The following is a 72,089-nucleotide window of genomic DNA, read 5'->3' on the forward strand; positions in this document are numbered from 1 at the left end:
GTCTGTAAGTAAACACACAAGAGAAAGACATGCATAAAAGTAAAGGGACAAGATAAATGAGATAGTATTGAAAGCAGTTAAAAAGGCAGGTAGGTAGGGTAAGAGATTTGATTCAAGATATAAACCACAGAGAGGTAAAGAGAAAAGAATACGAAAGATTTAATGGTTGTTTTTTTGGGGATTTTTTTTTTTTTTTTTTTTTTGCCAAGTTGCTTGAACTGCTGGCTTTAAAATTAGGATCTAACCAATTGCTTTACTAAATTGACAGAAGTGGCTGTTTGGTATCTGTATTAGCACAATCCACATCTTTTGGACAGTTATGATTCTGCTGCAGTTGAACGTGGGCTAATTAAAACCAATAGCTGCCAGCAAATTCGTTAATCCTGATCTTATTTATAGATCTGTTGTGAGGAATGATCACTTATTATCTTAAGGCCCTGTGCCTTCTTGATAACTACTATTATGTAAAAATATGGACAGAGGGTGCCCATTGGCAAGAACTGTTAATCTTACCTGTTCACACTTAGAGTACTGGTAAAACCCAGACACATTATCCCTCATTGAGAGGCAGTGATGACAAGTTGGTTTAAACCAAGGAGACCTCTGTATAAATTAACAGATGTTTTAGTTGAAAATAGAAGTGTCAACATGACCTTAATTAATGAATTTACTAATACTTGTTCCCAGAATGAGAGAATATGCCAAGTTTTAACCTAGATATAGTGGAATAAATAGAGGCTTTAAAATTAGACTATGAATGTAATCTTAGCTTGGACCTTATCTACATCTCATTTTCATCTCATCTTCAGCTTGGATGAAGATGTTCTTCATCATCTTGAGTAATTATCAGGTTAATCAAAAGTGAGAATCATACCCCATATAAAGTACAGTTAACTAGTATTTGGTTATCTAGCAGGTGCTCAACGAAAATATGCCTTTATGCTCTTTCGTGGAAGGTAAATCTGGAATATTGAGATTATTCTCTGAAATCTCTATTTCTGATCAAGCTGTCATTCTACTTACAAATGTTAAATCTGTTTTAACCAACATCTTCGTGTCTGTCAAGTGCATTCTCTTGAATTAAGGGTGGTGTGTGTGTGTGTGTGTGTGTGTGTGTGTGTGTCGGTGTGTGTGTGTGTTTAATGCTTGTGCGTACATACATGCTTGGATTTGTGAATAGAGTGCCAGATGTGTTATTTATTGACTTATTAGGTGAATCTCATTTGTGTTGATTATTGAGGTGTTTCTGTTCATGCTATCTAACTATTGCCAGAAAGAAGGATTTTAAACGTATTCTCAAATTAAAATCAATCATTTGGGGTATACATCCCACAACTTTTAAATGAACTATATCTAATAAACCCATCCAATGAGGTCCTCATTTAGTTATCTTAGCATAGATTTTGTAACTAGTTCATTTCCACAAGCATTCCGGGAGTTCCATCACTATGCTTTATTGAGACTTATCTATTCAACACTTTTTATAGATAAGATGGACTTTTATTATCACTTATTTAAAAAACAAAACAAAACAGACTGAAAGTATTGCAGCCATACAATATGGCTTAGAACTTTGAGGCCTTTATTATTCTATTATTGTTATCCTCAAATTTATGAAGAAAATATCAGGCCTCATGGACACTTTTTCCTCTCCCGTGACTCCGTTTCTCCTTCAGTTTTTACAGGAAGATTTTAGTCCTAGTCCCTAGTTGTTTACAAGTCTTCTTGGGAAATAGAATCTCACTCACAGCTGTTCTCAACATCTTCTAGACCTTGTAGACATAACTTATGGGGTATGGTCATCATTAGTATTGTTTGCCAACATTTTTGGTTTTCTTCTTCAGGATAGGACTGATTTTGTCCATTCCCTTGAAGTTAGTTATAGTCACGTTACTTGCTTTAGTCAGAGAATTGTGTGACATGCATTCTGTCAAGACAACAGCATTTAAGAGCCAATATATGATATGCTGTGTTCCCTTCTTTCTGCCATGGTAATCATCCAGGTGGTAGAGTATATCACACTGAGCATGCCTGGTATGTAGTGTGTGTAAATGAATCATTATTGTTCTAAGCTGTAATTGTGGCGACTATTTGTTACTACATCGTAACCTGGCCTATCCTGACTAAAACATAGATGACTGGCTGAAGGTTATGCCAACCATCAGTTTCATGACTGACATGCCTTGGTTAAAATAGAGCATTAGAAAAGTATGCACAGACACCACATTCTTTTTGTACCAGGAGAGGCTTGCTTCTGTTGAAATGTGTTCTGGTATGATGCCTTTGACCTAAACCAGGTACATTATACCTTTATAAGCAAAAGACTCTGAAATTCATCAGACTAACGGTGTGCTCCAGTAGTAAACAGGTGCTTCCCCAACACAGTACTTTTCTAAAGTGAGCTGAAATTTGTTTTATGACATTCCTAGTTGGAATAAAAATCTAGTGAGTGAAGAATTTTTTGTTTTGCTCACTTTTTAAAATACCTACCACCCTGTAGGTTGCCTAGCACAGAATAATTAATAAGTATTTAATTAATTCAAGTGTGTCATATTCACTGTAGGTATTGTTCATTGTTTGACAATGACCTGTGATAACCCATAGGAGGAACTTTTCTGTACTAAGTATCATATATATTATTACTTTTTCTAAATATCTGATATAATTTTTGATACATTTTTGAATCATGTGATGTGATTTTCCTTTTCTTATTGGCTAAGAAATTAAATCCATTTTGATGTCCTCTTCTAACAACTGATGTACATATTATGTGGTTTAATCATAGGTCAGATTTATGTTCCTTTATTGTGAACATTTTTCCCTTTGCCTAATTTTTATTACCTATTTTAATTGTATTTTATTCTGCTTTATTGTATTATATTTATAGGTTTTAAATGTATACCACATATATATCTTCATTTATATACACAGAACCATATTTTGGTATTTTTCTTTATAGATATATGTCTTTTTATAATGACTGGTTATATCACTGTACTTTAAAGCTTTAGTCAAATACTTTAAAACATACAAAAACCTGCGTAGTTCAATTGTAAAAGTGTTAGGGTTGTTAGACAATATCATCTGGCTATAAGGCTTTAAGTAGCAAGGACAATTTAGTCTTAGTGAAATCGCTCACTGCTTCAAGACACCTAATTAGAAATTAAAATACCTAGGTGTTTTTTTCTTTTAATTTCTCTCCAGCTCCATTTCAACATATTTTAATCTGAACTGTATTTCTCTGTTAAATATGATTACTGAGCAATGACAGAACTCATGGTCATTCATTACCAGTTTTCATTTATAGTTGAAATGAATATTTTCTTCAATTATATTTTTTAATCATTCCCAATCATCCTTTCTCTTTTATATAAGAGATATTAAGCCTTGAGAAAATTTCTGCAGAGTAATAAAATCTGTTAGATTAGATTAATATACATGGGCTGCTCAACCATTATTAATTTAGACAGACTTTCATTTTTCCTTCTTTGATTACACAGGACATTGATTTATGGTACATGAAATAACCAAATTGCACTTTTGAAATTTAAAATTCTGGAGTCCTTCTGACATTATTGGCCTTGAACTCAGCTATTTTGTCCTTTAAATTATAAAATAGATACCCTTTTTAATTGAAGGATATATATTGCATAGTGTAGCAAATATATTAGCTAAATATCTGAGATTAATGGATCATTTTTTATGTCATTACTCTGCTATTGAGTCACCACAGAACACAGCAAGTCATAACAACTTTTATAATTTCTTTATTAGCTTCATTGTAGTATGCTTACAATGCCTAGAATACCATTTTCTTAGTTTTGTTGTTTATGTCTTTTTAATTTGAGTGAGAAAAAAGTTTTTGTTCCAAGACTAAAAAGAAAAGATATTGGTAAGGCCACTGCTCCCTCCCACTCTGATAGATGCCAAGAATATTAGTAGAAATAGTTGGTTATATATCTTTTTTTTTTTTTTCGCAGTACACGGGCCTCTCACTGTTGTGGCCTCTCCCGTTGCGGAGCACAGGCTCCGGACGCGCAGGCTCAGCGGCCATGGCTCACAGGCCCAGCCGCTCCGCGGCATGTGGGATCTTCCCGGGCCGGGGCACAAACCCGTGTCCCCTGCGTCAGCAGGTGGACTCCCAACCACTGCGCCACCAGGGAAGCCCTAGTTGGTTATATATCTTTAGGAACCTAAGCTCAGAGCTATTCATCAGTGTCCATTTATATGAATGACCCTGGGCCCCACAGTGAACATGAAAGGAAGAATTTTGGCACGTCTTCTGTATGCCTAAATGTGAGCACTGCTAGAAGGTGTATAGGCTTGCAGTTTACATTGCCTTGGTGGAGTGTGAACCCTCAGCTTATTCAAGAAGGAGAGATTATTAGGAAGAACCCGTTCCGTAAAAGTGCCTGAATGGAGATAACACATGGAGAAATGGCAGGACACCACCAGGCAGACTGATATTCATTCACCTTTTCTCCCAGGTAGATGAGGACAACCTGAAGTCTGAAGAGAGAAATTTTCTGGACTTACTCAATCAGGAGAACATTTCTCTTTCCTTTCTCAGACAAAAAAAGACAAAATAAAAGAGAGATGTTAGTCTCTCCCGAAATATGATGGGGGACTGATAGTCCATCAGAGGTCACGTATATTGGCTTCTATAACCCTGTCAGATTAATGCACAAATTCCTTAGTTGGCATATGCGAGGGACTTGGCAGTGGCATCCCCAAATTTATCAACCAGTGTATACTGAGTGCCTTTGGGGAGCTATTGTCTAGTCACTGGGAAAAGTGTAAAGAACTGTAGAGGCATATAGCCTCTAATTTCATGAAACCTGCATGTCAGTGGGTTGGGACAGAGATCAATGGTATTAAGCATTAATCGGATAATTAAATAAATATAACTGTGAAAAGTGCTACAAAGGAAAAGTACAAGATGCTATAATAACTAGTACATGAGGAATGGAGGGTAGCAGAGACTTCCTTGTGTCAGAATGTAAATCACAGATAAAATGAAGAAGAAAGATCCTTAAGTCAGAAGAAAAGTCTGACGAGTTTGAAGAACTGTGGTGGAGCTCCTGTGGGCATGTTTCCATTAAAAGGGAAGAGGGTGAAAAGCATAAGAAGTCGCTCTTGAACTAGGCAGAGCCCAGATCCTACAAGATTTTAGAGGCCATGTTATAGATGTTGATTTTATCTTAATTTTGATGAAACCCAACATCTGTAGATCCTTAGGTCCCACTCAACATGATGAATGGCAGGTAAGGCATAAAGGGATACTGGTTCTTACCTATTAGGCTTTGCTGTGAAGGTTATAAGTACTCTGAGCCTTCTTTATGAAGAGTAGATTATTTGAGTCCAGATCACCCAAGGTCAAACTCAAAGTACAAACAAGTCTCTTTAAGAGACTCTTTAATCCACCATTATAGTCGACCCTTATCACCATAAACATTAGTCTGAATTCATTGTATAAAAATCCAATTTTGGAGCAATGTACAAACTAGGGAAAAGTGCTTTGGAAATATCATCAGCATGCAGTGTCCTGGGTTGCAAGTTTCTTTATTTCTTTGTAGCATCAATAAAGCAGTCTGGCTTGTAAAGCTTCCTTTGGCTTTTCACTGTCTTGCTATTGCTCTAATGTGGAAGGGCATAATGGTCACAAGTATAAAAGCCTCTTTTACATTAAATTACACAGAATAAATTTCCCTGCTCAGAAGATGATAGCAGCTGATTTCTTCAATTTAGATGCAGAAGATTCTAACATTAAATCTGAAGCTACCACAGAGTGATCCAACTTGGAAGATTACAGGGATGATAATGGGGCTTCTAGTGAACTGAATTAATGTTTATGGCTTTTTCTTTCCTGCTTTCATTGTTGTGGATGCTGCTACTCCTGCTGATGCTTGGTTTTGGTGTGTGTGGTTTTCTCAGCAGAGTTGGCTCTTGAGATTGGCTTAAAAACAGAAATAGAATAATGTACATGCAAATGAAAAAATTCCACGAAGCCTTATAATTCAGTAGGACTGACAATGATTTTAAATAGACTACTTACTTTTATATTTGTACTTTTTCCACCTAAGTTTTAGTTTTTCTACCATGCATAAACTTCACTTTAGAATTCCTTGAATTTGAGATACTAGTCATAGGTACTTAGATTCTCTTTAAAAAGACTCTGTATCTCAATTGGTACACATATTTTATATAATATTAATTTTTATTATTCGCACTGTTTTTTCCTGTCGAGTTTAATCCTGTATTTTTAATGGTTTGTTCCTTATTTAGAAGCAAATTCATTATGATTTCTGTAAAATTTAAATGTATACCATATTCCCATATCTATCATATTTTATAAGCTATTTTAAAAGATACAATTCCAAATTATTTTCCTTGTCAAAATTTAAATTCTCAGTAAGAAACATGTTTAATGGTTTTATAGTTTTTCACCAAATGGATATAACTTAACTTATTTAAACTATTACCCAATTAGAGATTGATTCTGATGTTACCCTTATTAAACAGTATTCACAAAATATCCTCTTGCAGAGCAATAAGAAGTATTGTAGGGTGACTGGCCCCAGAATATCAAGTTGCCTTTTAATGGAGTGAACAGGAGAGAGGGCTCCCTCTTCCTGAATGAACTTAATTTCCTAGAGGACCAAATTGTGCCTTCTTCTCAGAAGCTTGAATCTGAATTTAATAAAGATCTGGAATGCTAACTTGAGCATTCAAGAAAATTCCCCTTGAACTGTGTGACTTTATGGTATTTGCCTTCGTTCACCTCACTACAATCCTGGGACATAAATTTTTGCAAGCGTGTCTGATTGCTTCTTTAAACAAATAAAATAAATAACAAAATAGTCACCGCATTTTAGAATACTTGAAATGCTGGGAAATTTGCTAAGCATTCATGTGTATTATTTTATTTAATTTGATGGAGGTTTAATAACCCCATTTTACAAATGAGAAGACTGAAAATTTAAGAACCTAAATATCTTGCCTGGGGTCACAAAGTAATTAAGATAGAGCTGATATGCAGGTCCAGATCTGAGAAGGATAAAAGCACATTTATTTCTTTTCTGAAACTGGTGGAAAGGGGGTGATAAAGATCACATTGAAGGGGTAGGAAGCCTGTGTGCTAGGATTAAGGAAGTAAGGCAGAGGGAAGAATGAGAAGCTCTGCATAAAGATTAGAGTTTTAAGATTTTTGTACTTGAAAATTCCATTTTGTCGATTTCAGGTCCACTTCAAGTCCATTTTGGACTTGAAAGCTGATAGCTGAGGAAGAGAGGAGGTGAAGCTTATTTTCATACAATAGGAGGGGAAGCTTTCTAACTAGGGCATTGTTTGAGTTGTTCAGAAACGTGTCTTAATTTCAGAATGAAGGCTAAAAGTGGAAAGTGTAACTTTTCCTATTAGGTAGGTAGTCAGACATTAGCAGCAAGGAGGTGACAATGGCGAAAAAGACAAGAGGGGAATAATCAAGTCACACCCCAACCATCTGGGGACCCCTCCCCTGACTCCACCCAGGACAGGTGAAACTAAGGTCGTGTGGTGGGCAATTTATCCTGATAAAGAGGGAGCACAGTAACACGAGGGAACGTCCCCGGGGCTGTGCATGCCCAGACCAGACAGGTGTATAACCTATAGTAAACCTGAACTCATTATACCATTATTATAATAAATTCTACATGTGGTTTGCCCCCCACCCACCCCGAGTGGGCCCTTCTTAGCGAATCAAGGGTAAGGGCATGCGCAGTAATGAACTTGTTACATAGCTCAGGACTGTCAATCAAATAATGATCCCCTGTCTTTCACCCATGATTGCACCCCGTCTCCTCACAGAACACTCCTTATAAACACCCTTAAGACTATACAGGAGGGCTGGTTTTATTTTGCAGAAACAGCCCACTCTCCCTCTGAGAGTGTAACTATGCTTTAAATAAACTTTGCTTTGCACTTAAGCCCAAAGTGGTAGTCAGCACTTCTTTGCTTGCTATCGCAAGGACCGAGATAGGTCTGGGTCTTCCGTTGACCTCCTCGGTTGAAGTCATTTGAGACAACGCACGCCAACCTGCTAATATTCCCACTTACCAATATACTCTGTGAATTGAGAAACTTGGCTAAGGTATCGATATAAGAAGTCACGAACAGAAATACAAGTTAAGGTGGTTGCTATGAAATTTAAAATGAGGCATAAGGGCACATTGGTGCCAAAATGATGACCTGAAATAGGCAATGAGGAGACAAGTGAATATTCACATGACATCTGGGCCCTGAGATAAAGGGAGGATGGAAGAATTTAAAGATTGCCTAAAAGATAGAAACTGTGAATGAGAGCCAGGACTCAGTTATGCCACGAGCTAAGAAAAACTTTCTGTGAAAAGATGGAAGATGTACATGTTCTTAACAGTATGATGGAAAGAGTATTCCGATGAGAAGTAAGAGAGAGACTCGGGGAAGAAAAGTCAAGTCCCAGGGAGGATATTGAGAGGACAGAAAATATCTTGATGCTAAATCTAAAGAGGACAATTATGAGTGAAATTGTCGCTGGCAAAACAGCGATTTCCTCAGTCCTTGTGCCCCAAAGGAAAGAATTCAAATGAGAAATATAGAGCAGTTTTAAGTAGCAAGAGTTTTATTAAGCAAAGCAAAAGTGTGTGTGGGCTTGGGTGGGGGAAGAGGAGCGGGCTGTCTGGAAACCAGAAGCAGCCCTGCAACGAAGGCAGAGTTGGTTTTTCAAAGCGGTTGATAGTCCCTCCCTGTGTCCTGCGTCATTTGACTGATAAGCTGATTGACGGCTTTAGGTTGTATAACTTTTCTCCTTGTGTGCAGGCGCTTAAGCACAAGCACCCAAGCGAAACCCGTGGCGGGGAGTGGGGCAAAAGCCGTAATGGTAATTTATTACAAACATGGCATGATGAACCCCAGGTTACGTTGAGTCACGTTGTAGGTCTTGGTGTGCCTGCACCAAACTGTGCTGGCGGGTGTTATCTTGTTTGGTTGAGACAGGACTGGAAACTTAGTGGTCCTTGACCACAGAAAGGGAGCGTCTCTGGGTGTGTTCTGATTACCAGGGTCCAGGTTGGGGAGGAGAGAGCATGAGGAACGCCACGGCACCTCACCCCCATCTAGGATGGGGCGGGACCCACTCATGTCTGACTAGGTACCTAACAAAATTCATAGGTTCTATATAGGTGAGAGTCCCTGCCTAACTTTCTAATATTTCCTTAGAACAGATTTCTACAGTCACTATCAAACTCAGTTCTACAGTAAATAAATATGAAAAACTATCACAAGTAATTTTTTTGATCCTGAATCAAAATATAATCTTCTTGGCTATGATACATCAAAAAAGTACCAGATTATAATCAACCAAATCAGTGTTAACCACAATGGATTAATCTTTTGTTTTCATTCAGACTTCTGTTACTTATTGAAAGAATTTCCATGCTATGTTACCTATATTTTAGGTCATGTAGTTTTCATGCCTAGGAAAGTATTTTTTTTAATTCAGCTACATCTCAAGAAGTCACAGTAGGAATTGTGACTAACTGTATATATATATATTTTTTTTATTTTACATCTTTATTGGAGTATAATTGCTTTACAATGGTGTGTCAGTTTCTGCTTTATAACAAAGTGAATCAGTTATACATACACATATGTTCCCATATCTCTTCCCTCTTGCGTCTCCCTCCCTCCCACCCTCCCTATCCCACCCCTCTAGGTGGTCACAAACCACCTAGCTGATCTCCCTGTGCTATGCGGCTGACTAGCTGTGTATTGAGTGCACTAATTTTGCTTGCTTTTGATGTGATATCTGAATTGACTATAAAACATAAAGAATTAATGTGGCTGGGCAACAGAAGCTCTCTGGAATGATGGTGTTGGAGGACCACATGTACCTTACTTGCATGGGTTTATTGCAGTCTATGATAGCATTCTTTTTTGAGGTTCATTTTAACCAAAAGGGGGGACCTATAGTAACATCCAATAAAACAAACAAAAAGCAATATTGTAAAAAAAAAAAAAAAAAAAAAAGCCAGTTCAAAAGGTAGCGGTGATTGTGCCCAGACCGTTAACAGACTAATACAAAGAGTGATGGCCTTGTGGAGTTTGTTGGTGATGAGGTCATAAAATGTGACAAAAAGAGATTGCAGTTTTTATTGTTCATTGATTTCACCTTTTCCCTTTTCAATATGAAGTTGGCTAAAAGACTTTATTTTGTTACTCACTGAGTCTAGGGAGTGTGCAGAGAATGATGTTACCTTCTGTTAGGTGCTATGTTTAAAGGTGGTCAAGCAAGTTTATGTCAAGTGAGAACTAAGCTGGAACTTGCATTTTGCAATAAATCCAGAGTGTGTGATGAAAATTGTAATGGTCAATTCATTAGAGGACATATAAACATCAAGAGCAGATGGGCTTTCAGAAATCAAAGATCCTATTTTCAGGAAATTATCTTGACTATATAAACAAAGAAGAAAGCAAATACAGAACATTATTAGTGTCATAAAAGTGATATTGTTTTGCGTATTTTTTCTTTTACATATTTCTTTTACGTATTTTATTACATCTGCTCAGGTTTTCTGATCTTAATCTGTGCTCAGCTCATGACACGGACTTGGTATAATAAACACTAAGATAAAAAGGTAACTAGAGATCATTTTAAGCTTAATTTTTTACTTTTACAAACTTTCTACCAAATGATGAATATTTTGTGTGATACAGTATGACCTTTGAGCTTCAAGAGCCCATCATTTGGGAGAGAGTCCAAATCTTCAAATATTGTGTGTGTGTGTGTGTGTGTGTGTGTGTGTGTGTGTGTGTGTGTGTTTTCCTTATCGTTAACTTGCAATCAATCAGTAAGACTGATTTGAGTAAAATTGTAGAAACTGAGTTAAAATGCAATGGCTGTGGAGAGTACTTTATATACTCTCCTGGGGTGGAATCACTGAGGAAATATTACAACTATTTAATCTTGAACAAGTCATTTAATTTTTCTGACTGTTTACTCACACGTAAAATGAAAGAAATAGACTGGCTTTCCAGGTCAAACATACTGTTTCTATGATATGTGATTCACTGATGAGATAAATTCTTTCTCAAAACCAATCTAAATAGGTGAAGTTAAGTAAACTATAATACAAAGGAAAATATGATCCGCCAGCCTTATCTTCAGCTTCTGACAAAAAGAAAAAAAAAAAGGGAAATGGCAAAGCCAGTAAAGATTGAGGACAATGCTTCAAAAGCAAATAGGCATGGAGGATGCATGTATTTATTATTAGCCACATTATGTGGAGAAAAGAAATGAGGCTCATCAAGTTTAAGTAACAAGAGTGTCAAGGTCACAAGAGTGTTAAGATTGAGGATCAAACTCTGGTACCTGATATAAAAAGTAAATCCTTTCCGCATTATTCCTGCAGTCTGTCCTTTCTCAACAGTTCAGACTGGAAATTGTTTAAATGATAAGGGTAATTGGTTTTGTTATTAGAAACTTCACAGTAAATTGATTTACCTTCTCAATGTGTTGTCTAGACATGGCTATATTGTATTAATATTAACCTGCACATGAAAAATTTTCCTTAAACTAAAATTTTAGAATTTAAAGTATTCCATTTGGAAGTGTCCTCAGAGGATATCTAATCCAAACTATCCAATTTATAAGTGTACACAATAAACTTTAACTGAGAGCTTAAGCAATAATTTTAAGGTCACACTGCTAATTATAAAAATTATAGTGTAAAGCAGACTGTAACCATAATTCTAGCTTTAAGCTAAAAGCTCTTAACTTGAAAAGCTTAAACATAGAAAAAAATGCTTTGATATTTTATTATAGAAAGGTTTAATAGCATTATTACAAATTCTCGTGGCCATATTCATTAAAATTTGATCTCTTTGTCCATTATATTGGTTGTCCTAAAAACTCAGTATGATCTAATCAAGTGTGGCATGATTGCCTAAAAGAAATAATAAATACAAGAAAACGAACTAGTAATGCAAGGTGAGTACTTCATTGCTTGGAAGGAAAATTTTAAAATCATAAAAATCTGAGTTTTGAATTCCCTATAATTTGGCCACAAACTCCCTTTCCTCACATAGTTTATTACCTCTTCCTATCTCTGAGCTCTCTATTGTAGCTAAAATCAGGCATCTTCCCCTGCTATGTTCATGCCCCATGTTTCACCAACTAGGATCACTAGTCATTCCATTCCATTGGAATGCCTTTTCTGTTACCATTTCTTTAAGCCTTACCTCTCCTTCAAACATCTTTTCATAAGCATGTTCAACCTCCTCTATGAAGTTTTACTGATCACTCCTTCTAGTTGTGATTTCTATATCCTCTGAGCCCTTAGGCAGTCTTCACCATTTATACCACTCTTTTGATTTTTATCAACCATTGCCCATGGTATTTGTTCTGAGTTCAATTGTTAGCAGTCACCCAATATTTCAAGTACTTCCTCATCCAGCTTCAATTGCGCTGAAGTCCCAGTAGTTCTGACTTCCTTTATGGTCAGGTCAGTTAATTTCCTTGAGATAAAATTTCATCCTAGATAGAAAGGAGATAAATAAGACAATAAATAAATTTAACTCGATACAAAAGTGACATGTCCATAACAACTGCAAGTCACAAAGCTAGCATTTGAATTAAGTTTTTTCTTATGTCTAATCCTGTGTCCTTTCTCACACACTTCATTGGAAATCCATACCACGCTCCTACATGATTTTATGCTATTGATTACCAATTATAATTTTGTAGTACCTTGATTGCTTCTAGTTGATAGCATATGATTCTTGGAAATCTCAAAGAAAAAACCACAAAACTTGAATTCTTTCAGTTTCAAGATAAAGACTGTCAAATCTCTAGAAAAGTAGACACTTTTGTGAAATTGAACCAACAGTAACAGTTACAAATGCTCAAAAACATGGGAAGATACAGGCAGAAGAATAATATACCTTCTAATTTTATGTAAATGGAAAATGATCCTTTGGATCACACATAGAGTTAGTGGCAATTATTGTTCCAAGAAGCCACCCATTTGCTCACTGATTGATCATTTATCACCATCATGATTAGCATTGTTCGTAGTAGAATCAGTGATACTAATAAGATACAGGTTTTATAGCTTGATGGTGTATTAGATTACTCTTCATTGTAACTTTTCCCCCGTGTTTTCATTACAGTTCCCCCAGTAGAGGACAGACTCTTAATACAGCTGAACCATTCTTATATTGCAGGTGACCTACAGAGAATGTAACACCTAATATACGTTGAATATATCTTTGTTGGTTTTCATAATAAATGAGTAAATTGATAATTTGGTTATTGAAAACTCTTATTTTGAAAGAAAAATTAGTCTACAAACTAAATAAATCAAAATAAATAAAATAAAATGCATGATACTTACCAGGCTGAAGAATATCTCTCACTATGGTGATGTAGTTTACCTACACTCATTGTCAAACTAAATACCAATAAGGATCCCAGAAACAAATCACTATTGAGGAATTTTGCCAAAATGACAGATCATGTCACTCTTCTGTTATAACCCCTCCAATGGCTTCCCAGTTCTCTCAGAGGATAAAAGCATTTCCTTTTTACAGTGGCTTTCAAGGCACCATCTTATAGGGCAATCTTCCCTTTCCTCCCTTTCCTGTGGTCAGCCTCAGTCATGTGGCCTCTGTGCAGTTTCTCCCTGACACTAGGCATCTTCCAGCCTTAGAGACTTTTCATTTACCTCCGCCTAGAATACGCTTTCCCCAGATGACTGCAGAGCAAGATTTTTTACCTCTTTCAGCCTCTTATCAATGAGAGCTTTCCTAGCTACCTTACATAAAATTGCAGTTGCCATGTTCCATATAACACACACACGTACACATACACACAGAGAGAATTGCTCAGTTTCTTCCTTTCCTGCTTGCTTATTTTTCAGAGTACTTAATAGCACCCATTACCCTTTAATGCACCATATTGTTTATTGCCTATATCCTCCATCAAAATGTATGTTTTAAAATGGCGGGGATGTTCGTTTGTTTGTTTCATTGATATATCCTCTGGACCTAGAGTAGTGTCTGGCACATAGTAAGTGCACAATAAATGCTACTTTAATAAATGGATAACCAAGTTATTATTAGCTTTGGTGTGTCTAGAAATGAATACATCAGTCTCAGTGTTTCTGCCATTTACCAGGACATATTTTGGTTTTGAACAGCAAAGAAAACTTTTCTGGCATATTTTTCTCCATACGTTTTTTCACTCATTTCCCTGTCATGAATTTTTCCCACGGAGGTTTGTGCACTTCCTGTCTTAGGATTTGTTGGATGATGGTAGTATGAGACAATTGAGGCTCGCTCCGTAGGACATAATTTTATTCTAAGGCATAATAACAGGACTGATAGATGCAATTCCCAGGTCATTCCTCATTTTAGCTAAGACTAACTACTTTTTTTTTTTTTTTTTACCATAATAGCTGTAAATGGGCTGAATTGTTTTACTTCTTTTTCCCAATTTTAATCTTCTAGTTCAGGGGTGGGCAACAGTGGCTGGTGGCCCTGACTTGCTTCACCTTCTATTTTTTGTTTTGCTTTGTTTTTGTATTTTTACTAGCCAATGAGCTAAAAATAGATTTTACTTTTTTAAAATCGTTATATTTTAAATGATTAAGTAAATATCTTCATAATATCATCAAATTCTTATCTTAACCTACAAAACCTAAAATATTTACTTGCTCTTTAAGAAAATATTGCCAACCCCTGTTCTAGTTATTTGATGTTAAATAAGCATCTAAAACTTATTAATAAGATAGTAATATGAGTAGCTGCCATTAATTGAGAACCTACTATGCACTTAACACTGTGATAAGCACCTTTTATATATTTCAAGTCCTTAATATTCATTCAAGTAAGATATTTTTAACAATAGTTTTACATGTGAGTGAATAAAGGCTCATAAAGATAAATCATGTGGCGATTATCATATTAGCAGTTTCCCCAACAGATTAGCAATGAACTATTTTGGGATTAAAACCTTGGCCTGCTAAACCTCCCCAAATCTATTTCCCCTCAACCTTGCTACCAGACAACAACAAAAATAGCAGCAGCAACAATAACAATAAAATGAGACCACTTAAGAGTAGAAATTAAGACTCAATAAAATATCAATTCCTTAGAGTCTGAGACTTCCTGTGGGCAGTCTACTGTCTTAGTTTTCAGGACTGTCTTATATTTTCTGCTCTGTTTCAGTAATGTATGAAGAAAGATGGAGTTTGTCAGCTTGTGGCCAGGAAAATAAAGAATTCTTGCCAATACTCAAATATCCCGCTTGGTGGTTGGTCATGACTTTGTGCTTCCCACATGTTACCACAACTGGGGGTGCATCTTGATCTCTGAATGGTAGGCTGTGAGCAGAAACCGTGCTTACTAAAACAAAATAAAATGTTCCCAAGGTAGAGCCAACAAGAGTTGAATGTCACACCATAAATATTTTGCAATATACGGATCATATAAATGGTATTTCCTGAAAACTGTACTGAAATTTTTGAGAGATACTGTCTTGAAAGAATAGATTATATGCTTATTTCTTTTATGGATAAAGATTGAATGAAGTAGCTCTAAGGTGTGAATTATCACTGAATGGTTTCATAGAAAAGCATGTCCATAACATTTTTTATTTGACCTATACGAAATTGGAAGTACATGGTAAGTGACGTGGTATACTTGAAAGAGAGAGTCAATGAGAAAAGGGTCCAATCCATGCTTTCCACATTACCTCTTGTGAAATCTACAGTTAAGTTTTAAAACAAGCTAATCCTCAGTTAATTTTCCATGCATAAATTTCTAAAAATATATGACAGTCTCCTTGGTTGCAAAATCATATGTATGTATATATACACACCCACAAAAATATACATTTATACAACATATATATGTGTTTATTCACACACATGCAAGCATGTGCATATACATATATGCACATATCTTTACATTTCTATAACATATAGACAAAATATATTTTTTTCAAGTTTAGACAGCCATTAAGTCCATTTCCCAGGGAACTATAGCATAGCCAGTTTTTAGTATGTTGTGTTTGTCATTCCTGCTAATTTCCTGATGACATTGCTTGCTGTTATTTAGCGCTTGCTTCGATGAATAGGCAGGGAGTCAGCTCAGGACATAACATTACATATGAATCAATGTCTAATGATACAGACAGTGCTAGTCTGGTGTACAATCTAAAACAAAGTGAAAAAACCTGGAAAAAAATCAGAGACGATTTAAATGTAAGGGATATTGATAAGATGGCAGTTGAAAATCCTGGTAAGTGATTCCTGTAGTATTTCCACAATTAAATAATGCAAAATGATGAAAACATATTTTCACCTATTTATCTTGCCATTTTATGTTGCATTTACACAAATATTGCAAAGGGAATTACCAGCCTATATATTCCTGGTGGATAGAATTTCTCTCTAAGTCCTAGTTTAAGTGCCGTATAGATATTGAATTTGTAGGAAAGTAAACATTAGTTGAATTAATATTGAATTAATAAAGTGAAATGAGCTGAATTAATATTGAATTATTAAGGGAATTAATAATAAAAATGGTAACATTTTGGAGAATTCCTGGCAAAGATGGTAGAAAGCTAGGACTTCCATGACAGAAAGAAAGTTAAGGAAATATTTCACCAAGCCCAGTCAAATAGCTCTTTCACTGAAAGTCAAATTATCAGCTTTAAACTGTCTTTAACAAGTATCCCTATTTAAGGGTAGTCCTAAAGGTATTTTGTTTTAGAATTGGCAGTTGAATATCTATTTGACCTTTTATGACCTTTAGCCATAAAAGGTCCAGCAAAAGGAGGGTAACCACCTATACACCAAAAACTGTGCTCTGACATTTACAGTGTTCTGCTAGACTGCATAAGCCCCAGGAAACCCTGAAAGTCACTTTATCCTCCTGTAAGATTAAAGACACATTTTGGTAGTGAATTTCCTACTTTTTTCCTCAGGCCCATTGCAAGCTGGCAGCAAGGGCAATTTTCACGTTAGACTTTGTAGTGTGGGGAGAAGGGAGCCTGTATTTTTTTTGTAGTACATATCATTAAAACTTTGTTGATTGTATGACTTCAACAACCTGCCATACTGTTTAAAAGTATTATAGTAGCTACCAAGGCAGCGATTTTGCTTCCTTCTTACATGCATGATTGAAAAGGAGGGGAAAATTTTGTCTAGCTTCCAATTAGAATTCGGGCCCTAATGTTGGTGGTGACTTTGGAGACCATCTTATGTATTAAGGTTTACTCCTTTTTATATAATGAGAAAATCGAGATTCAAGTATAGAAGATGACAAGTGTTCTACAATAGAGCACAGACTAGAATCTGAGTAATTTGACACCTGCTCATTTCTGTTTCTATGTCAATCACTCGGCCACTGGGTTGTGATCTGTGGGATGTTTGGGAGAATAAGGAATGATTAAATTCCATGTTCTTAGATCCAGGATTGTTTGTGAAAAAGCAGTTTCCCTTGTTTTGCTGGCATGCAGTGGTAAGAGCCATTTACCTGAAAAATATTTTTCCTTCATCGTTAGCAAATAAAATTTGCATTTTATTATACCTATTCTGTCGTCTTATTATTGGAATGCATACATTGCTTAGATATTGAGTGCTAAAAAGATGATAAACACAAGATTAGTTCTCAGTGTTACTACTAATATGAGGAAACGGTAATGTAGATAATATAAAGATAATACAAATCATAAATATGTAATACATCTTAAGATTTTGGTTGCTCAAAAATCTGTCTTCTCAATTATGTATTACTTTAGGGTAACAGTGGCATTGACTTTTTTTTTTTGGTCTACATATAAACTGATGAATATAAAGATATCCCAGAAGGGTATTCTGGGCCACTAAGAAGTTACTCTGCAATTCAGTCTATGATACCACAGTCCACTGAGTGTATAGGCCACCCAGAGATAATGTGGAGCTTATTGCTTATTAAAGTATATTGCCATTTACTTTGACCCTTGACAAACTCTGTTCTTCAAGGTTTTTCCTCTGCCTTTCTTTTCCCCTCTTGACAGGTAATGATTTCGAAAGATCTATTAGATATTATATGCATAATGAAAGTGCAAAGCTTGCTGTCAGGTACAATAGACTGCAGTTTTTATTTGAGGCCTCAAAGTTATACTGTGTCATAGGTACCTGGAAGGTCAGCGAAGACTGTGCCTATTTCCCATCTCATTTCTTTGGCAGATATTAGCAAAGTTACTTGGTTAATGCATAAGTTTGCTTTTCTTTTCCCCCCCTTTATCTTGAAGGTCATTTTATTCTTTCGTAAGCAGAAGGTCAATGATGTTCTCTATTCTAATGGCTTCTATCCTATTCATCATTATGTCCTTTGTAAGTTTTCAGTAATATAGAATAATAAAAACTTGTTCATTAATTTTCTTCTTATAAATAGGCATTTTAGTATTAAAGACAAATTCTCAAAGAATAACAACTTTAAAACATCAGCCATAATTCTATCACTGTTTTTATTTGTGTATATTCTCTTTCACGTGCATAAATACTTTTTTGACTCTTAATGTATTTTACTCTTAATGATTATGAATGGTGGTCTTAATTAGTCTTCTACTGGGTATGGATTAATTTTTTTTTAAATAAATTTATTTATTTATTTATGGCTGTGTTGGGTCTTCGTTGCTGTGTGCGGGCTTTCTCTAGTTGTGGTGAGGGGGGGCTACTCTTCGTTGCAGTGCGTGGGCTTGTCATTGTCGTGGCTTCTTTTGTTGCGGAGCACGGGCTCTAGGCATGCAGGCTTCAGTAGTTTTGGCACATGGGCTCAGTAGTTGTGTCTCGCGGGCTCTAGAGCTCAGGCTCAGTAGTTGTGGCACACGGGCTTAGTTGCTCCACGACCTGTGGGATCTTCCTGGGCCAGGGCTCAAACCCGTGTCCCCTGCATTGGCAGGTGGATTCTTAACCACTGCGCCACCAGGGAAGCCCGGGTATGGATTAATTTTACCATTTTGACACACCAGGCTTTCTTTAAGTGTCCTCAAAGTTTGGACATATTTTTAGTATTACCAATAATGATGCAACCAGTGTTTTCATGCATACCTGTTTGGAATCCTATTGAATTATTTCCTTAGGATAAAATACTTGAATCGGAGTGATTTAGAAAAGGAATGTATAATTATAAGACATTTGTCATAACTTCTTATCATAATTTCTAAAAGGTATGCATAAAATTCAATGCCATCAGCTCTGGATAAAGTAGCCAATTTCATGGTGACTATGTCCATTCACTATGATCATTTGTATTTTGTCTGTTATAAAAACTTTGCTGCTTATTCCAGGTCCTTTTATTGGCGATTCTTCTATACTTTGCAAGAAGGAATATTGGCATAAGTTATACTCTAGTAATTGTATTTATTTTTGGAAAAATTCCTCATAACCTTTCATATATTTGTATTGGAACCCTCATTTTATCCTGATAAATGTCTGAACTGCTATATCTGAATTATTATCAATGTTTACTTTCATAAGAAAACAGTTTAAGTTTATATGTTTAAATTTCTCAGTGTTTTTGTGATCTCTTCTGTGATTTCAAAGTTAAGAAATTTATTTTTCCTCCACATGGCTAACAAATATTCCTTATATTTTAAGAATATTTTTAAGTAGATCTAACAAATGTTTGATTTTAAGTGGAGTTCATCTTGGTGAATTATGTTATGGTATGTAATCCATGTTGTCCATTTCACTTTTCCTAAGATCATTTTCCACTATTTAAGTAATGCTTTTGAACATGTGGTTTTAGAATTCTCATTATATCTTAATGAAAATTTGTCACATCCCAACTTTTAACCTTGTTTTTTAGTTTCGACTGACTTATAATCTGAATGTTACCAAAAAAGTAGTCTTTTATTTATGTTTAACTTATTTCATCAACAAAAGGTTTGAGAGGACTGTCCATGCTATTGCAGATAGCTATAATTCAATAAAATTAACTTAATTATGTCCTTATTTTTTGATTGCTCTGTTGATGAACATTTGAGTTGTTGCTATTATGAATAAAATATACATGAACGTTCTTAGACATATCATTTGGTGTATGAATTTCTGTTGTATAAATACTTAGGAATAGAATTGCTAGGTCAGAATGTCAGCATATAATTCCACTTAGTAGATAATCACAAAGAATTTTACAAAGTTATTTAACCAACCTATACTCCAGCAGCAGTGTTTGTGAAATCCAGTTGATCCACAAACTTTGAAAAACATGGCATTTTAAGTCATTTTAATTTTAGCCATATCGGTGGGGGAATTCACATGTATTGATTCCTAGAATTTGGCTCCTTTTTCAAAGTTTTATGAGGCATTTGGTTAGTTTCTTCTATTTATTTTATTGTACCTTTTTTCTATTCAATTTTCAGTATTCTTCTTACCAATTCATAAGAGTTCTTTTATATTATTCTGCATATGAGCACTTTGTTGCATGTATTGCAAATATCTTATTCCACTGGGTGGCTTGCCATTTCAGTGTCACAGTTGTGATTCTGATCAGTTTATCACTCTTGCTCTTATGGTCAGTGCTTCCGTCTCTAATTTAAGAAATCTTTTCCTTACCCAGAGTCACAAAAGTAATCTCTGTATGGACTTCTAGAATCTTTGTTGAAATAGTGTTCATAATTAGATCTAGAGTTAAAAAGGTATTGATTTATGTGTGAAATCTGAAGCTAAGGATTGGTATCCTTTCTCTATATTGATATTGAATTGACCAAATACCCACCTTTTATTGTTATTAACAATTTTAATTTATTTTACATTTATCTATTATTAATGACTGTCCTTTACCCATTTATAATAAAGCAAGTCTCCATGTTTACGTGGATCTATTTTTGGGCCTTTGGTCTTGTAGTTCAATTCTGGGCCAATACTATACTATATTAGTTACTGTAGCTTTATATAAGTTTGATATTCTGTGGAGCAAACTTCCTACTTTGTTCATAGTGAGTCTTAGTTATTCTTGGCTGGTTGTACTGCCATATCAATTTTAGAATCACATAATCAATTTCTGCACTCCCATCCCACAAAAAACAAAGCAAAACAAAAAACTTGGTAATTTAAAAATGTTATTGTGATTTAATTGAAGCTATATCACAGTTTTGGAAATTTTACATATTTACAATATTGAACCTTTTAATTAAATGGCATTTAAAATTCTTATTTTCTTATTCTTGACATTTAGGAATAAAATTGATTTTTATATAGTGTCTAGTGACTTTACTCAAATTACTTATGGTTTCTAAAATTAACAAATGTTTGTAGTCAATTATGTAATCTAAATATAATGAAAAGTTTTTCTTTCAATCCTCATATATCTTATTTCTCTATCTTTATTTTATTTTCTAGAAGCTCCCATACAGCATTTCATTGGAGTGATGTTATCAGGCATCTTTATCTAGTAACCAATATCAGAAGGAAAACATTTAATATTCCATCATTAACTGTGATTGGGATGTGTTTTCTTTCTCTACTCTGCAAAAAGTCGGGTTTCTGGGGTGTTGGTATTATTTATTCCTTAAATAATATTTGTAAGATGAAACCCCTAAAGCTGAAATTTTCTTTGTGGGAGTGTTTTTGATTATAGATTTAAATTATTTAGTAAATATAAATTATATTGAATTTTGTTTTTTCTCATATCAATTTTGGTGTGCTTTCCTAGGAATTTGTATATTTTATTTACACTTTCAAATTTACTGGTGTAAAGTCACTTATGATATGGTGTTATCACATTCAGTGTCTACTGAATTTGTAGTGAAGTCCTTTTTTTAATATTCACAAAATTATCCATTTGGATTTCTCCTCACTCTCCCCTCCCTTTTTTTTATTTCTCTTTGTTTCTCTCTCTCATTTTTCGAGATCAATCTTGACAGAATTTACCTATTTTATTATGTTTTAGAAACCTTTTGATTTTGTCAAGCCCTTTATTATTTGTTTAATTTATTTAATTGTTCATTTTTATGTGCTTTCTTATACTTTATTTGGGTTACATTTGCTGTGTTTCCTTTAGTTTCATGGGATGATTTCTAGATAACTTTTCAATGTGTTCAGTTCTCTAAGATATGAATTTAAGGCTATAAATTTCCCTCTAAACATGTCTTAAGCTACATTCTACACATTTTATAGATCATATTTTTATTATGTTCAATTCAAATATTTTCTCATTTCCTTAGTGATTTCTTCCTTGATGTATGAGATATTTAGATATTTATTGTTAACTTTCCAAAAGTCAGGGATTTCTTCTTGCTATCTTTTTATCTATCTTAATTCCACTTTTGTCAGAAAACATGTGTTCAAGCTTTTGAAATTTGGGGAGATTTTTTTAAAAGCCCACAGAAGCTGAAAGGCAGTAAATGTTCCATGTGCATTTGAAAAGGATGTGTATGCTGCATTTGTTTAGTGCATTGATTCATATATTTTAATTAGGTCAATTCTATTAATCTTACTGTTTAAATAGTTTTTGTCCTTCCTGATTTTTTTGGTCTCTGTTCTATTATTTACTGAGAAATTTTGTTTTAGGAGAACTTTATGATTTGTCTTTTTTTACTTTTAGTCGGTTTTTGCTTCATCATTTTTGAACTATGTTATTAGGTATATACATATTTAAAAATGTATGTCTTTCTGATGTTGTCAATCCTAATGATGGATGTTGTGTTCTTGTAAAATAACTCTTTACCTCTAGTAATGCTTTTTGCTGTAGTCCATTTTTGTTGGATAGTAATTGTGTTAGAAAGTCTGAGTCTTTCCTCCTGTGTGTCTACTTTACTCTCACGCTATTGCCACACTCACATTACTTCGGACACCAGGTATGTAGGGTTCCCTCCACCCCCACCAAGCAGTTCTGTAACACCAGGTGGGTGTCCTATGATTTAACTCAATTCTGACACTACCTACCTGGGGCTAGCATCAAGTCCCACGTATTAAGGGCTCAGTCACACCTTGAAGCTGAAGTGGGCTAAGTCCCACTTCAGATGCCAATCACAAGTCCAGGTTGTCACCTGTGCTTCTGACCAATTGGCTGTGATTCTGAAGTTCCCATTACCCCATCCTTGGATTCAATGAATTTGCTAGAGCAGGTCACAGAACTCAGGAAAACAGTTTACATACTGTTTACCAGTTTATTATTAAAGGATATGGATGAACATCCAGATGCAAGAGATGTGTTAAAAAAAAAAAAAGTATGTGGGAAGGGGCACAAAAATTCCATGCCCTCTCCAGGCGCACCCCTCTCCTAGCACCGACCCAGAAGTTTCATCAGGTAGGTATGATGATGGATCATTAACACCGCCTTGAGCCTTTCTTCCCTCTCAAGAGATGGGGGGCAGGCTGCAGACTCCAAGCTTTTAATCATGGCTTGGTCTTTCAGATACCTAGCCTCATCCAGGAGCCCAACAAGAGTTGCCTCATTAAGAAAAAAGAATCCTCCTATTCTGCAGGAAAATCTTAAGTGTTTCAGGAGCCCTGTATGAGGAACGAGGGTCAAGGAGCAAATATTAGAAAAAAAAAGATGCTCCTAATGCTCTTATCATTTAGGAAATTACAGTGATTTCAGGAGCTCTGTGCCAGGAACTAGGGGCAGATCACAATACATTTTGTTCTATGTCTCACAATAATACAGCTGTATAAGCTTTGTTGTAGTTAGAACACCCATGAAAAACGTTTTTCCATTTTTTTTTCTTTCAAGTGTTCTATATGCCTGTTTCATTAGTCTTTGCAAGCAGCATGTAATTGGGTTTTATCCAGTCGTATAATTATTGTCTTTTAGTTAGAACTTACTCTAATATCATTTAATATAATTACTGACATGTTTCAGTTTAAATCTACTATAATATTGCTTACTTTTCCATTTCTTCCTTCTAGTCTATATCCATGTTTCTCTTCTTTCTTACCTTCTTTTTGATTATTTTATTTTTCCACTTTATCTGTTTATTCGCTTGGGCATTATAGACTATTTTACTTATCCTTTCAGTTATCCTATAAACTAGAACCTGTAAACCTGACTTCTCAAGCCTTTCTATAATATATTTTAATCTTTTTCCCAACAATGCAAAGGTCTTAGACACTTTTGCACCATTTAGCCTCTTTCTATCTAGGTGCTATTGTTTACAATTATTTCAATTCTATGAATATTTTAGACCTACAGGAAACATTGTTTATTTTTTTATTTTATTTTTATTTATTTACTTTTTGTGTGTGGTACGCGGGCTTCTCACTCTTATGGCCTCTTCCATTGCAGAGCACAGGCTCCAGACGTGCAGGCTCAGCGGCCATGGCTCACGGGCCCAGCGCTCTGTGGCATGTGGGATCTTCCCGGACCGGGGCACGAACCTGTGTCCCCTGCATTGGCAGGTGGACTCTCAACCACTGCGCCACCAGGGAAGCCCACATTGTTTATTTTTTACAATCCATATTTACTTAGATTTAGCCACATTTTAAACAATTCCGTTGCTCTCATTCTTTCCTCATTCTCTGACCTTGTTTCTGGGATCCTTTCTTTTCTGCCTGAGTCACTAACATTCCCGTGCTATCTCCTTCAGTGAAAATCTGTTGGAGGCAAAATCTCAATTTTTTTCTTGTATTTTTTTCTGGGTAATTACATTTCCTTCTAACAACCAATGTTTCCAAAATCAGCTATAGGTTTAAATTTGCTCCCTCTTAGGTACTCAGTCTTTTTTCTAGCTGATTTTAAAATTTGCTTGGTCCTTCACTTTTCTGCTCTATTAAGTACTGTTTCCATGTGTGGTGGTCTTTATAGTCACAGTTGCAAAAAATTCTCAGTCATTATCTCCTCAAAATTGCTTCTTCCCTATTATCTTACTTGTTTCTCTCTGGGTCCAAACATAAGTTTGGTTGGCTTTATTTTTCTATTCTACATGTCAGTAAACATTTTCTGTAAACGGCCGGAGAATGTATTTTCAACCCTATGAGCCACATATGGTGTCTGTCACAAAAACAAGCTGCAGGTCAGATTTGGGTTGTGGGCTATAATTTGCCAAATTTCCACTTTCCGCTGCAGGCTGTTGTTTCTCGTTCTCAATTGATAATTTGCATTTCATCATCTCTCCATGTTTCACTGTGTATATTTTCTTTTTATATTGCTTTCACTTCACTAAGTCTTTATTCAGCTATTCCAGTCTGAACATATACCACCTATTAATTTTCAATTTAAAATTTTGTATATATTTTCTTGTTGCAGAATTTTTATGTGGCTCTTTTTTTGGTGGTACTCAGTTTTTTTCTCCTGGAGGATTCTAAGTGTAGTCATATGAAAGGTTGTAGCTGATGACACCATTATCAGAAGCCTCAATGGGTCTGTTTCTACTCTCTGCTTTTGTTCCTAGTTTTTATTTATGTGGTCTTATTTATTCATGTGCTTGGCAGTTGGGGGGTTAAGGGACAGACATTATTTATGGAAAAAAAAATCTGTGAACTAAGATAATAATATATTCCTATAGAGAGAATATGTTTGTTTTTGGTAGGATGCTAGGGGCATTAGCAATATGTCAATCCAATTTTAGAGATTAAGATTCAAAATTGTGCTTTTGTTCCTATAAACTTGTAATTTATCATATTCAAACCAAAATGTGCTTCCCTGATAATGGGCTGTCAACAATGCTGCCCACCTTCTCATTTTCTCTTTAGAATTGTCTTTAGAAGAAAATTGACCTAAAAGTTTTGTTTCTCACACTAATTCCTTTTGCTCTGAACTCTTGACTTCATAACTGTTGACTATAGTATCAAATCTACAAAGCTTTAACACAGAAAAAAAAAATGTTTAATGCTTTTTTTTGGCTTTTTTAGTTGACCTCTGTTTGGAAGTTAATTCAGATTATCTAGCCTATCGTTATCAGTAGTGGACGTCTCCAGTTTTTAAAAAGTGTTTTCATATTTCTTTATTTAAAAAAAATACACTTTACTTTTCAGATCAGTTTTAGGTTCACAGGAAAATTGAGCAGAAAGTACAGAGATTTCCCATATACCACTTGCCCCACATATGCACAGCCTCTCACACTGTCAAAATTCTGCACTAGAATCAATGAACCTACATTGAGGTATCATAATCACCCAAAGTCCATAGTTTACATTAGGGTTTGCTCTTGGTGTTGTGCATTCTATGGGTTTTGACAAATGTATAATGACATAATACCACCATTATAATGTCAAACAAAATTGTTTCACTGCCCTAAGAATCCTCTCTGCTCCTCCTATTCCTCCTTCCCTCCCCTCAGCCATGGCGACCACTAATCTTTTTACTGTCTCCATAGTTTTGCCTTTTCCAGAATGTCATATAGTTAGAATCATACAGTGCATAACCTTTTCAGATTAGTTTCTTTCACTTAGTAATATGCATTTACCTTTCCTTCATGCGTTTTCATGATTTGATAGCTAATTTTTTTTAGCACTGAAAAATATTCCATTGTCTGGATATATCAGTTTATCTATCCACTTATCTACTGAAAATTATCTTGGTTGCTTCCAAGTTTTAGCTATTATGGATAAAGCTGCTATAAACATCCTTTCTGCAGGTTTTCGTATGGATACAAGTTTTTAACTCATTTGGATAAATACCAAGGAGTATGATTGCTGGGTTGTATGGCCAGAGTGTATTTCACTTTGTAAGAAACTGCCAGACTATCTTCCAAACTGACTATACCATTTTGCATACCCACCAATAGTGAATGAGAGTTTCCATTGCTCCACATCATCACCAGCATTTGGTGTTGTTAGTTTTCCAGATTTTGGCCATTCTAATAAGTGTGTAATTGTATTTTGTTGTTTCAATTTGCAATTCCCTGAAGACATATAATGCTGAAATTTTATGCTAGTTTTCCACCTGTATTTCTTTTTTTTGTGTGTGAGTTATCTCTTCAGGTATTTTGCCCATTTTTAAATCAGGTTGTTTATTTGTTGTTGAGTTTTAAGAGTTGTTTTTATATTTTGGATCATATTCCTTTATCAAATGTCTTTTGCAAATACTTTCTCTAAGTTGTGGCTTGTCTTCTCATTCTCTTAACACTGCCTTTCATGGAACAGATTTTTACAAAAATTTTAATGAAATCCAGATTATTATTTCTTTTATAGACTGCCTTTGGATTGTATCTAAAAAGTAATTGCCATACTCAAGGTCATCTAGGTTTACTCCTATGTTATTTTTCAGGAGTTTTAGAGTTTTGTGTTTTACAATGAGGACTTTGATTCATTTGAGTTAATTTTTGTAAAAAGTGTAAGGTCTGTGCCTAGATTCATATAGTTTTTTTGTTGTTGTTGTTTGTTTGATTGGCATATGGATGTCTAGTTGTTCTAGCACCATTTGTTGAAAGGACGTTCTGTGCTCCATTGCATTGCCTTTACTCCTTTGTCAAAGATTAGTTGTCACTAGATCATGTACGTGTATCTATTTCTGGGCTCTCTGTTCTATTCCATTGATCTATTTCTCTAGTCTTTTGAAAATACCACACTGTTTTGATGACTGTAGTTTTATAGTGAGTCTTGAAATCAGGCAGTATTGGTCCTTCAGTTTTGTTCTTCTCCTTCAATACTGTGTTGGCTCAGTTTTTTAAATGTATGTAATAAAAATGTTTATCAAGAGTTCAAGCCCTTCGTTTTCCAGGAACTCTCATATAGGCCTTTACCTTATTTAAATATTATAAAGCTTTTATGAGGTAGATGTTAAAACTTCTCAAAGACTATGGAATTCATATTCGTAATTCATAGGGGTCAAGAAAACTTACAGTATGCAAGACAGCTGAAGTTTTTAAACTTTGTAAGCTGATTCCAGATCCCATACTTCAAGGTTTTTCTTTTCTTTTTTCCTTTTTTTCCCTCCCTCCCTCCCTCCCTCTCTTCTTCCTTCCTTCCTTCCTTTCTTCCTTCTTTCCTCACTCAGTTAGCTATAGGCCAGACATTATTATAGACACTAGAGGGAAGCTGTGAGAAAACAAAAAAATCAATTCAACCTTTTTACAGCTTATGGTCAGGTGTGTGGTGGTAGTTGGGAAGCTGGGAGAGAACAAGTAATAAAGAGAATAAATCAGAAAACAATATAGTATATTAGATTGTAATAATTCCTCTGGAGAAAAATTAAGCAAGTAGGATAATAAATACAGGAATGTCATTGAAGTTTTAAATATGGTCATGAGAGAATGCTTCTGCTAAGAAGGTGTCATTTGAGCAGAGACTTAAGGAAGGAAAGGGCTGAGAAGGCATAGTCATAACCGAGGGAAAAAGGTTTTCGGCAGAGCAAGAGTCTATGAAAATGTCCTAAGACAGTAGCACACTTAGGTTGTTTGAGAAATAGGGAAAAATGCTGGTGTGGCAGCAACAAAATGAATGAAGACAAGAATAGTAGGAATAATCAGGTGGTAGACTTTGTACAATATTTTTCAGGCCTAGATCTGCAAGATGGTTCTTAATGGATGAGTTTCCTCTACTCGGAGTTGTTCAAGCTTCTTATGAGACTCAGTTCCAATTTCAGCAATATTCCATAGAGTTTTTGTTTATTCTCTCACAGATTGCTTTAAAAGCACATACTACTTTTCTTAATATAACTTTGGAAAGTCTTCTCATACTGCTAAGACCAGCTTGACTCTGATTATACTGTAGTCTCTACTTATGCAGTTTAACTATGAATATATTCACATATTAATACAGATTTGTCAGTTTATTGAATTATTGGAAGAAAAATATTGACCAGTCTTTAATATTGACATTTAAATCTAATACTTCCATTCCCAATAGAACTGAATCTATGGAAGGGATCCTTTTAAGTTTACCTGTATAAAACATTAAATTTAGAGGCCAGGCTAGATACCAAATTGTCAGGGGGTGATATACATATGTACATTCTCAAGCATACAGCTGTTCACTGAACATCTCTATCGTCAATGGTGAGCAAAAATCCATGAAGGCAGACTTTAGCGTCTAATGAGAATGTGGAAAGTTGCAAGAGATATCACTCTTGCCTGAACAAAACCATCTGGATGACTATGGAAATTTTAGTTGTTGTTATTGTTGTTCTATGAAAATGTTTTAGCTTTAACCCATCTGAGAAAAGATGATGAAAACAAAAGGTGATGAATGGAATTCCAGAAAGTAATGAGCCCTTTCTTGGAGCACAGAGAGCTTTGATTACTTCTTATACCTGGCGAAGTAGTAGGAAGAGGAGAAATATACCACAGCCTGGGGTAATGAGAAACTAGTTGAACCTTTAAGAAACTTAGTCTGAAGAGCCCAGTCACAGCATAGGTCTGCATCCACCTGTTTACTCTTTCCCATAAGTTGACATCTAGTATAATGCAGTATTATGCCAAAATCTGGAGGAGAAAGGGAAATTTGGGTGATATTTCTGCTGAGTACATGGGCCCTTCTACGAGAGCAAGGCAGGGCCCTCCAAATATGAGACATGACAGGAGAGATGTAAGAAGTCCTCTGTGACATTCCAGGCCTTTGCAGACAGTAAGATAGCTATTTTCTAAAGGCTCAGAAAGCTGGGGCAAGCCTGGAGAGCAGAGTGACCTCCTCAGGTTCCTCCCTAAAAGCTAATACTTAGGCATTAAAGCAGTTTGAAATGCTGGGGAGTTGACTATAAAACAAAAGTGATGTCAGTTCTATTTTCTGTTGGCTTAAAACAAATCACCACGCAGGACCCAATTAAATGGTCGGGGAAGGGTACTCCTCCTCTTGATGAGAGTTGCTGCAAAATGACATTACAGTGTGGTGTGGAGAGTGATTTGTTGGTAGGAGGACCAGGATATTTTGATAACCCAGAAAAAGAAAAAGAGTTCTGAACTAAGGAAGTGACCCTGTTTAGTGAAGAAAGAAGACAGATGTCAGATGGGAGAGACATTTTAAAAACTTAACCAACAGGACTTTGTGACCAATTGTTAGAGTTGTGGGAAACATATAAATGTAAGTTTATTAACTTGTATTAGTAGAACTATACATTTGAATTCTGCATTTCACTTGGCATCACTTTTTGATTTTGTTTTCATATAGTCTTCATAATTACCTCTTTCGAAGGCAGTATAAGGCTTCATACACTTCATACCAACATTATCATTCTTCCTTTCTCTATCATTGAACATTTAGGTATCAAACACCATTACCCTTTATATGTTGAATACCTGTGGAACACGTGTACATGCAACGTGTTTTTTTAAATTAATTTTATTGGAGTATAATTGCTTTACAATATTGTGTTAGTTTCTGCTGTGCAGCAAAGTGAATGAGCTATACGTATACATATCTCCCCTCTTTTTTGAATTTTCTTCCCATTTTGTTTACCACAGAGCTTTGAGTAGAGTTCCCTGAGCTATACAGTAGGTTCTCATTAGTTATCTACTTTATACATAGTATCAATAGTATATATATATCAATCCCAATCTCCCAATTCATCCCATCCCCCTTTTCCCCCTTGGTGTCCATATGTTTTTCTCCATACCTCTTTCACTGCTCCCATATTGATTCCTTTTAAAAATTGCTAAAATCATACAATACATGGCTGCTACTAATGAATTATGTTTAGAAATATGTACTCTGGTTAAGCATCACTAGGCATTCAATAGGAAGAATTTACTCTTCTTGTATTTGGGGTTAGATTTCAGCAGTACAAAACTTTATGAATTTTTCTCAGAACCCAGTGCCATTAGTAAACAACCAAAAAGAAAGCTTCTACCCTCACAAGCTAAATGTTCTGTGTTACAGTGTAATCTGTGGTGTTCTGTCTTTATTTTGATATTATATAGCTCAAAAAATTAAAATATTTTCTGAAAGGTTTCACTACTGTAGGAGATTATTTGATTACACTTGAAGCAATCATTTTCTCTATCCATATGCATATTATAGATGATAGATATATTGACATTTTTAGCATTTTATTTCTTATATTTCTGCTAGAATTTCTGTATATTTGAGAGAAATGTAAATCAATTAGAAATTTGATTTTATATAAAAAAGTCAACAAGTAACACAGGAACTCCAGAATCTGGTTTCAGTGATGATATAACAGTAAAGCAAAGTACATTTTAGAACATAAAGCAGTACCAGTGCTAACATTCTCCAAATGCGACTGAGAGAACTGCCACCTGAATTTCTCTCAGAAGTCATGATGTGATAAATGAAATTCCTTGTCATCAGTAGATGAATCAGGTAAGCTTGTTCTGAAGCAAAATCTTATATTTCTTCTTCTCTTAACAGGCAACCTTAGGAAATATTGAATCTTGAAAATATTCAATATTGAATATTGAATCTTAAAATAAGCATGTAATTTCTCACTGTTTTGAATTGAGACTGTCATTTTAATGTGACTCTGACATTTTAATGGCCTTATGTCATTTCTATTGCTCGTTTGAAAAGAGTATTTATCTAAAATGATTTCATGTCAATGAATAAAATATTTTTAAAATAATGCAGCACACACATTTAAATGGGGGATTGACATCACTATGAACTGAATGTTTATGTCCCCCTATAATTCATATGTTGAAGCCCTCATCTCCAGGGTGATGGTATTTGGAGGTGGAGCTTGGGAAGTAATTAGGTCATGAGAGTAGAACCCTCATGAATGGAATTAGTGCCCTTAAAAGAGACACGAGAGAGAGATTCTCTCTCTCTGCCATGTGGGGATAAAGCAAGAAGGTGACCATCTGCAAAACCAGGAAAAGGGTCCTCATCATTGAATGTGTGGGCATAAGGGATTAATATAAATATTATACCTTGATCTTGTACTTTCTAACCTCCTCAAATTGGAGAAATTAATGTTTGTTGTTTAAGCCAACTAGTCTATGGTATTTTGTTATAGCAGCCCAAACTGACTAAGGCAGACATGTAATTAAAGGTGTATCTCAAAGGATTTCTGTCTCATTTCTTTTCTGAATGTTGCCCCTTTGATAGAGGACTCATTAATTTCATGTCACTTGGAATGAATAGGTGATTAGAAAGGGCTAGTAGCAAGAAGAAATATTTTTCTATTTTGTTTTCATTTTTCAAAATTCTAACAAGCTTGGGCTGAGATCGATGAGAACTGCCCACTGCTAAGGTCAGTGTGGCCTAATTAGTTTTGCTACATTGCCACTGTAATTTTGCTTGACATGACATTGAGGGGAGGCTCAGAAGGCAATCAGCATCTAACAGCCACGATGAGCATTAGTTACACCTAGTGACAAAGTAATTAGCAGCTGTATGTGCCGCTTGATATGAAAGAGAAGACAAACCGTGATGCCTAGTCCCCTTGTAAAAATATCAATGACTGACTCCTCCCTACTAACAGCTTTTAACTCATGAAAACCTCTCAATAAAAAAAAAATAAAAGCTATGTGCCATACTGATTATATACATTTTGGGTTGACTGCAACTTTGAGAGATGATGTGATTTAGTAATTTATCAAATTCTCTGGTACTAAACTTTTTTCTGGTTCTGTACCACAGATCCATCTTATTTTGGAGATTTGGTAAAAGCTACTTGCATGATGAAGTGATATTTAACATCTCTTTAGTGACCATATTTTCTTCCAAGGGTTTATTTAGAGAAGTAATCTGGGACATTGAATTTTCTTTGAGCATATATTGGAAAGACTTCAGTCATATCTTCTTCTCAAAGCTGAAGTGAAGACAAACTGTTCTAGTTTCTTAGGGATCTATTTTTTCTTGAAGATATCAGAAATAATTTACCTAAATTCCAAGATTTGTTCTTATTTTTCACAGTCTTTTATTGATTTATTCACCTCATTAGGTTGACCTGTTGAAGTTTGTGATTCATAATATTTTAATTTCTTGAATATTTACTTGCTCTTGAAGATAAGAGAACAGGATTTATTCAAATTCTGAAATGTTTCCTATTTTTTTCACAAACTCTTCTACTGTGATTTTTTTTTAAATTGAGTGATTCCTTCTGTTGAACTTTAAATTATTTCTCTTGATTCATTGCTCAGACTTTATAGTCTTTTCACTGTCCTTTGTGATAATACTTTGTACATTTGACAGCAGTCTTGTCTCTGCCCATTTTTTTCCTCCTTAGGAATAACAAAAAATTTCCACTCGTTGGTTTTCCTCAAGGCATCCATATCCTCATTTGTGCAAAGCTTAGTCATAGAACTGTAAAGTTGAAATCTTCCCTTTGAATATGTCAAATACCTGCAGACTCATAATGATGGGAAATAAAATAATAATTATTAAATAAGTCCATTTATGTTACTGCATGGAAATGTAAAGGATTTCCCTGGCTTCATTAAACGTGGTCACTTTGTGATACTCTGTAGGAAAACTTGATTTCTTCCATGAGCTGAGACTACAGAGATGACCAAAGCCACTGATTGATTAACATTCTCCTAAAATTAGTAATTGTAATTAACTACTATTTTGATTGACTGCCAAACATCTGTTTACTTTTTAAAATGCTGTAGAATGCTGCCTTTTTAGTCTCTAATACCACTTGGGAAAAATTTGAGATTCAGTCATACTGTTATGTGAGTCTGCAGTTTATTCCTGCATAGTATTCCATGGTGTCTGGATACACCACAATTCATTTTCAGCCTATAAGGAGATTTAGAGTGTTTCCAGTTTGGGGCTATTACAAATAAATCTGTTATGAACACTTATCTGTAAGTCTTTTTCTGGACACATATCTTAAGTTCTCTTGTGTGAATACCTAGGAGTGAAATTGACTAGTCTTAGATAAGTAAACATGAACTTTTTAATAATCTGTCAATATGTCATCCAAAGTTGTTATACAATAGATTTTATATTCTCATCATTGGTATATGAGAAGTCCAGCTGCTCTTTATCAATACTGGTTCCTGACATTATTTATAAGTTTAGTCATTGTATGAATATGTAATAATGTGTCACTTTGGTTTAAATTTGCACTTCCATGGTAATTAATGATGATAAGTACATTTTAAGTGTTTTTTGGCCTTTTGCATATCTGCTTTTAAAAAGTTTTCAAATTATTTACTCATTTTAAAGTTGTCTTATTTTTGAGTTGTAGCAGTTTGCTTTATAATATATTCTATATATTTTATATATGTAATATATATAACACATATATATATATAATTTTTGAAGTCTCCGTTTGCTATTCATTTTCTTCAGAGAATCTCTTTAAAAATGGAAAGCTTTAATTTTGATGAAGTCCAATTTACAATTTTTTCTTTATGAATTTTTTCAATCCTAACCATGGAATCTTGGCCACTGAAAGGTCACAGACATTTTCTTCTATGATCATTTTGAGTTAATTTTTTTTGCAAGTAAAAATAATGATTAATTTTTAAAAATGTATATCTGGGTGTTCCAGCCCCATTTCTCCATTAAAATACCCTGTTACCTTGTCAAAATCAATTTTCCATATCTGTGTGAATTTATTTCTGTACTCTCTTTTCTGTTTCATTGATCTGCATGTCAGTTAATTAGAGTTCTTTAATTTAATTTTTTTCCCTGGAACTACTTTGGCTATTTCAGATCCCTGGCACTTCCATATTCATTTTAGCATCAGCTTATCAAATTCTGTGAAATGCCTTTGTGGATTTGTTTAGAATTACCTTAATTCTATAGCAAATTTTGAGAGAAAATAACATCTTAACAATAGTGAGTCTTCTAATTCAAGTACGTGGTACATCTCCCTATTTATTTAGACTATCTTTCATTTCTCTTGGAACTATCTTATAGTTGTCCATGTTTGCTCATACATACTTTGTCAAATCTATCCTCAAGACCTTCAGATATTTTATGATATTTTAGAATAAAATAATTATTTTCCATTTTTTTTTGCCAGTATATACAAGTGCAATTGAACTTTCTATATGACTTTGGTGCTATTTTTTAATAAATATGATTAAATAAGCCCTGGGTATTCTCTTTTCTTCTTGTGGATTCATCAACCTTTAAAAAAGATTATTTGTAAGTCAGTATCTGAATTATTGATGTTACCTTTCATGAGGCTCTTTATACTAATGCAGAAAAATTTCTGAAATTTTTTTTTGGAATTTTCCTTACTGTGTTCTGATATAATCTTCTTCTGATTTGTCCACTCTTACATTTCAGTGCTCAGGATATCTTTCATCAGTTAGATTAGTTTATATCATGGATTCTAATCACTGTGTCAGAATGAGGCATATTTTTGTTCATTTGTTTGTTTGTTTGCGTCCTTTGTTTCACTGATCTTAGCTTCTTTCTCCTGAGGCACACAACCACTTTGACCTTACAAAGTGATTTGGCCACTCTGCACCTCGATTTCTCTTATCTGTTTGTGGGATAAAATGAGATGGTAAGTCCACAGGTTTTTATTTAACCATGTTAGAAGGAGAATAAAAATGGAAATATGTTCATTAAGTGAATGAAACAGGAAGAACCACATTCCAGAATTAGTATTTTTTGCAATAGTTTATTCCATTCTCTGCATACAAGGTGTAATATAAAAATAAGTTTGTGGATAAAATAATACAAAATTATTTGTAAGTTTAGCTTTTCCAGGAATATATTTATATGTATATTTAAAGCATTTAATAACTAATATAATGTGAATGCACATATGTTTCTTACATATCTTTCGATCTAGACAGACCCTACAAGTTAAAAAGTTTCAAGAGTGGGAGTGGGAACATGAGTCTACGTGAGGATATTCAGCTTATGAGGCATTTAAAACACTATAGAAAGCAAATCAACATGCTGATGTTTGTGAAATATGGGCCACACTCATATCGAAAGACGTTTGATCAGCCTTGGTTATGTAAGGGGTATGTTTTGTTAAGCCTATCTACTGTGGGTGTTAGATTTTTCACTGAAATTGCCAGCTAAGGTTAACCCGGCCTAATTCTATCCACAGTAATAAGAAAAAATGATGTCACTCAGCCAGCACTAATTATACCAAAAAGGTAAGCTGGCTTGGCTGTAACCACACAGTCCAAAGAACAATATAAAATTTACCATGCGGGTAAAAAGCAGAAAAAAATCTATAGCGAAATACATCGTGCAACTGATGTGTGTCGCCAGCCCCTTTTTCCTAAGGAATTGGGAAATTCTTACCCAGTTGAGGTTAAAGAAAAATGTGCTCTACTTATGCTTCTCTGAAACTTTTCATTTCTTGCCCTCATTGTTGTTAGAAGTTAAGCTCATTTGCAACAGAGATCCTGGCTCTCTTGCTTACAACGAAACTGCCAGCCCCTCACAGAATGCTTTATCCAGTATCCAGACCATTTTGAGTACTTAACAAATGATTGTTAAATCAATACATATGTTTTCCTTGGTCTCTGTCACTTGGAGATTTACTCCAGTATCTTTCCACTAAACTCTGTTTTATTCTTTCCTATATTTTCTTTATTTGTATATGAAATAAAGATTTATCGAATATTCACAGATAACAGGATCTGTACTAGGTTCCAAGAAAACGAAGATGCAAGACAAATCAAACCACATAGAACAGATGTTGTCCTAACTGCAGAAACTCTTCACTCTGTAATTGGTTAACAATAACTCTTTAAAGACTTCACCTGCCTTCCTTTTTCTATAGTTAACTGCTATAGCAGCTATTGCTACAGCAGCAGATCCAGAAACTTCCAGTCCTAAACATACAGTTTCTTATCTCCAAGGCTTTGGTTATATTAATTTCTTCCCTGTCTGTTGTCGTACTTCCATTACTTTGTCTAATAATTCCTACTTTGGGTACATTTCAAATTTGACTTCTCTTTGAAACACATTTCTCAGATCCTGGACCATGCTTCTCTGTGCTACAATAATTCCTGTCATCTGATTTCTTTCCTTTGGGTGATTAGCATTTTGACTCTGTCTTTAGAGTATAAACTCTTGGAGTACACGACTGTATCTCATCAATCTGTATTATACAATAAGGTAGAGCTCACTATCACACTGAAAATTGAGATTTCTTTCCATTTGCTGCACAGTGTATTTACCGTAGGTAGAGTGATTTTTCTGTATGCTACTCTATTAGGTTTCTCCAGAGAAAAAGAACCACTAGGACATCTGTCTGTTTAATTACCTATGCATCTATCTATCCATCTGTCTGTCTGTCTATCTATCTATCTATCTATCGAGATTTATTTTAAAAAATTTTTTTTTTTTTGCGGTACGCGGGCCTCTCACTGTTGTGGCCTCTCCCGTTGCGGAGCACAGGCTCCGGACGCGCAGGCTCAGTGGCCATGGCTCACGGGCCCAGCCGCTGCGCGGCATGTGGGATCTTCCCGGACCGGGTCACGAACCCGTGTTCCCTGCATCGGCAGGCGGACTCCCAACCACTGCGCCACCAGGGAAGCCCCTCGAGATTTATTTTAAGGAATTGGCTCACGCAGTTTTGGGGACTGGTGAGTCCAGAATCTATAGAGCAGGCTGGTAGGCTGGAAATTCAGGGAAGAGTTGTTGTTACAGACTTGAGTATAAAATCTGCAGGCTGGAAACTGAGGCAGAGTTTTAATGTTGCAGTTTTGAGGCATAACTAGTGCTTTGAGAAACCTTTGGGCTTGCTCTTAAGGCTTTCAACTATTTGGATAAGGCCCACCCACATTATGAAGGGACATCTACTTTACTCAAAGTCTACTGATTTAAATGTGAATCATATCTAAAACTACCTTCACAGCAACATCTAGACTGATGCTTGACCAAACAGCTGAGCACCATAGGCTGTCAAAGTTGACGCATATAATTACAACACAGCTACTGTACCCTATGTTCTTCTGTTCTTCCAGCTATATGATTTTTACTGATTCATGTAATAAGGGCATCTTACACGTAACCCTAGAAATTGATGGGACCAAAAAACCTTTCACATTGTGCACACCCCTGTGCAGAAGCTTCTAATCTTAAACTACTTACTGTACCTTCCTTTCAAACATTACCCCTGGTGGACCTACATGTTTGAAAGTCATTCTGTTTACATACATACCTAAAACACATGTCAATAACATGTTTGTTAAGTTGAGGGCTATTCCCTTGTGGACCCAATCAGAGATCTATTCTCTAACTAGAAAATATCCGAATTGGAGGAACACGAACTTCCTGTGCTAAATGATTTTTCAGAGAATAGAGACACAGGCACTAAATGATGGAATCACATAACAAGATAAAAATACAGGAATTGAGGTCTATTAACAACAACAAAACAATAAGAGGTAACATTTTTGTAGTGCTTCCTTCGTGCCAGCATGTATAAAGCATCCTAAGTGCTTTAGAAATATTGACTCATGAATTCTCACAAAAATCCCACAAAAAGATAATATTAACATCTCTGAACAAAAGAATAATTAAAGATTATAAAGTTTAAGTTATTTTTAAGGCTACATAGGCAACACTTTGAAGCTGTAGTATCAATTAGCTATTGCCATATCTTTGCTGCATAACACAGAATCCCAATTTATAGTGGATTAACTCAAGAGCTGACAACAATTATTTCTTCTTCATTGTACTCCAGTGTGGTTTGACTAGGTGGATCTGCTTCAGGCTATAGCTCCTCACTGAAGATAGGGCTTAGGTCTACTCCACATGTGGAGCCCAGTCTGAGAGGGCAGTGGTGGCTCTTCTCACGGAGATGGCAAGCTCAGCTGCATATGTGTATTTTATACCTCTGATTCAGCCCTATATGGTAACATCCCATAGGCTGAAGCAAGTGACATGGTCAAGCTCAAAGTCAACGGCAGACCTGTCTCTTTTCACCCTCACTTGTGTGGAAGACAAAGGTTGTTGCAGTTACCATTACTGTGTCACAAACCAACTTAAAACTAACTGGTGTAAGACTAATATTTTATTTTGTTTATGGATTGTGTGGGTTCCAAATTCGAACAAGGCACAGTGGGGCTGACTTGCCTCTGTTCTAGGTTGTCTAGGGTCTTAGCTAGGAATACTTGAAGGCCGAGGGTGACTTCACTAATGGCTAGAGGCTGAAATCACTGTGGCTTTTCACTCACAGGTGTAGTACCTGGGCTGAGATGACCGAAATTCTGGGCTTAGCTGGGGCACAGCCTGGAACACTTACACTCCCACTCTCCATGTCTCTTGGGCTTCTTAAAGCTTTTTACTGTGTTGTGAGTGTGGTGCCCCAGGAGACAGGCGGAGAATGAGTGTTACAAGAAAAGCAGGCAGAAAATGGCTTCTGCGTGTCACAGTTCTTTATTGGTTGCAGTCATGATTCCTTTCAGAGGAGTGTCAAAGAATTTGAAGATATGTTTTAAAAATGTCTTGAGGGCTTCCCTGGTGGTGCAGTGGTTGAGAGTCCGCCTGCCGATGCAGGGGACGCGGGTTCGTGTCCCGGTCCGGGAAGATCCCACATGCCGCGGAGCGGCTGGGCCCGTGAGCCATGGCCGCTGAGCCTGTGCATCCGGAGCCTGTGCCCCGCAACGGGAGAGGCCACAACAGTGAGAGGCCCGTGTACGGCAAAAAAAAAAAAAAAAAAAAAAAAAGTCTTGAAATGGAATTACTGTATTCCTGGGATATGAAAGAGAGGTGGAGGAGCGAGTTCAGTTGAAAAGAGAGCCCAAGGAAGAAAGGGCAAAAATAAGAGGGAAAGAGGAAAGAGTGTCTTGAATAGTTGATTGTTCCTGGCAAATGAGTCTCCATCTAAAGTGCTTACTGCTTAAACTTTGGTTAGTTTTGAGTTTTACCTTCCCTCTCAGTTGATTGTTAAAACTGACTTCACTACAAACCCTTCAAAACTAATTCTGCAAGGACTGGTTTCTATTGCTATTCACAGTGTTCATAATCATCTCTGACTCTATCTCTTCCTTGTTCCCCAGGGCCAGCTTCCTGGGACTGTGGCAGTCGCATAAGGCCCTGTGCTGAGAAGGGCCCCATATTTGGTTTAATTTTCTGCTCTCCTCATCTAGATATTCTTAATTTTATTTTGAACTTAGGTTTTGTAAGTGAAGTCTGGTGGGACAGTGAACAGGTACATGAACAGAGTTGAAAGCCAGGCAGCAGGTCACTGTTCTGGCCTAACAGCAGCTGTGGGCACAGAGGGTGGTACAAATAGCGGTTGTCCTGGATGGCACACTTCTTTCTTGGAGAAGTCTTTGGGTCCTGAGGTCCTGAGAGAGAGGCTTGGTGGAACTTGGCTCAGATTGGAGGTGATGATGCTGACAGCAGCAGTGGAAGTGACCATGCTGTGGGAGAGAGAAGAGGGTCCACTTGGGGGCAGCACCAGGCCCCGCGGGGGGAAGCCTGTTTGCCTATCTGTCTTGGAGCCTGTCCCTGTAGTGTCTGTGCAAATATTAATTCTCCAGCTGGAGTGCTGGGAAAGGAACTACTAGTATTCAGGAATTAAACTCTCAATGAATATTACAAAGTACATGTGTATACATGGACATTGAAATAAAGCATATCAAGGAGTTATTAGAATTCTTCAAGAATCTGGAATCTCTGGTTTTGAGCAGTGGTGTGACATTGCAAAGCAAGTATCCACAGGCTTTGAAGTAGAAATTAAATTTAAAGATCATCACATTCAGTGGAAAAGAACGTATTTACAGTAAAACTTCAAAGAACCAGTTATTAACAAGGGACAATTTTAAAACTGTTCTCTTTATAATTGAAAGTGTAGTGATAAAATCCATTAACAGGTGTTTTGAATTATATCAATTTTCAGTTTTTTGAATGACCTGAAGTTACAGAAATAGTTGGAGGAAATATTAAAATGCCAGTGTATAATTTTACATTTAAAAATATATTCAGAATCACACACACACACACACACACACACACACACACACACACACACACACACACACACACACACACACATACTCTCGCACGCAAAGGGCAGATCTGCAAAGACACATAGCAAACGGTGTGGGTGCAGAAAGGGGTAAAGAATTTTAGTTAAAGTATGCTTCCAGTGACTGCCTCTGTGGACTAAGAAATATGCCAGAGGCTTTACACATGCAATTCCTTCATTCACCACTATAATCTACAATGTAGATAGTATAACTTTCATTTTATAAATGATAAAACTGAGATTCACAAAGGCAGTTTTCTTAGGGCTACTCAGCTAATAAATATTACACTTCCATAAACTATTCTGAAAACATGGTTGTGGGGTACAGTAATATATATCCAAACTTCTTTGAAAGATCTTATCATATATGTGAATTTCAGCTGATCTTATTACAATATTTAGTATTTTTAAATTTTAGTTCTCTGTATTCAAAAAACATAAATAAGATTGGTTGCACTTAAGAAATGGCTCAATATGTTGGAAAGAAATTGCTCCTCTCCTAAGCAAAATTCAAAGCTAGATAGTAGGAAAAGATCACAGAGAAAGAAGCTTGAATTTAGGAGATCCCTTAAATAATTACAATTTGAAAAATGTTTAATTTTTAAAATAGTGGAAAGTTTATTAATTAGTGTATAAGTGATTTTGTTAACAAGAATTTTCCAATGGCAGATAATTAACTCTATTGAAATCCTGATTTAGATATTATTCTGGGTAACTAATTTGCTTCTGGGACCCTTAAATTATAAAGGTGAGTTAGGATTGTTTATATAAAATTGTATTACGTATCTTATCAATAAAGCCATCTTGATTTTTGTACTCCTTTCAGGGCTTCTATTTATTAGCGATCTGCCCTACCGCGCGTATACCACTCTATCTTCAATTTCAGTATAATGAGAGCATAAATAGACTTTCCAGAATCTTGAAGAGCAGCAGATCATTCAAAGACACCTCCAGGGAATTACTTGGCTTTTTCTCCAGGCAGAATCTCATGCGTCCCAACAGGGGAATCTCTAAGAATAAAGAGAAATTCATAAGTGCAAGCTGGACTAAACCTAACTATAGGAGAACAAACAGCAGTTTTGATTCTCTTGACTTCCACCCATTTTACTGCCTCAGTCCTCTGGTGATCTCCAAGGGACAGGGATAGCGTGAGTGCCTTCCTTTTCCCCTTTCAGAACCTGGCATGAGAAGGAATGGATTCTGAACCAAGGGAACACTCTGCCCACATAAGTAACGCATGTTTTTTCATCCTTCGTAAAGGTAGCAGTTGACAAGTAGAAAAACTATTGTGTTTTTGAGTGACAGATATAACAGAAAAATAACTTCCATTGAGCATTCACTAGTATCTTAAGTGCTTTACTTGTATTTCAGTTAAAACTCACCATTGCCCTGAAGTAGATCTGTTTTACTCTCATTTTACAGTTTATCTGAAAATTTAGTAAATATATCAAGCAGATAGAAGAGAAAGGATTATCTTCCAGGCAGTCTGCCTTCTGGGTCCATGCCCTCAACCTGTATGCTCTGTCACTATGATGGATATATCCACTGCTATGGGAGCCTACAGGAAAAATCCTAATCCAGCAAGATGGAGCCTGCAGGAAGCAGCTGGAGGAGGGTCTTATGCAACAGATGAAGTGCTTAGATTTAGTGAGGGGGCAGCATGATGTGGTTAAGTTTAACATCTCTGGAGGCAGGCTAGCTATCTTCTGCCCTGGCTTCACCATTTACTCACAACAGCACCATGGACACATTTCTGCCTCTCGGTGCCTTAAATGCTCAATTTCCCCATCTACAGAATAGATATAAAGGTACTTATCTCACATTATTTCTGTGAGGGCTAAATGAGAAAGTTAATGTAAAGTATTTGGTACATAATTCAGTGCTCACTAAATGGTAGCAAAATTATTGGAGGTTAACCATGAGTTGGCTACTTGAAACATAAGAAGTGGAGGGAGACGGTAGGGAGAGTGTTACCCCTACCATCAGGCAGGACTGGCGTGCTCTTTCTCTTTCTCTGTCCCTTAATATTGTATGTTTGTCTATAAAAAGGAGACGATAAGTTGGGCTTAATTTAAAGAATAAATAGTTGAAAATTTGTCTAAGGTGAAAGAGACATGAGTTTATTTGTATGTTGGGAAAAGAGAAAGTAGAGATGGAGATATTAAATACGATGTCTGCCCTCTGAGGGTCCACACGATGTGGTTTCCAGCCATGGGTAGAAAGTAAATGTAATTTATAAAGGAACAGGTTGGTTCCTTTATAAATGACTGAGACATACAATCAAAGTGAAGACTGCTGTTGAAGACATCAACGATTATGCAGATTTATGGGGAAAATGATTCATCGATAATTTGTGAAGAAAGACACAAGTTTTGGAATCAGGTCACATAACATTTTAATTTCATCATTCCTTAACAACTGTGTGACATTGAATAAGTTATTCATCTTTTATGAGTTTTACTTTGTTTTATTGACTATTAGTTATATGAAATATACTCACAAATAGGAATGTAAAACATGTATTTACATTTTGAAAGGGAAAATAACCAAGCACTGGCATGTGTTCATTAACCTTTTAGAAAAAACTTGTACGTATATCCACCCCCTTCACTTTGCAGCTCCCTACTTCCAACCCTTCCCCCCCAGAAGTAATGTTGTATTTTTGTGTTAATTCCCCTGTTATTTTTCTTTATAGTTCTAGCCTATATGTATGATTCCTTAACAGTACAGTATAGTTTTGCTTTGGTTCAGTGAAAATCATGTTGACTTCTTGTTCTGTGGCTTACTTCTTTTGCTTAATATGTTTTTCAGATTGCTGTGTCGAGTATATAACTTTAGTTCATTTATTTTCTATGTTGTATGGGCTCAATGGAATGAATATACCACAATTTATTTATTATTTGTGCATTCTACTGTCGATGGGCAGTTCCACCACCCACACCTTATGTGTGTCTCTTAGAAAAAAATGTGCTTTGTACATTCCTGCATTAGCAGGTAGATATGTACCTAGGAGTAGATTCGCTAGATGATATGATGTGTGTGTCCATAACTTCATTAGTTAATCAGTACCTGACTCTTTACAAAATAGATATACCAATTTATACTCTCACTAACAGTGGGAATTCCCATTTCTTTTATTTGATCGTTTTTATTGCCAGTCATTATATTTTTACCAATCTGGTAGGTTTGTAATCTTATCACATTATGGTTGTCATTTGCATTTTCTTAATTATTAAAGTGGTTGACTATCTTATCATATGGCTGTTGGCCATATGAGCCTTGCCTTTGTGAAAATTCTATTCAAGACTCCCAGCAGTTGTTATTTTAATTGGTTCTGGGTACTAGATCTTAATTGATTGTATGTGTTGCACATATCTTAGCTCAGTATGTAGCATGTTATTTCACTCATTTACAGTATCTACTGAGGAACAGACATTCTTATTTTTAATATATTCAAATTTATCAGTGTTTTCTTGTATGGTTAGTATTTTGTAGGCCTTATTTAAGAAAATTTTTTCTGCTCCAAAGTAAGATATTTTTCTATATTGTCTTCTAAAATTTTTTGTTTTTCCTTTATTGTTATTTTCTCAATCTACCATGAACTGATTTCCACGTATGGTGTGAGGTCCAGGATATGTGGTAACAATGAAAATGTGTTGCTCAGATCACCTGCCTTGGGGAGTATAATTAAGGGAGGACATACTGAATCTACTGCATTTGTGCTGAGGACACACTTCCTAATGAATTAGCATGGCAGGGATACTAGGACATGCCCATTCCAATGAGATAGTGAACACCTCTTATTTGTGACTTTGGCTCAAGGGCACCTCATTGACTTGGCCAAACTTCTAAAAAAAAATTGAACTGCAGGCTGGGACTCTTCCTACCAGATCTACCTTCCTTTCTCTGCCCTCCCAGGAGTCAGACCTTCATCACAGCCTGGTGTCTCTCTCTATTTTCCCAACCAGTTTCCCTTTTTCATTCCTAGTGTTTCTCCCTATAAATCTCTTACATGCCAAATCTTTATTTGATTTTTAGAGAATCTATTTTTATTTTGTTGTAACTTTTTCATATATGTAACCAGTTGTCTCTATATTTGAGCTTCAGTTTTCTTATCTGCTAAATGGGATTAAAATCTACCCAAATGATTGCTCTGAGGATCAGAGAGTAAGAGCATTTGTCACAGTGCTTCAAAATGTTAGCCACTATTAGTTTGTTTCCACTCCTCATGATGTTTTTTTCAGAATGTGGATGAATTGTAGTTTGATTGTCATGAACTAGGTCTGCTCTTAGGTGAGCAATACCCTAGAGTAATTTCTGTGAATTTGGATAAGCCACTTGACCATCCTGAGTCTCTCCTTCACCACTTAGACAGCTAAAAGAAGATAGTCTGCTTTGCCTAGCTGATTATTTTAGGTAATTAGTTATCATATTAGACATTTTTTGGTAATTTGTAGCTAATTTAATTGGTTAATGTACATGAAGATATTTTTAAGACTGTGAAGAGTTATATAAAACTAAGGGACAATCAGGCATTAATAATTTGAAACTAACAATTACAAGCCAGTACTATGTACAGTGTCATTTGCTTACATCCTTTATACCTACTTCATGGCTCCATAATGCCAAGCTTAAGTAAACTGTATGCAAGTGAATTTTTCTCAATGATAGGTAAAGGTGGGCAGGTAGATACATAGAGATATTAGTATAATATATATTTCTTAACTCCATAATGGAAGCTTTACTTGACTATAAGCCTGTGATATGTAGCTATACCTTTATGAATTATATGGTGATCAGAAGAAAAGCTCAGATGTGCAGAATATAGTTTTATTTTTCTTGATTTCTGTTCTGATAGTCTGTTTGTTTAGATAGTATACCATAATATCTGATAGTTGCAAACTTTGAAAAATGACATCAAGTACTCAAACTGAATATAACCACATTTCCAATATGTAGGCCTTGCTTAGACTAGAAATAAGAAATATGGAGGAGGACTTTGTTTTCCGACAATTACAGATATTGCATCAACCTTCAGAGATATGATTCAAAAATTGTTTGTGATTTAAGTTTAACTTCTCTATTACATTTAATGTTATGTTTATCTTTGATATTTATATGTATCTCGATATCTTTCTTTATTGAATTCCATTTCTGCAAATATTGCTTCTTAAAAACTTCTCCACGTGAATACAGAGGCAAAGATTTTTCAATATCTGGTTACTGTGTTCAGTGCACCAATCACCTCTCTCAAGAAATATTTGACACAAGATTCTAGTTTAGCTAAATAATATAGTGAGTTCCAAAATAATTAGTACAGTGGAATTCTACCAAATTATGATTGCATGTGAATATATATGTCACTGATTCTAAGGTAATTCCTGATTTGGATTTATACAGGCCTGATGAATAATGACCAAGTAGATCATCCAATTCAATAATAATTTTTAGAACCTAATATTACCATAGTGATGGTATTTCTAAAAAGTTGTAAGCCTCACCTCCTCTTCAATAAAATGAATTTTTAATACAGCATAATTTATGGTGTGCAGATACGATTTGAAAAAGGTATATAAATCACTTAGTTTCCTGTTTGAAATTTTAATTTTTTAGTGTGATATTTGCCTCTGAGAAGAAAATTTGTAAGGAAGATGAGGAAATCATAAAACATAATTTCAAAATATACACAAAGCATTGTGATTACCTGGTAAGATTAAAGATACTGGGCAATGTTCTCAGAGTGTATCCCCTAGAAACATAGACATATGTCATTAGATATATTCCAAAAAGGTGCTCCTCAAAGAAAAGGTTCTGTGGCTAAACAAGTTAGGCAGGTGTTTGCTTTAGCAAAGTTAATCAGTTTTTTTTAATTACACAGCTTTTTAGAACTCTATGGTAATGCACATTGTTAATCTTAAATAGGAAGCTCAAGTTTGCAATGATTTCTATACTTGTTTGACTCTAGAACTTTAGTTTCCCTCAGAGATTTTTATGGTACATGCATTGTCAATTATTGGTATAGGCTTTAAATGCAGTTTGAATTTGGAGAAGGGAGAGGTGACTCTTGGTAAGAAAGTGGGCAGATTATTTTAAGAATTAGTAATTAAATTATGGATTGAATTTGGGAATGGGAGAGAAGGAAGAAAGCATTCTAGGAAATAGTTTAGGAAGCATTATGGGATTGATGGACTCATCAAACCATGAGTAAAGATTTCCTATTGAGGAAAAGTGGGCAATATATTTGTGTCCAAAGTAAATGGACTGTTTGTGGAGTTCTTAACAAGTAGAAAAGAGGATTGGGTTTTATTTTTAATTTTGACTTTCCTGTTTAAGTCTTTAATCCATCTGGAATGGAATTTCATGCATAATGTTAGGTAAGGATACAGTTTCATTTCTACCATAAGGGGAAGCAGTTCTTTCAACAATACCATGCACTGAAATGACCATCTATTCCCCACTTTCGGGTAATGCCATTTGTATCGTAAAGCATGTTTTCATATATGTATTTCTGTGCTAGTTTGTTCTATTAGTCTGTTTGTCCATCCCTATGCCAATACCTCATAATCTTAATTTCAGTGGTAAGTACATCCATCTTGATCTTCTTCAGGAGTATCTTGGAATACTTTGTACTTTTATCAAGTTCTACAGAAACAAACAATTAAACAAAAGTTGAATTTTGATTGAGATTACGTTGAATCTATTGATTAATTTGGCAATACTGAACATCATTATGATATTGAATCTCCCATTCATTTACATGGATTCATTACATGGATTGTAATTTGTAACTCTATTTAGGTCTTCTTTAATATCTTTCTATAAAATTTCAGTTTAAATGTTATAATATTCTTCATAATAATCTTATGATTTATTTGATTTATTCCAATGTATTAAATATTTTGATTCCTATTTAAAATAATATATTTTAAATTACATTTTTTAATGCCCCTGTTAGTGTAGAGACAAATGATTTTATATGCTAATTTACTATTCAGCAAATTTATAACAATCTATTACTTAAAATAATCAGTACTTTATTTTGAATTTTCTTTGTAGAGAAACGTATCATCTGTTAAAATCATAACGTAGTTTTTCTTTACCATCTGTTAAAATCATAATGTAGTTTTTCTTTACCAACCCAATATTTTCTGTGATGGTTATGATCATTGTTTAACCTATAAGTATCAAGTTTGCTTTTATTAGATTAAAAATATGCCTTTCCATTCTCAGTTTGCTAAGTGCTTTTGTAATGGATAATAACTTATTTTCTAAAGTTACAGGAAATGTGTTCTAGAATAAATTCAATCTGTCATGATGTAGACATTTTTAAAACTTTCTTGGTTCAGTTTACTATAGTCTAAGATTTTTGTATTTATTATTATAAGGTGGATTGATTTTTAATTTCTACTTCTCATACAGTTCCTCTAAATATTTTCATTGGCTACTTCTTAAAATGAGTTGAGAACCACTACTTCTTTTTCTGTAACCTAGAAGAATTTGTATATGATCAGAAGCTTAATGGAACTTACCAATAATGTATTTGAGGCTTAGATTTTTTCATTATGAGTTCATTGATTGGTTTCTTTAATGGTCATTCAAGTCTCTAAGTCTCTATATTTTTCTGAGTAAAATTTTTTTTTGTTATAATCCTTTTCAGGATGTTCCACATCAAAGTTCCCAAATACATTGGCAAAAAAACTGCTTATGTTATCTTTTTGTTATCTCTTTAATGCTTTCAGAATTTGTAGGTATGTCTCTGATTTCATTACTAATCTTTTTATGCCTTTTTGTTGTTGTTACTTGATCAAGTTTGTTTGGGTTTTGTCAACATTTTTGCTCTCAGAGGGCTGCTTTTGGCTTTGCTCATCTAGTCTATTGATTGTTTTTTCCTAACAGCATTCCATAAATTTTGATATATTTTATTATTTTGTTCTCATTAATTTTTGTTATTTCATCTTGTTACCGTCTAATTCTGTCTTCAGTGAGATATCTTCTTTGACCCATCAATTATTCATTTTTAAATTAATCACTTTGTTGTCAGTATTTTCTGTATGATTTCACACCTTGCAAATTTTAAATTTGTTTATTATGTGAAAATACAGTAAATTTTCACCTTTATTGATTGTTTGATTTGTACTTAAAATGATATATATGGTCTACTTGTTGGATCGAATTTCTAGTTTATTGTGTATTAGGTTAAGACTTTTATTTTTCAAGACTTTAATATCCTATAATAAGTTTTGTCATCCTAAATGATCAGTTACAACCTCTGATTATATTAGTATATGTTTTCTATTTGTTCTTACAATTTTGTAAATTTTCCTTTATATACTTGAGTATGTGCTATTGGGTGCATGAAAGTTTAACCATATAAAACTTCCTGAAAAAATTGAACCTTTCATCATTTTATATAGACTCTAGTAATGCTTTCACTTTCAAGATTATTTTCTCTCTAATATTAATAAAGGTACATAAGTTTCCTATTGCTTTGTATTTGCTTGGTACATCTTTTTTCACCTTTTTATAGGGGCTCTGCTGATTTCCAGGATTGTCTCTCTATGCATCTCTCTTCTCCAGTATTCCATCCTGAGAACTCTATCCTCCTTTATCCCTCTGAACCCAAAATGACTTTTTAACTCAGGGAGTTTGCCACGATCCTCCTGACTTTCCTTTTTGTGCATCATGGCTTGGAAACTCTTTCAAGGCAGCAAGCTGGGGTAATTGTAGGGCTCACCTTGTTTGTTTCTCATCTCTCAAGGATCAGTGTCTGTTATCATTGATGTCCCATGCCTGGCTAACAGTTGTTTCATGTATGTTTTATGTTTTTTTGTTGATTCAGCTGAGAGGGTAAATCTAGTCTCTGTTTGTTCAATTCTTGTCAGAAGCCAAGTCCTTAGGCTTCTAATTTTCATTTTTATTGTTTTTATAATTAGAAATATTTGGTTCATTTTCCTAGTAATTTATCTTATTCTTTTGTTTCATATCCTCTTTTATTTTTAAATATATTAAATACATTGTTTCTATATTCGGGCTATAAATATTCTCTTTTCATTTTCTGGGCACCTGCTTATTATGTCTTTTGTCCTTGTGTTTGACAGTTTTACTGAAAACCACATTTCTTTGAACTTAAACTATAAATTTGGATATTTTATATTTGGGAGGAGGTTCACTTTCTCCGGGAAGAAATTTTATAGTAGGTTTTGTAGGTTTCTTTTTTTTTCTTTTTACCAATGTTATATTAATGACCCACTATATGCCCTTGGCTTAAGTTCATATGCAGCTATAGGTTTCCAGCAGCTAGATGCTTCCCCAAAAAAGTGACTGGGTCCCGCTTGTTCTCTGGCTGTAGGCTTTCTCCAGCACTGTAGGAGCTAGCTAGGCCTCAGGGAAACAAAACTCAGTAATGTGAGAGAGTTAATATCCCAGAAAAATCTTCAAACGATAGGGGTGGGAATCAATGGATTGATTCCACATTGGTCCTTCCCTCAACTGAGGTCATACTGAGACATATTTCAAAGAGTTTCTTAGGTAACTAGTGTAATAGAGCCTTATTTGTTCAGAATTACTTATTAATGGCATCTTCATTGGCTTTCTCTCTTCTCTGCATTGCTTTTTTCATTTTATCAGTTGTCCTTCCTGGAAGCAGCTCCAAATTAAACTACTTGCACCTAATTTTTTAAAATTTTAAGTCTTCATTTTTGCACATGGTGATGTGTTAATCAGCATTCTCCAGAGAAATAGAACTAATAGAATATATGTGTATGGAGAGAGATAAAGAGAGAGAGATTCTATATGTAGGATACATATCTACACCTATATGTCTCTCTACCTATCTGTATATAAAGATTTATTATAATGATTGGCTCATGTGATTATGGAGTCTGAGAAATCCCATGATCTGCCATCTGTCTGCTAGCTGGAGACCAAGCAGAGCCAGTGGTGTAGTTACAGTCTGAGTCTGAAGTATTGAGAACCAGAAGAACTGATGGTGTAAGTTCTAGTCCATGTCCAAAGGCCTAAAAACCAAGAGATCTGATAAGTAAGTTCCACTCCAAGTGCAGAAGACCAATACTTGAAAACAGTCAGACAGAGAGGGCAAAAGTTCCCTTACCCCACCTTTTTTTCTGTTCAGGGTTCCAAGAGATTAGATGAGACCCATCCTTATTGGAGAAAACAATCAATTGATTCAAATGTAAATCTCCTTCAGAAACACCCTCACATCACACCTAGAATAATGTTTAACCAAATATTTGGGTACCCTACAGCCCAGTTAAATTGACACATAAAATTAACTATGAGAGGTAAGAACCTACTCTATGGGTTTTGTTTTTTTTCCATTTAGGATGGTGGAAAGAGTCTTATTGCACCTTTACAATAAGAGGTAAACTGTAGATACCCTATTAAACTGCTTAGCTTGAATGAACCTGAGTCTTGTTTATCTCTCAAGTTCTATAAGGAACTGAAAAGTGAAGATCATATTTATGAGGTTTAGCTATGATCTCAAGACAAGGGCTAACTTTAGCACACAGCTTTCTTTCTGGGTTCCCTTCTTGGCTTAGTTTGTTTGTTAAATAATCTTTTGTTCTTGCCAACTTAGAAATTCATTTTAGAACACATATATGTGTGTGTTTGCAATATGTGTGAATTTGTATGTGTGTGTGTATGTGTGTGTCTAGTGTGGTCAGTAATGTACCTAGTGTGGCATACTAATGGACATGGCAAATCACAGCTTTTTCGTATTAAATCAAATGATGTCCTTCTCCTTTAAAATTATTTTTGTATACACCAGCTTCAATTTTTATTTAAATTCACCTAAAATACACTCTATTGAATTTTTAAACATTAAATTGTAGAAAACAGCCAATTCTGTCTAGAACTGATAGTAATGTTTTCTCAAGGATTTACATATATATGATCTTTATGGTAGATATCCTGTAGAGATTGTATTAGTCTTTGGTTCCTTTTGTTACTTTATCATGCAGAAAAGTTCCTTTAGGAATTTACTGGGGTAGTGAGTTGAAATTCACCGTGCAACAATTTGTAGAGAACTAGAAATGTGCAAAATTGGCCAATTTTCATATTTAAATATATGCTAATGTGCAGTTTATTTGGACTTTATTCATTTTGTTGAACATGTTTTATACCTTAGGATTCATTTTATGAAATGTAAAATGCATGCAAATGTATGCCTCATCAAAATGCTGGTCAGATTTTTGCTTTTGATTTTATCTGTTGCTTTAGATGCCAATTTTCCCTAATGTATATAGGATATCAGTAGTGTGGCTTATGACTATTTGAAAATTCATAATAAATTATCCTGACCTCAAAGTGAAATCCATCCTGCTCAATAATGAAATAATTGTTTGATATCATCCAGTGACATCATGGGGTTTTATTAATTAATTTATTTATTCAGCAAATATGTATTGATCACCTATTATCTCAAGGCACAAAGGATATAATAGTGACATGTTAAAGAGAGATAGTGTCCACTTTCAGGAATTTTACAGTTCAGTAAATGAGGCTTTTAGCTCAGTAAATAGAATTAACAGTAAGCAATTGCACATGTTGATAAATTCAGTGAAGAAAAATCAAGGTCATCCCAAGAAACTGCATCAGAAATACCTGGCTTGGATGCAGGATCAGGGTGTTCTCTCTTGCAGTGATGCTAAGACATGAAGGACAGGACGTATCAGTAAAAATTCAGGGCAACAGTGGTCCTATAGGAGGGAAGAATAGGAGACAAAGAAGAGCTTTGTTGAAAGAGGGCGAGGTGGCATTCGCGATTGTGACCTAGAGTGAAACTCATGTGGGCAGAGACCAGATCAATTCAATTCTTTAGGTCATGTTAAATATTTGAGATTTATCTAAAGTAAAGTGGAAAGCAAGCTGTTTTAGGGTTTTAAACTTGGAAATTGCATGATAAAATTTTTACTTCTAAAATTTATTTTGGTTGCTTTGTGGAGAATGGATTAAAGGAGATAACAGTGGAAAAAGGGCACCAGTTAGAAATGTAAGAAAAGCAGACCCGACAGGCTAATGGACTCAATACCTAATCTTACCATCCTACAGAGTCAGTTTAATCCACTGTTTCTATGCTGTTAAATTTTAACTATATTCCTAATATCTGTAATGTTCTCCAAGTTATAATAATATATAAAACACGTTACTTACATACAAACCACTTTGTAAAGAAGGGAAAGTTGATGGCAAATACAAAGGTTGTCCTTTGGAGTGCCACTGTGGGGAGAGTGAGAAAATGACCCAGGAAGCCAGAGTAAATGGAAACTTAGAACATGGGGGCTGGAGGGAAGTTGATGGAAAAGAAGTCTAGGTGCCATGGTAAAAACAGATTAATTTATTTCCAAGTCCCCCTTTCTTTTTCTCAGTATGTAAATATGCAAAAATAATGGAGACATCTCATTTCCCTCAATTTTTTGTCAACTCTATAAAATATCTTAATAAACATATACTTTATTGTTCTGCTTTCTGTCCTGCCTGATCAAGTTACTGCTACAAAAAGTGAGAGGGGAACCCTTAATTCTATTAACATACTACTTAAAATACTGCCATCTCAGATTATCTAAGGTAATATGAAAACATGGTTTTGGGGAACCTGAAAATGGAGAATTTATAGATTTTAAATCCTTCATCTTTGTGAGTTGTAGGCTTCTACCCCTTCCCAATAATCCTTTTGTTTGACCTAAAGTAATCAAATCAACTGACTCTTATACTTGGCAAAGCTCATTAAACTTTTAAATATCTGCTTCCTCAACTAAACGCAATAATTGTTTGCCTTGAAAATATGTGGAAAACTAAGTATACTCTTACCATACAATCTAGCAATTGCACTCCTTGGTATTTACCCAAAGGAGTTGAAAACTTATTTCTATACAAAGTCTGCACAGGGATATTTATAGCAGTTTTATTCATAATTGCCAAAACTTGGAAGCAGCCAAGATGTCCTTCGGTAGGTGAATGGATAAATAAACTGTGGTACATCGAGATAATGGAATATTATTCAGTGCTGAAAAGAAGCCTATCAAGCCAAGAAAATATATGGAAGAAACTTAAATGCGTATTAGTAAGTAAAAGAAGCTAATGTGAAAAGGCTACATACTTCATGATTTTAACTATCTGGCATTCTGGAAAAGGCAAAACTATGGAGATAGTAAAAAGATCAATGGTTGCCGGGGGTTGGGTGGAGGAAGGATAAATAGGTGAAGCACAGAGGAGTTTTGGGACAGTGAAAATACTCTATATGATACCGTATTGGTGGATACATGTCATACATTTGTCCAAACCCATAGAATGTACAGCACCAAGGGTGAACCATAATGTAAACTATAGACTTTGGGTGATTATGATGTGTCACTCTAGGTTTATCAATTGTAACAGATATACCACTGTGGTGGGGATGTTGGTAAATGGCATGCTATGCTTGTGTGGAGACAGGGTGTATATCGGAAATATCTGTTCCTCTCCCTCAATTTTGCTGTGAATCTTAAGCTGATCTAATAAAATGAAGTCTTAATTTTAAAAAAAATGTGGACAGATGAAACATGCTCTGGAAAAAATTTATTCTAAAAGGAAATTAAGATAATTTTAATTAGTCTGGTTATTGATATATTATTTTAATTTCTGATATGCAACTAGCTTTTAAAATTCTTATATAAAATGTTACTTTCTGATTTAAAATTCAAGGACTTTCATAGCTTTCTTGTGAAGGATGCAGCTCTTTGGGCCACATGCCTTTTATTTTTAGATACTTATTCATTAATTCAGTAGCTATTTATTATGAACCTACTACAGAGATGGTTCAAGGTTCTGGATACATCAGTGAACAAAGCAGATAAAAACCCCTTGACCTCATAGGGAGATATGATAAAAGTGGTTTTTGTTTATTTCTTTTTAAAATTAATTTGAGATTCCATATAAATAGTGTCACCACACTATTTTCTAAACCAAGATATTGAATAATTCGGATAGTTCAAAGGAATATCATTAATAATTACTCTGAGACAATGGGTAAAAACAGGGATGGATGGTAGCCCTATTATAAAGAATATTGGTTCATAATATTGGAAGGAAGACTGTCCAAAGATTATGAACCAGTTACAGAAATATACATACTGAAAAAAAAAAAGATCATCTGAGGATTCTTACAGCTTTCTGAAGAACTTGATGCATGTACCATTTATATTTGATTTCCAATGCAAGGAAACATTTTTATAAGGGATGCTTCAATTCAAACAACCAGTAGAATATGGCTTAGCCAGGGCTAGGGGCTATAATGCAATACTCTCCCCTGAGGTTCTTCTTCAGAAATGGGAAACTATTGTTCAGAATCACTGTGTTGCTTAATATCCCCAAACAGCCTTCACTTTTTTTTCGCTCTGAAAAGTGTTAGGGATTTTTTGAAAATTGGTTTATATGATCAAAGTCTATCCACTCTCAAAGGTGTCTTCAATAAATTATCAAAGATCTTCCCTGCAGTTTCTTTAGGAGATATTGGGTTTTTCCCACCACAATTACTTTAGTTGAGTTTTCTGTTTCAAAGAGAGCAAGTAAGAAAGAGACAGTGAAAATGTGTAAGTTATTTGGGTTTCTTCCAATATATGATTGCATTTTATTTAGGCATACTAGGCATGTAACAACGTGGGATGTGTTTTGTTGTTGTTGTTGTTTTGCATTTGGTGGGTGGCAGGGAGATAGGGTTGTTTATTTAATTGGAAAGGAAAATTCATCTTATTTTAATTGAAAAACCTAATTAAATTTCTTTGGAATCATAATTTACACTGCAGTAGCAGTGTAACACAGTAGTGTTTCTTACTGCCATATTTTAGCCCTTGTATTCCTTTCTGCAATTTGATAATTTATTATAGAAATTGATCTGGAAGAGAGAACAGGGCAAAACCTTGCACCATTAGACTCACTAGTTAAAATTTTAATTTAGTGCTGATGTTCAAAATACCAGTGAGTTATCTCCCTGACACCATCAAGGAGTGTCATTTGAGTGATGCTCTTTATTGGTCTAGTTTACTATATTCCACTAGTTTAGATTTTCTTCCTTCTCACTGATTTATTTAAAGCCATAGGATCATAATTAATAGAAGCAGCAAAATGAGCCTTCAGCAAATTAATTATAATTATGCCATGCATATAAATAATAATCTGGCTGATAAATTTATAATGATGGAAACTACTGTGTGGATTAAAATGATAAAGGCGGTTTTAGCAGGGAATTGGGAAGGATATATAACTTAAAGATTCTCGTAAGCTGTGCTTTAGTCTAATTGGGTTCCCAGCTGTGATTCAAGTTTTGATATGAAGCTATTTATTTTGAGTTCAATTGTCATAAACACTAAGTTACAGATGTTATGTGGTGCCATTGTGTAATATTTGATCAGTGAACTGTTCCAAAATATGGTGCTTCTTGAATTATTCATTTTAGCAAAATTTGCCAATAATATTAAACTAGACTTTCAAAAATCTTTTATATATGAAGCACTGTTTGTAATAAAGTGAGCAGACATTATTTATTTTATACACTATATTTAATGATAAGATAGTAGTATAAGTGCATGGGGGAATACCTTTAGTATTTCTTGGTAGCAGTCTTTCGTCCATGATTGAGTTAATAAATTAATCCATTTTTATGACAAATTTTGCATGATGTTATTGTAAGAAAATATTCTGGGGAGTTGATTGTCTTTCGTCCTTCTCATCAACATGGTAGTTGTAGTTTTGTAAAGACAGTCATGGCCACGTATATTCAGTGCTCTAAATTACCTTCTTACATCCTCACCACATTGGGTTCCAAAGCTGGCCATATCTCCAATGGGGATGATTAAATTCCAACTTAGGTTTGAGCAGGGAATTCCTATCTGAGACAACAGGGGAAAGTCAGTACTAGAGAAGTAAGCTGTAGCAGAGTCCACTAATGAGAACTGAGATTTACTTGGGAGAGATTTAAAATGCATGCTAAATTTCAAGAATTCAGAGTCATAGAGGTTAAAGAAACAGGAATCAAGAGCTAAGAAGGAATCAATGCTATCAAATAACTTTAGGGAGATGTGAGTGTATGTGTGTGTGTGTGAGTGTGAATGTATGGGGATTGAATGGGTATAGGGAGTTAATTGTTTATTAATCACATACAAACTGTCTTATCATAAATGTTTTTTGAACTTGGCTTCATATTAGAATCACCTGGAGAGCTTTTGAAAAATTACTAATGCTGGAATCCCATGCAAGATAAATTTTATCATGGTCTCTGGATATGAGCATAGGTATGAATAATTCTTAAAAAGCAGATATTTTTATTTTGAAGCCAAAATAAAAAGATCCTGCTTCATGATGTTTATATGCAGAGAGATTTGGAGTAAGAATACTGCTTCCTTAATGTTTTACTCTTATAATTTATGTTAACATGAGCCAAAGGAAGTGAAGGGCTGATAGCAGTATCTAGATGAATACTACATAAAGGAAACTACATGCTGCTGTTATAACTGTTTCTAGAAATAGTTATTTTTCACCTGGTGCATCACATATTTTTCCTGTCTTGTTTCCTTCCATAACCTGTACAACCTACCAAGTGGTCTACCAAGTAGACCACTTGGTAGGTTGTACAGGTTATGGAAGGAAACAAGTTCTTTGGATGAGTGAAAAGGCTAGTGTGTTTATGTTTTCAGATGCAGTCAACTGATTTTGAAAAAGCTGTGGCAGTCGCAAACCAGAATGATTGTATGCATGTGTGGGTATGTCCTGAGTGGTTTGCTTAAATGATCTCCATCATGGTCCTGTCTTTGAACTAATTTTTTATCTTTTCTTCATGTTTATATTTATTGGTATATGTGCTTTAGAGGAACAGGCATAAATTTTGTAATGTGTCTGGGTTAAGGCTACAGAAGAACACAGTGTACACTTAAGTGACTATTGGTAATTAGCTTAATATTTATACCCATATTTTTTACAATCTGTAAAGTATAGGTTATGAGCTTTACTGAAAATATTACAGTGATTAAGTACTGTATGTAACTAATTTAACACAGTACTTCACAAACTAGGGGATTAAAAAATGTGAGTGTTCTCCCTTGCCTCCCATACTCTTTCCATTTTCCAGAAAGTTTTAAGTTTATTATGGAAATCTACCTACTATAAGATGGACAAATAGGAATTCAAATGAAATATATGAGGCAAATATACTAGCTATAAGAATTTATTTAGTTACGTGAGTTAGTATTACATACAACTCTGAGCTTCCTGGCATCCAGGACAAAAATAGAAACGGATTTTGATTTTATTAACAGTAAGAGGATGCAAATCAGTGCTACAGAAAACGTTTTCTCCCCTGCTATGATGTTCTAAAAAGATATCATTCAAGGTCTTTTTTCACAGGGAACATTGAATAATGTAAATGGATAATGCCTTCAAAAATGATTTTATAGCTGATGCAGAAGCCATCTGCATATGGCTGTTCCTTGCATCAACCCTCAATAAAACCCAAGGGCATGACTTTAAAGGGTAGCAGCTTGATCATTATTACATTTTTATGGATGACTCAAACATCCTTCTCTATTGTTGTACAAAAGAAAAGTCAAGTGAAAGATCATCTGGCTTAGGGTATAATTCAAAATATTCCTCAATTATAGAATTCATCCCATGCTTATAATTTTTTATGGAACTCCTCTGTACATAAGTTTGTATACTTTATCTCTCATGTATTTCAGAAAATTAAAATGGAATACTCTGTAATATATCTGTGCTCCAGGGCCCATGCTATTATAACAGAAACAATGATGACATTGGTCTACAAAGATAACCAGTTATACAATATACTAAATTACAGATATGTTAAAATTGTATTTAAGAAAAGACCTGAAGACTAGCAAAGTAAACAAAGTCACAACTTAATGTTTATTTTGACTGTCAAATTGCATGAAATGCATCTGTAAATATGTAGACCTTCAGAAAATTTAAGTCATTGATAGATAGTTGTCACTGGGAGAAAGCAGTGAGGTAAGATACATTTCCCTTTACTTGCTTTATAAAAAGTTTTCATTTTTGTATGTTTGTAACGTATTTCTTCCTGAATGCAATTTCCAGTTGCAGAATTTATGGTATTTATAAATGTGACACCGTAAACTGTAACAAGGGCATTTCAGATCTGTGCTCATCCATATAGAATGGCACATATTAGAACACTTGTTACTTATAATATTCAGAGGTAGCATCAGGGCAGTGTAAAACATTTAGATTATTCTGAATTATCTAGACAATGATTCAGATGTTCCATGACTTTAATTCCTAGTAAAACTGAAAGAAAAAGAGGTGAATCACTCAAATTATGAATGAATTATGAATTTCTCAAATCATTAAATTCTTGGAATAATTTATATAATTTCTCTGAGGCCACATAACAAGCTAGTGGCAGAATCAAGAATTCGATTTTTTTCTCCTTGTTTATTACCCCAGAAGGCCTCCATTTGATGGATTGGTATCATATGGACATGTTTCTAAAATGTTGCTTTCAGACCTGAAGATTTGATTTCTTTTTTTAAAAATTTATGTACAGTTAAATTACAATATTAGTTGCAGGTGTACAGCATAGTGATTCAGCATTTTTATAGTTTATACTCCATTAAAGGTTATAACACAATAATGGATGTACCCTGTGCTATACAGTATATGCTTGTTTTTCGTATATTTTATACATAGTAGTTTGTACCTCTTAATCCCATACCCTTAATGTGCCTTTTCTCCCTACCTTGTCTCCACTGGTAACCTCTAGTTTGTTTTCTATATCTGTGAGTCTGTTTTTCTTTTGCCATCTATGTTCATTTGTATTATTTTGTAGATTACACATTTAAGTGATATCATACAATATTTGCCTTTCTCTGGCTTATTTCACTAAGCATAGTATTCTCTAGGTCTATCCACATTGCTGAATTTAGAAGAAAGGCTTTCAGTTTTTCACCATTGAGCATGATGTTAGCTGTGGGTTTGTCATAAATGGCCTTTATTATGTTGAGACATGAGAGTTTTTATCATGACTGGTTATTGAATTTTGTCAAATGCTTTTTCTGTATCTATTGAGATGATCATGTAATTTTTATCCTTCCTTTTGTAAATGTAGTGTATTACTTTGATTGATTTGTAAATACTGAGCCATCCTTGTGTCCCTGGAATATATCAAACTTGATCATTGTGTATGATCCTTTTCATATATTGTTGCATTCACTTTACTAATATTTTGTTGAGAATTTTTGATATAAATTCATCAAAGATATTGGCGTGTAATTTTCTTTTTTCGTGTTCTCTTTGTCTGGTTTTGGTATCAAGGTAATGCTGGTATCATAGAATGAATTTGGGAGTATTTCGTTCTCTTCAATTATTTTATGTTTGATAGAATTCCCTTGGTCAATTTGTCTAGTCCTGGACTTTTGTTTGCTGGGAGTTTTTTCTTTTTTCTTTTTTTTTTTTTTTGTATTTGATTTCTACTTGTTTTAAACTGGTAGCATTTAAGTTCAAACATATTCTAAAAGATCTACATTTTTACTCTTTCCCTGCACATTTTGTGTTTTTGATGTCATATTTTAAATTTTCATACCTGTTCCTTAACAGTTTATTGTAGTTATAATTGCATTTACAATTTTTTGGTTTTTAATCTTCGTACTGGCTTATTTAAGTGGTTGATTGTCAGTCCTTACTATAATTTGCCTTTACTAGTGGGGTTTTCCCTTTCCTACAGATTCTTTCTTCTTTCCACTTAGAGAAAACCCTTTAACATTTCTCTTAAGGTACGTATACTATTGAGGAACATTTTTAGTTTTTGCTTGTCTGAGAAGTTCTTTCTCTCTCCTTTTATTTTAAATGATAATATTGCTGGGTAGAGTATCCTAGGTTGCAGGTTTTCCCCTTTTACCACTTTGAATATGTCATGCCACTCCTTTCCAGCCTGCAAATTCTCTGCAAATAAATCAGCTCATAGCCTTATGGGGATTCCCTTGTATATGACTCTTTGTTTTTCTCTTGCTACTTTTAGAATTATCTTTTTATCTTTAGCATTTGCCATTTCAGTTATGATGTGTCTTGGTATGGGTCAGTTTGAGTTCATCTTGTTTTGGACTCTCTGTACTTCCTATACCTGGAAATTTGGTTTTTTTCTTCAGGTTTGGAAAGATTTAAGCTATAATTTCATCAAATATATTTTCGATCCCCTTCTCTCTCTCTCTCTCTTCTCTTTCTGGGACCCCTATAATGTGATGTTGGTACCCTTAATGTTATCCATTAGATCTCTTAAATTGTTTTCATTTTTAAAATTTGTTTTTCTTTTTGCTGTTCTGATTAGGTGATTTCCATTGTTCTATCTTCCAGATCACTCATGCCTTCTTCTGTATCACTTAGTCTGCTATTCATTCTTTCTAGTGTGTGTTTTATTTCAGTTATTTCTGATTGGGCCTTTTAAAAATTATTTTCTAGTCCCTGGTTAAAGTGTCTACTGTGTACATCAGTTCTTCAGTTAACATTTTTATCACCAGTGCTTTGAATTCTTTATCTGGTAATTTATTTATTGTTTCATTATCTATTTTTTCAGGGTTTTTCTCTTGCTCTTTCAAGTGAGAGTAGTTTCCCTGCCTTTTCATTTTGCTAAATTTTCTCTGCCTCTATGAATTTAGGTGAAACAGTTATTTATTGTGATCTTGAAAGGGTGATCTTATGTGGGAGCATCCCTATACAGACTGTGTGTGCCCAATGCCTTTGTTGAGAGAGTTGGATTTGATGTGGACTCAAGTCATATCTTTCCTCAGTGTCTGCTGACAGCTCTCTCTTTGGTAGGGGATGGAGCTGGAGATAGAAGGGCTAGAGCTGGCCCCAGGTGTGAGGCAGGACTTCCCTTCTGCTCAGTGGCTGTCACTGTTCTATTGGGGGTTGGGGTCTGATCCCAAGTTGCTGGAGCAGAAGCCCTGAGGGTTGAGCCCAAGCTGGCTCTGTTCCCTTTAAATGTATGCTTTTCCCTCTTCCTATACTGGGACTCTGGCCCCAGAGGAGGGACTACTGAAGCAATATTTTTTCGCCATTCAGAAAAAAAATTAATAATAATGTACATAAAATATCAACTGCTAATGATTAAGGTTATCTGATTTCAATCTAAGAATCCATGTTTAAATAGTATTCAAATATGTCTAGAGTTTCAGGTGTGAAGATGGTATTGTAGGCAGCAGTTTCCCTACTTTTTGAAGTCTTCATGTATACAATTGTTTAATCACATTGTCAGGATATTTTGTTGGGTATTAAAATTTCAAATGACAGTTGGACTGGTACTATTTTGGGCTACATTTTAACTGTTAGAATCCAGTTGCTGAAGTGGGCTGTCAGCCTGTGTCAGCCACAGATCGTGTTCTGATGCGCTGCCTGTGCATGTGCCAATGGCTCCGCTCACTCAAAGCCTCGGGTGCAAGTCCCCTTTGTTTCTTACAAGCTGATTGCTGCCCCCAGCTTCCACTGCCCTCGTCCTGTTGTAAAATCACTCTTCAGGGCATGCAGGGACTGCATTATTCTCAGTGTTTGTCTGGGGGTAAGTGGTGGTGGAGTGGCTGCCATCAGAAACCTAGGCTCTTTCCAAGGTGCTGCTTGAGGAAGTGCCAACAGTGGCCACCACCGCCTCACTCAGGCTCCACTCCAGGACCAGGTCGCCTCTACTTCCCATGGTCGGGTCTTTTTACTGGTCTTAGCTGCCCCAGATCCAGTGCCACACTATGACTTGGAGTAAGTGAAGCTGGAGTGTTCATTTGGCTCCGGGTGGGGCACAGGACAAGGCGGTCACGGAAACCACTAATGCAGACCTCTGTCCAACCTGCCTTGGGGGTAAGCCTGCACAGGTGAGCGCCCACTTCTCCTGAGTAAAGTCCAGGCTTCCCATGGCCCTTTTATTAGTCCCAGAGGTCTTCCAGCTAACCAAAGGGGCTTGTCTCTCCCACGTAGGACACTAGGACTGGGACATCCAGTCTGGCTTGAACTGCTCACTCCCTTGGGTGGGTGTCCTCGCATGTAATCTAGGCTTATGGATTCTAAGAGGGAAAATATACCTTAAAATTCTTCTAGTCCTTCAGAAAGAAAAAGACAAATGCTGTATGATATCACTTAATGTGTGGAACCTAAAATATGACACAAATGAACTTATCTATGAAACAGAAAAAGACTCACAGATATAGAGAACAGACTTGTAGTTGCCAAGGGGGAAGGGGGTTGGGGAGTGATGTATAGGGAGTTTGGAATTAGCAGATGCAAACTATTATATATAGAATGGATAAACAATAAGGTCCTATTTATAGCACAGGGAAGTATATTCAATATCCTGTAATAAACCATAATGGAAAAGAATATGAGAAAGAATATATAGATGCATAACAGAATCACTTTGCTGTACAGCAGAAATTAGCACAACATTGTAAATCAACTATACTTCAATAAAATAAATTTTTAAAAAACTCAAAAATTGTTCTAGTCCAACTGTTAATGCAATTTCAACACTCAACAAAATATCCTTACAATGTAATTAAACAGTTGTATGCATGAAGACTTCAAAAAGTAGGGAAACTTCTACCTACAGTATCATCTTCACACCTGAAACTCTAGACATATTTGAATACTCGTTAAACATGCTTTCTTATTTTGAAACTGAAATCAAATAGCACTGATCATTAGCGGTTGATATTCTGTGTTCATTTTTATTAGTTTTTTCTGGATATCCAAGAAAAATATGCACATTTTAGAAAAGTACATTTATAATCCTATCTTCTGAAGAAAACCATTGTTAATATTTTGGCATGTTTCATTCCATTATTTTTTCTATGTACTTTTTTATTGTTTATATATTATATAATCTTAGAATCATTATTTTTTTAGTTAACATGAATTGTTTTAAGGATTTCATTATGTAAAACATAATTTTTCATTGTTTGAATTTGTTCTGTTGCTGTACAGTGAATTGTTTATTTTTGTTATCGTAAATTCACTAGGAATATATTATGTGCATAAATATTTATCTATCATACAAGTTATAATTTTAAAATAGCCCCTGAGTTTACTAATTAGCAGATCAAGACTGAGTATGTTTAGGGCTCTTGATTTATATTTACAAATTGCTTTCCATGGAGGTTGTAGCAACTTGTTACCGCCTTACCAGTATGTCTGAGTGAGTGTGCCACTGCCATCTAGCCACGGCTTACCTTTAACCTCGTCAAAAAATAATAATTGCTTAATGAAGAACATTTAATTCCAAATCACAGTTTTTCTTGAAAATTAACTTGTGTCTTATTTTTTTTATAAAATTAGAAAAATAATTCAGTGGCAGAAATAGCCAGATCCACTGCGCTAATTTTAACAGATAAATAACTAGAAATACAAAGAGGTTAAATAGTTTACTGTCTGTCATAAAGCTGGCAAGGGACAGAACTAGGATTAAAATTGAGACCTGTTTATTCCTAGGCCCTTGCAACTAAAGAAAAAATGTCCTGAATTTCAATTCTATTTATGAACCAATATTTGTAAACCTGCACATTGAATAAATTTTATCTGGACTGGATATAGTAAAAAGGTTTGAATGGGCTAGCATTATTAAAACAAAAAGAACATGGAGACGCGTATGGAAAAATTGCTGTAATGACAATGTGTATATTAAGTATTAACAGAGCCATTTAAATATGCATACGATATTGGAATGATGGCAACGATTGGGAGGAAGTGAATATTTTGTATACACGGGGGAAAACAAATACCAGTGGCCTAAAGAATCTATAGCCTCAGGTGAAGCAGTCTGTTTTTTGGTAAGATAATTTGCAAAATATAAATATGTTGTATAGAAGTATATAAATTATCATAATAGTACCTACATGAATAAATATATTACAAAATTATTTTTGTACTTAGTGACTTTTAATTTGTAATAAACTTGTAAAGTTATCATATTTATATATATATATATATATATATATGTATATTTTCTCACTTGATTCTTCCAGACAACCCTCCTATGTACCTGTTATATAGATCAGATGACTATATCAGAAACTCAGGGAGGATAGATGGCTACATAGCACAGTATCTTTTCAATTAGTGAGATATTAAAAAATGGAGTAACCTTTTACTCCTTTGGAATATCGGTCTTATTTTTTCTATTTTCGGAAATACTTCCTGCTGTTCTTGGCTTCAGTGGTTTAGCATACAGTGTTGCTATTAGCTGACTCAAGGTGTCATTTTACTCAACAGTTTCCAAGTCTGAGACATCCCATCCATTTAGATATGTTAAGGTATCAGGATGAAGGTTTGTTTTATGATTTATGCATCACAAATATATTGAGTGCCTACTCTTTGTATGACACTCCAGCACTTTTTAAGAAAATGACAAGTGATGTTCAAAATGTAGCTCCTACTCAAATAACTGATCAGCATATAACAGTAGATCAGAGCATTCAATTTGTAAATAGAAACTTGGGGCTGTGTGCCTAACTTTGTGTATAAATATTTAAGTGAGTCTATATAAGATATTGTACCTCTCTGAGCCTTTATAGTTGTAATATATATCTTCCATTCTATACTATATATGCTATATCTGTACTAAATATGGTATCTATTATATATTACATTAGTATATAATTAAATGTATTTTATATAATGTTTATGCATTTATTTATCTCTATATGTAAGATATATATAAAAATATCTATAGATATTTATATCTCTATAAATATATTCTATATCTAACTATTAGGTATATCTATATATGCATTTATGTATATGTGCATTTATCACATTATAAATATTATATTTCACACTGAACATATAGCAGTTGTATATATTATGCAGCATATATATATTATATATGATTTATACATATAGTGGCTATAGCTATATTTTCTACTTATAATTACTGTATATGGAATGGCTAATATAGTAACAACAATGAACATTAGATACTTTATTAAGCTCTCCTTCTATGGAACAGATAGTAGGAATTTCAGGACCAGAGTTAAGGAGAAGAGAGGGCATGCATTTCAATATTAGGCAGTGTCAGGTTGGTTATTAATACATTACCTAATTAACACATTCCACAAACATTTATTGGTCACGAATTATGCACAGACACTGGATCTGTAAGATTTAGTTCCTCAGTTTAAGAAATTAATCATCCATTGGGAGTGGCAGATACTATAATATGTAACACTGATGTTTCATTCTAATAATCATATTAAAATATAGCAAATTCTTCTGAGACAGACATCCAGGTGAACTTGAAGAGATGAATATGAGTCTAGAGCTTGGGTGGAGGTAGACAAACTAAACTTTATTAACATATCAGAGGTATGATGGGAGGTATGATGGTGTGGTGAGAATGGCCAGGAAATTGAAAAGAATTACTACCATAGAGGGGCTGGGGAAAAACACTTAAGAAGTGCAAGGCAAACATAGTTCACCAGAAAAAGACAGAAGAAACATCCTGAAAAGAATAGAAAAGGACAAAGTGGGTTCACTTGACTCTAGGCAGAAGATGGTTTCACTGGTGGTCTAAGCACTCAATGCAGCAGATAGGCCAAGATGATCTGAAAATTTGCACTGAATTTGACCAAAAGCTAGTCATAGTTGAATTTAGAAAAGCACAGCTTAATTTCAAGTGATTTAAAGCTCAGTTCTACGACTAACGTCACGTCACCTTGAGCAAAATAATTAAAACTAACTGTAGTTCTTGCCATCTTTCCTCATTTATAAATTAAAAGTGTGAGTGTGTGAGGGGTGTGTGTGTGTTTGTGTGTGAGAGAGAGAGAGGGAGAGAGAGAGAGAGGTGGTTGGTGCTCAGTTAAGGTTTTATGAATCTTCCCTCTTACATGTAGACACTAATACATCTTTTTGAATTCCAGAAGTTCCAGATCTGGAATTTCTAGACTGGTGTTAGGAGTATCCTCCATATGGATCTGAAGAGTTTGCATTCCTAGTTAGCAGTGAATGGTGGGAATCATCTTTGGATTCCTGTTTTTTCTCTATTGTCCTTCAGCATTGGGATCATTTATAGGCTTCTATCATCCTGCATTCTGCCTTTGACCACATGCTTCATTTTGGCCTTATCTAAGCTGACATGCAATAATTATATACTTTTGGGGTTTCATCCAGTGTGTGGAAACTGAAACAGCGATTACTCGAAGTGCTGTCATTGGTGTTACTGAGGGAAACTCATTTCTATGCAGAAACCAACTTTTTAGTGCTGAGTGAGTGCTGAGAACTTGGTAGTGGAAAATTATTTGATATTTCACAGGCCAAAACTGGGCTTAAATATGACTTTTTCTGTCTCTCTTGGTACAGTTCTCTGCCTTTATTATTGGTTGCGTGTTTCAGTGAAGAAGATAATGGAAGGGATGGGTATTAATACCGGAAGAGAGGGCTTCCCTGGTGGTGCAGTGGTTGAGAGTCCGCTTGCCGATGCAGGGGACACGGGTTCGTGCCCCGGTCCGGGAAGATCCCCCTTGCCGCGGAGCGGCTGGGCCCGTGAGCCATGGCCGCTGAGCCTGCGCGTCCAGAGCCTGTGCTCTGCAGTGGGAGAGGCCACAACAGTGAGAGGCCCACATACCGCAAAAAAAAAAAAAAAAAAAAAACGGAAGAGAATTGAGAAATACTCAAACAATAAGAAGAGGGGTTTTGATGATACATAAGTCCTGTTTACAGGGTATGTTCCATTGCACTAAGTAGGAGATGCTTATGAGTGGCTCATATTATAGTTCAGGCAAACCAATATGAAAAATACCAATAAAATTTCCCAACATTCTGAGTGAAACTGGTCCTAAATGTCTCTGGGATCCCATAAGGTCATGGTTGTTTACAGAGTATATTTTAGCGTTGTAATAAAGACGACCTCTTGCCTGCGTCACCCATTGTATATGATGAGCAGGGCGACAAAAGTGAACAAATAAGGAGAATGGAGCTTCTTTTGCTGAAGATGAGAATTTAAACCTAACTAATGTGATGTGCCCACGTGTCCCTCAAACTGTAAAAAGCAAGCTTTTGTTAATCTCCCCAACCCCTAGATTTCCTTGGGGAGGAAACAGAATCACTATATTTCAATTTTCCATTTGATTTTTCTTCTGTAATAGAGATACATCCTGAGTGATTTACTAGGTGTTTTTTTCTTCTCTTATTTCCAGAACTGTCTGACAGGTGAAGGAGAGAGTCTGTCAAAGCATAACATTCGAAAGGTCAGATTGAGACAGAGGAGAATTCATTCTTCTGACAAAGATATAACAACACAAAATGGATTTTTAGTTGTCCCTAGCAGATATCTCTATAATGCAACATATTAGACATTTATGAAAGAAGTGTGGAAAAGAAATCAGAGATGTGGGTAGGAAACCCATACCATAAAAATTATCACCCAGTTATGAAATTTAGGAAGAGATGACATGAAGCATGTATTTAAAGAAAATAATTATTTTTCATACTGTGTCTTGTCTCTGTTGACATAAATGTATATGATTAAGGCAAAGGAAATATAATTTAAAGTATATGGATTGAAAAAACTAGATAAAAGGACACTGAGGATAAGAGTGGTTATGGGGAACCAGGATATAGATCACAGGCTCTAGAGCTTGATCTCAGTCCAAATACCCCTCTAAGCGTTCTTGAGGTCATTGCAAAGATGGGTGCATGGTCACTTATAAAATTCAAAGAATTCATTACATAAGATCAAACTAACTATTCAAAAGAAGCACAGCCATTTCTAATATTGGTATAAAATTTTCCTTCAAAGATGAGTCTACATTAAAGGGACACAGGTAATGTTATGAACATCTTCCTTAGCATAGATACCGGCGTACAGCAACACATTTGGTCAGAATATTCCATAAAATGTCTCACAAAAGCCAGTTACAGGATGCCAGTCTATAATATGGTAGATGCAGCCCTGGTTTTGGATTTGGAGAGAAAAAGCCTCAGGTATTTGTCTTGCGAAAGGTACTTTGATCCTTTTGAGTCTTTGTTTCTCATCTGTTAAAATAAGAGAAAGGATAATTATGTCTCCTGGTACATAGATAGTCTAAGCTCATTCCACTCATGTAGAATGTGCTGAGTAAAGTTCAGTTTTTTTCCCCTCATGAAGTTCTCTATAAAATTCAGGTACACTATAGCATTGCAATAGCATTCTCATATATTATCAAAAGTGATTTTTATAACCTATTTGCCTTAACAGAGTTACAAGATTATTCATATATATGGACTGCCTTTTGCAGTGAATACCTCCTCCTTTTGCATTTCCAGCACTCAGTCATGCTCAACTCCAGGGCTGAGGGACCTTCTAAGGCCTCTTACTTTTGTTCCACGCAAAGAGCTTGGCAACCATGGAAACAGTCCTGACTGCTCATTTTGCACATTTCTTTCCCAGTGTGTTAATCAGCCACAGCAATAAGGTGGCATCAAATACCCTCTGTATACTCATTTTGAAAAGAAAACTAAGCTCTAGCTTCTTCCTACTTCCTTCACAGTGATTTTAAAGAGAGAAAGGTGACAAAACATGTGATGTATTTTATACTGATTCAACCTGCCTCAGAGAGAAGGTACTGAAATTCAGAGAGACTGTTTGAAAATTCTAGCTGAAGTGGTGGGTGTGTTGTTTATTTCATCTAAACGTGCTATTTGGTGTGATCTTACACAGCGGGTTGCAGCATTACTCTTCATTCCCTGGCAGGTGAAGTAGGCAATGGACTGTGTGTAATAATACAGAAAAAAGAAGTTATTAGTATTGAGCAGAAGGTAAATACTACTAAGTAGTTTTATCAGTTGAATATGGATCATAGTGGGAAATAGGAACCAAAGATAGGGCTGCAAGTAGCTAAAGGAAAAGGACGAAAAAGCTCTTAAAATAAAAGTAGGTGAAACCAAATAGTGAACAATAGATTGTTCCCCTTTGGTGTAATCATATCCTGTGTTTTGTGATAATAACTTTCTTGTTTTATTTATTACTATATGCATTTTAATTGAAGTATAGTTGATTTTTAATCGAAAATATATGCATTTTTAAACAAATGATGAGTTTTGCCTGAGGTTCAACCTTATGTGAATAGAATTATACCATGTGTGTTTCTCTATTTCTTTTGCTTAATATTAAGTTTTGGAAATTAATTTTTTATGTTTTAGTAGTAGTTTGTTCCCCTTCATTATTGTATAGTATTCCATTATATGACTATATTATAATTGATTTATTTATTTTAGTGATAACTATTTGAGTAGTTTCCAGGCTGGGGCTATTATGAACAATACTGCTATGAGCACTTTTGCACAGGTGCAGGAATAACTAATTTCTTTAGGGTATACATTGAGGAGTAGAATTGCCAGGACATAAGATATGTGAACCTTCAAATTAACTAGCTAATGCCAGATTATTTTCCAAAGTGATTTACTAATTTGCACTCACTCCAGCAATATATGAGAATTCTCATTGCTTCATATACTCACTAATAGTATTGTGGGAAAATTAACATTATTTGGGGGAAGGGTGTCCACAGTGGACCCACTCAACTGGAATCTCCAAGGAGTGGGTCATATAAACACAGTAGTTTTAAAAGCTTTTGAGGTGTAGTAATCATAAGTCTATGCAGATAAAATCTAAAAACATAATCTTTAGTCTTAAATTGTAATGCCTGCTTCCTCATGCCAATGGGGAAAAAACCCTTTATATATATTTGAAAGCTTTATTTGTTTAGTGTTTTTGAAGTATATCAGGAATTATTCAACATAAACATTTAAAGAACATCGAAATTAATTCCATTCTTCCTAGAGGAGGGAAGTGTGTAGACCCTTAGCAGAAACATATCCTTTAAATAATTTGCAATCAAAGGGTTGAATGTTACTATTTAATTTATAATAAAAACTGGGGAGAAAAATCAGGGTTATTTCCATTTTACTTTTTTTTATAAAGCAATAAATAAAGTAACAATAAATAACAGAAATGTGTGCAATTTAAAATCCACAACTTGGATTATTTACTGACCATATTTTCTTTCTTAGCTTCAGGAATAGGACAAATATAATGAGGAAGAAAATTTCCTAACATCTCTTAACTGAATTCATGCCTGGACACAGGCACTTCCAGACACCAACCCCACATTGATTAGCTAAACTTTGCCAGTAGCAGAACATGGCTGACTGCTGCTGTTCTGCCTTTATTCATAGCATCTGCTGGCATCCTGCACAACAAGTCTGATTATTTTCCTTTTCTTATTTTGTTTTCTGTGAGGTCAGCAAAATCATCCTGTTGTCACAATCTCTATTGGAACTCCAGGATACAAAATAGTGAAATAGACTTCTTTGAACATGAGGGCTGTGCTGCTTGGGGTACCACTACTTTTTTCATTGACTGGTTGATTTACTATATTGTAAGGGAAAGTGCTGTACAGGCAACTGCAATTTGAAAGGAAGCCTTTTAACCATCGGTAAGACCGGAGTATACTTATGCACCTTCACACAGCACACTCTGGGCTCAGAAAATTCAGGGAGAAGTTTCCAGATTCACATAAATTTTGTTGTCTTTAGCCCCTAGAGTCCCCATCTAAGAAACAAATGGCCAGAATTGTTGGTGTGCTGTATAGGACTACAGAATTTTATTTTTTTGGTCAGACACACAGCCTTTCACATGGGGCTTCCTGAAACAGAACAATACTCTCTGTCCCCTGCCTTTGTGAATGCCTACACTTCAGACTTTAGCCCAGTCTAAGATCCATAAAAATACTTGAATTAACCAGTATTCCATATATGAGAACTCTTTATAACCAGTATTTTTTTTTCTAAGATATATAAGCAGGTTGATTTCTGTAACCAGGATTTTTTAAAATCACTTTCACCAATTTTGTAAGATGAGGAACATGCAAAGACATATGTTGATATCAGTTATCTTTTAAAAATAAGTTCTCTTCATAGACTGAGGTCAATTCTGTCTCTTATACTTCTTGCAACTTCTACTCCTGTCAAGCAGCTCCGAGACCAATGAATGATGACTTTCTAAATACCATGTTTAATTGAATATAGAAAATGAATAAATGGAGATTATTTGGCCTGGAAAACATCTGCTTTCACACCACTATTCATTCAACATTCAAAATCTATACTTTTAGGGCCTACTACTATACTGCAGAGTAAACATCTAGGATTGCCCTTAAAATGAGGAATAGGGTCAAAGGTTAGGAATTATACAAAGAAATATCTTGACTCAATGTAAAAAAGAAATGTTTAATGTCAAAGTGGAAAGAATACTTGACATTGAACCTAAAAATGTTTTTGTTTTACCTATC

Source organism: Lagenorhynchus albirostris, chromosome 7, assembly GCF_949774975.1.
Source record: "Lagenorhynchus albirostris chromosome 7, mLagAlb1.1, whole genome shotgun sequence".
In the NCBI taxonomy this organism is placed as follows: domain Eukaryota; kingdom Metazoa; phylum Chordata; class Mammalia; order Artiodactyla; family Delphinidae; genus Lagenorhynchus; species Lagenorhynchus albirostris.